Raw genomic sequence first — 72,089 nt, forward strand, 5'->3', positions numbered from 1 at the left:
AGGTAGTAAAGATAATGCTTTCGCATTCAACAAGATTTCCATAAAAGATTTCTTTCTGCCCCTTCCCGCCGTACGCATAAGAAGGCACTCTCGTTTGCATGCAAATCTAATATTCGGAGCTCTTATCAGCGCACCATCATAATCTGGAGCCGCCCGGCTCGGCTCCCGAGCACTGCGCCGAGACGCCGCGCTGTGTTCCGACTGCAGGTAAGGCGGGGGCAGCGTAGCAACGCCCGAGGCGGGCGGCGGGCAAGCGGGGGATGCCGAGACAGTCTGATTACACCGCCTCCCGACAGCTGATACTCCCCACGGTGCTCCCAGACCAGTAAATCACTTCCCTTCCACACTTAGTGATAACATCCGAACACTGCGGGAAGCAGTTCGCCCTGTGATCTAATTCCTGCGACAGGCGAGAACGGGGTGAGCGGTGGGAAGGCGGGCGAAATTGTGCAATAGTTTCCAGTTCCTCGTGGGATTCACAGCGTACACGATATGCTGCTGAAAAGTGTTGGTGCTTGATTAGTACTCTAACATGTTGTTTTGTAGGGCGGGCAACTACAGCCAAACTTCGACACTTTTCCAAAGAAAATTCCGCACTGGCTATTTCAATGATTTTTATTAAATCTGCGACCGGTTTCGACCACTTATCGGTGGTTCCTATAACGGTATAAGTGTATATTCTTTTGTTATAATTATATATTTTACGATTATTGTTGGGGTGGCTTTAAATATTGTGGGCTAGCATGAGACTTTTAATATATTGATACCGCGATAACACTGGTACGGACATCGGCTGCCCCGAAGTACGTACGATATAATATTTTTTTAACACAGCGCGCGACTCACCGCCTTCTAATAAACAGTTTGCGTGAGCGCTGCTATTTAGAAAAGAAAATATGCGTATTCTTACGCAAACTGTAATTATTAAAATGAGTCTCAGGAGCTACTGGTTATTTACGTACCAAATCACATAAAGATTAACTGAGATATTGCGTAATGTAATGATTTTCAATATTTCTTTTTCATTATTTGCAAATCAAAACTGGAGAGAATCTCGTCTGCCGTTGGGCGGCCAAAATGAAACATACGGAACTCACTCAGTATTCTAAATATTAATAAACGAAATCTATTTTGACTCTTTTTAACTTTGAAATTAATGAAAGATCAAAATTGAGAAGCCTCTCGCATTTACATTTAACATTATGAGATGATATTTTAATTAAATAATACAGTCAGCATAATGGCCGACTAAATCCTGCTATGGGAGATGAGCTCCCTGTACTGCGAAGTTCTGTAAAAACTTTGTTAATTATAATTGATGGTTGCGATCATGAGAAGTGACAACTAAGTCAATAACACACACTTTCTAATAACAATTTCTATCACATTTTTCAAAATACAGATAAAACTTACGTTAATTATCAGACAGCACTACAATGGCGGCCTACCGCTAGACGAAACAAAACAGCAGAGTTAGTTCAATCAAAGCATTGTCTCTGATCTTCATGGCCTATGTTACACAGAGATTATACCAAAAAAACTGTTTTGTTAATTACATCGATATTTGTGTTTTCATAATAATAACTTACGTTTTTTACTATTTGTTACACATCGCGTACACGTACATAGTCTTGAAATAATGTATAATTCACACGTCTCATAACAAAAACTTCATTTCCCCTTCTCCATCTCCAACTGTCCATTTATGTGACGTACCGTCACAATCCCCAGACAATCTGTACAAAAAGTAATATAATAAGAGCTCATATAAACTATTCGATCCCCCAGTTCTGAGGTATAAACTGAACTTTTAAACAACCAGTTTTTTTAATGAGATAAGAAAGTACTCACATACGCTATTTATAACATAGTAACGTTGAACATTGCCCTGTAGGCACTCCCCACCATTCTCGTCCAATATACCGTCATCTGATGAAAGCGGTAGTTAAAATTTAAAAATCTCTTCTAAAAAATGTTTTAAATGATGGGAGCGGCAATGACGTAAAAAATAAAAATAAAATACGATGCTGATAAAAGTCGCCTAAACAGGAACGACGAAGAGCACAAACATTAGCATGAACAAACAGCCGAATTAGGGCCATGTAAACATTTCAGAACTTACCGTGCAAGCTGAGAGGAGCCGCGCGGCAGCAGACACGGCCTGACCGACTGGCCGAAACCCGGAAAGCGCTCACACAGTGGCGCGAGAATCGCCAGGGGCCTGATGTGTACAAGGTGCGAAGAGTGGCGCGTGCTGAACATTTAGTAAACAATTCCTTATATATGTTTTTTTGAAAGTCTAATACATTACTAGGTGGCCAGTATAAAACATGGCAATTAGTTAAAACCATAAGAATAATAAATGTGCTGGTTCTGAATGCGTAAGGCCCGGAGTACGCATAAAAATATATAGGACAGAATCTACTAACAAGTAAGCTATAGGGATAAGGCTACCTGTTTAAGTAATCAAAATTTTCTAAAAGAAAATGCCGACCTACACAAAGGTAACAATTTGTTCTCCTGAGGGTTTCTGTTTAGTGATAGTCTGTCGTGAAATGATAGTAGTAAATAATGAACTTGCTTCGATTTCTGTGTCCTAATGATGAACACACACACCCATACCCGAGGGAGGACTCGAACCTCCGCCGGGACCAGCCGCACGGTCCATGACTGCACCCCCCTAGGCCGCTAGGCTAATCCCGCGTGGTTTCTGTGTCATAACAGCCGAAGTTTTTATCTTACAATGTAACCTTTGAATAAATATTCGAGTGGCTTCACAACGAACGTACAAAAATGTTATACCTGTGGTGTATAACTACTTCATGGCCCTTACAGAAACAGTTTTTCATTTGCTTCAGCTGAATTACGAATATGAAATCCCTTCCCTGCATTTATAAATCCCCATCAAATCACCGAAGTTAAGCACCGTGAAGTGTGGCCAACATTTGGATGGATGACAATCCGCATACGCTGCGTACCGCTGACAAGTTTAGTTTACCTTTTTGGCAGAGGGAAAAGGAGGAGTGGTGGCGTAAAGTCGCTGATCTCCATTTCTTGTGCCAATTTCTTGTATTCCAGATCTCTTCACAGTGGCTCATGAATGCGATACTGTTGATGGTGATCCGTTCCGCCCATAAGGACATTAAGCTCTGTGGGCATCTTGGTGCTCTTCGAGAGGAGTGTGGTATGCGCCGGCATCGGGTTTCACCCTTGCTTTCTCTCGTCATCTCTATTAAGACCACGGGACTCCATTCCACACACGCCATTACAGACACCTCTATTTAACAGGTACACCTCCGCACGCAGCTCTCATACTTCGTGAAGTAAAGGTGCCGGTGGGCGCGAATGATAGGAAAAACATTTTCAGTTAGGAGGCTTGGTCTGCCCTTCGCAGTCTCCCAGCCATTCCTGTACTCGAATATACTTTACTATATAAACTGTCATCAGTAGGATGTAAATAAAATAAAATCCAGTTCGTTATTTTCTTAAACCGATTGATTTTAAATAAGATCGTTTGAATCAGATTGTAAAGTGAATAATTTCTCTGGGCTTGTCACAGCATTGTGAATATATAAAACTGCCCATTTTTAGGTCAATGTTCAAAGTGACCTTCTTCATTGTGTTTCTCTTTACTGGTGAATGAGAAAACTTTTTTTTGTTATATACCTGCAGACGCGGCTGCTATCTAATTCTAACAGGATGTGAAGGCCGAATGGAAGGAATGTTGAAGTTCTTTATTGATATTTTTAGTATTGCTTTTCATTGGTGGAAACCCGACATTTTGATTGGTCCTTGCATTACTGCTTGTGACTGGTTGAAATCGGCAAATGGAATGACAGGTGGCAGTTGTGACATGACGTTATCCAACACAATGGTCGCATTTCCTTTATCTGCTCATGTTTACTAAATGAAAGCTGTTCTTCAGTTCCTCGATAGGTTGTAAAATAATTTGCGCTACATACTTTAATGGTTTTTCTTGAAGATTCAGTCACACTATTAAGGACATATATTTCAAACTTAACGTCACTAGCACCCAATGTTTTAGAAGAAATAACAACTTGGAGAATAAATTTTACGAATTTTAACTATCAATTACCAAATGCTAAAGTTCAAACAAAGTACATACAATGAATGATGTTAATATCACAAAACATAAAGAAATTTGGGAAAACAGGATAGATAAAACAGCACACACTGCCTGACGTAAAAAATTAAGCAACTAAAAAGTGAGGAGGAAAAGGAAAGAAATTTCATGTGTTAATATGTATTTCAGTGATTACCAAAACAAGCCGAATTTGCGAAAAACTTGACAATATGGCCCGCTTATCGGTATGACGCTGCTCGCCGTCTGGCCCGGATACGTGCGCTGGGAAGTGTGTCAGAAGGGATGTAAAAGCAGATGCTACTCTCTGCGGCATCTTGTCTTGCTGGCTGTTCTGAATGGTAACAAGTGTCGCTCGCTGAAGACAGAGGCTCGGTCTCCACTTTGTGGTTGGTAATCATTTACCATGAAGTGCGTGCTGATGTCATATGGAGAACCCCTGCTTCTCTCCACCCTCGCGGCCGGGTAGGGAGTGGAGGTTGCTTCTTCTGAGTTAGAGCAGTTCCCATTTCGGCCGCCTTGGTAGATGAATATTCTCTTGCCAGCGTTTCATATTTCTCTAATGTCTGGTGCAGAAACAAATCGTGAGAACGTTGTCTTGCATGTGAATAAATGTCGGACGTAATTGGTGAAAACCGAGCCCTTGTCATTGGCATCTGTTTTTGGGCTCTCGCGTATAGCTCTATGTCGTTTACGCTAGTGGCTGTTACGTTGGCTTTTGTTCTCTATGTGGATCAGCATCCCTAGTAATCGGAACATAAATGAGCTATTTTTAAGACAGTTGAAAAAAGGCGTATAAATTTGCCCAGTTCCAGTTCCATTATTACCTGACTATAGATTCTTGTAAACTGCATGACTGTTTTATTCTGAATGCTCAGCTTGAAGCTGTCCTAAACACATGTACCTCCTATTATCTGTTAATATTAAAACACTTGTATGTTCAACTGGCATAGTTTTACTTGCTTTATGTTCACTGTGCCTGGGACTAAGACTCTTGAGCAGTCTGTAATCTACGTTTATTACATGAGTTTATTTATGTGTCTTCTGCGTGTTGTAGAGTCTGAGCAGAATCGAGTAACTGTCTCATAAGTGGGCTGAGCATAAGCCATCATCTCATTCGGCCAACTAAGTCATTTTCAGCTTCCTTTGGTTCTGTTTTAAATTAGTAACTCAAAAGCATTTGTTTTTAGTTCTCTTTTGATTTATTGTATTAAAACTTGTCAACTAACATTCATTTCCTTACTGAACTCAAAATATGGTCTCAGTCAGATGTCTGATTTCAAACAGTACCCAACTCACACAATTATAGTAGGTGGTGGCTTCAATTTACCCTTAATATGTTGCCCGAGGTACGCATGAAACATCATCCGAAATTGTGCTGAACGCATTCTCTGAAAATCATTTCGAGCAGTTAGTTCATGAACTCACTCGAATAGTAAAGGCTGTGAAAACACATAATCCTTAGCTAATAACGAGTATTAAAATTATTACGGGGATTAGAGAACATAAAACTGTCATAGTGAGACTGAATACCAAACCCACCAAACGTAAACGAAAAATATACCTATTCAGAATAGCAGATAAAAATTCACTTAACGCCTTTCTGAGAGACAATCTGCACTTCCTCCAAATTGACAGTTTCGCTGTAGACCTGATATGCCTTGAATTTAAGGAAATAATATAGCAGTTAAGAGATCTACACCAAAGGATTAATAAACGGCGGAGGTGATACCCCTTGCTACACAAAGCAGGCCATAGCACTGTTGCAGAAACAACGAAAAAAGCATGCCAAAATTTAAAAGAATCCAAAATCCTCAAGATTGGCAATCATTTACACAAGCTTAAAATTTAGCACGGACTTCAGTGGGAAATGCTTGTAATAGCTTCCACAATGATACTTTGTTTCGAAACCTGGTAGAAAATCCTAAGAGGTCGTGGTCTTGTGTAAGGTATGCTAGCGGCAAGATGCAGTCAGTGCCTTCTCTTCACAGTAGCAATGGAAATACTATTGATGACAGTGCTGCTAAAGCAGGGTTACTGAACACTGCCTTCCGAAATTCCTTCACCAAACAAGACGAAGTAAACATTCCAGAATTCGAATTAAGAACAACTGCCAACATCAATAACGCCGAGGATATATAGCAGCAGATATCCTAGGAGCAGTGAAGCAACTTAAATCACTTAATAATAGCAAGTTTTCCAATCCACACTGTAAGTTAAATTCCTTTTAGAGCATGCAATAGCTCTATACTTAACGTATTTAACCGCTCGCCCGACGAATGATCCCTACCCAAAGACTGCGAAGTTGTACAGGTCACAGCAACACTTACGAAAAGAAATGTGAGTAATTCACTAAATTATAGGTCCATATCATTAATCTCGGTATGCAGCAGTGTTGTAGAAAATATATTGTGTTCGAACAGTATAAATTACCTCGAAGAGAACGGTCTATTGTCACATAGTCAACACGGAATTAGAAAACGTGGACCATGTGGAACACAACTAGCTCCTTACTCAGACGAAGTGTTGGGTGCTGTCTACAAAGGATTTGAAATTGATTCCGTATTTCTAGATTTCCAGAAAGCTTTTGACACCGTACTTCACAAGCGGCTTCTAATCAAATTAAGTCTCTCTTATGCTACCGGATTCGGGCTTCCTGTTAGAGAGGTCACAGTTCGTAGTAACTGACGGAAAGTCATCGAGTAAAACAGAAGTGATTTCTGGCTTTCCTCAAGGTAGCGGTATAGGACCTCTGCTATTCCCTAACTATATAAACGATTTAGGTGACAATCTGTGCAGGCTTCTTGGGTTGTTTGAAGATGATGCTGTCGTTTATCGTCTAGTGAAGTCGCCAGAAGATCAAAACCAAAAGCAAATGTATTTAGATATGATAATATGGTGCGAAAATTGGCAACTGACTGTAAATAATTATAAGTGTTACACAATAAATCAATCAAATCTAAAGATCATAAATTCAACTAAATACCTAGAATTTACAATTACGATCAACTTAAACGGGAAAGAACGCACAGAAATTACTGTGGGGAAAAAGGACCAAAAACTGCTCTTTATGGACAGAACACTTAGAAGATGCAACGGATCATCTAAAGACACAGCCTGCACTAAACTCGTCCGTCGTCTTTTTGGAGTACTGGTGCACAGTGTGGGGTCCTTAATAGCTAGAATTAACAGCACATCGAGAAAGTTCAAAGACGGGCAGCTCGTTTCGTATATCCGAGAAAAAAGGGAGAGGATGTGACGGACGTGATTCGGAATTTGGGGTAGACATCATGAAAAGAAAGCCGTTTCTTGATGTGGCGGGATCTTCTCATTAAATTTCAGTCAACAACATTCTCCTCGGAACGCCGACCTACATACGGGGAAACAACCATCATAAAAAAAAAAAAAATAAGGAAAATCAGAGCTCGCGCGGAGAGATACAGGTGCTTGTTCTTTCCACGTGCTGTTTGAGAGAGAAATAACAGTGAATTGTTGTGAAGGCGGTTCAATGACGCTGTGCCAGTTACTTAGGTGTGATACGCAGTGTAGCCATGTAGGTGTAGATACAGCTGACTGTGTTTGTTGTGTTGCTGCATCTTCTTCCAGAGTCCGTTTTCCCGGACTTTCTTGAAAATGAGCTTCCAATGTCATTAGAGGAGGTTTCTTTGGATGCAAAAATCCGTATGTTCTTCCAGCACGACAGAGCCCTTGCACTTCCTAATCATTAGGTGACCATCATCTAAACCTAATATTTCAGGCGAGCTGAATCAACAGGCATCGTCATGTTTGTTGGCTTCCAGGGTCCTGTGATGTGACCGTTTCGGATTTCTGCCTCTAAGGACTGTTGGAAGGTGAAGTTTAGAAAGAACCAGTAAACACAAAAAAATAAATCAATGTTTCTATTGTGAATAGTCCGACTCTCATAAAGACCGCTATTACGGTCTCAGAACAGATGCAGGCGGTGATGTGAAGGCGATTCGAAACTGCATTTGGATGTAATTTATTAAAGTGAACTGTGACATTCTAAAGCTGTATACAGGGTGTTACAAAAAGATACGGCCAAACTTTCAGGAAACATTCCTCACACACAGAGAAAGAAAATATGTTATGTGGACATGTGCCCGGAAACGCTTACTTTCCATGTTAGAGCTCATTTTATTACTTCTCTTCAAATCACATTATCATGGAATGGAAACACACATCAACAGAACGTACTAGCGTGACTTCAAACACTTTGTTACAGGAAATGTTCAAAATGTCCTCCGTTAGCGAGGATACATGCATCTACCCCCCGTCGCATGGAATCCCTGATGCGCTGATGCAGCCGTGGGGAATGGCGTATTGTATCACAACCGTCCACAATAAGAGCACGAAGAGTCTCTACATTTGGTACCGGGGTTGCGTAGACAAGAGCTTTCAAATGCCCCCATAAATGAAAGTCAAGAGGGTTGAGGTCAGGAGAGCGTGGAGGCCATGGAACTGGTCCGCCTCTACCAAGCCATCGGTCACCGAATCTGTTGTTGAGAAGCGTACGAACACTTCGACTGCTGAAATGTGCAGGAGCTCCATTGTCCACATAACATATTTTCTTTATTTGTCTGTGAAGAATATTTCCTGAAAGTTTCGCCGTACCTTTTTGTAACACCCTGTATAAAATTGCTTCTCAAACCGCGGTATATAGTCCCAAACCTAATGAGTTTAGAAGTTTACAATAAAGAGAAATTTCCACACACAAAAATACCAAGTTCAAATTTCTATCATCTACTCGTCTCCCAGACAGTTCCCTCCAATTACACGAAATTTACCCACGGTTAGCGTTTCTCAAAAGTCCGTTTTTGGTGTGGTGGACGAAGAATATTTCAGAAATTATTTCTCAGTTTATTTAATGGTGATATACAGACTGTGAAAAATCATCTTTTCCAACAATTTCACTAAACTGTCTAGCTCTCGCTGACCACAGGAAACATCAATTCTAAACTCCACGAACGCGTGAACAATATATCTCCTTGCGTACTCGTGACAAGTTCCTTTGACTCAAGTAGCGAACGATAATAATAGAAAAAGAATGATCTTTGATTCTACCTGAAAATTTTCCGTGTTGCCAACAGTAGGTGTTTCCCTTTCTTTGAAAAACGTAAATCGTATCTGATAATCTGGGAGAAAATACTGTATGTACAGAGTAAAATTACACGTAATTCATCGGGACCATCCAACCGCCGCGTCAACCTCATCTGATGATGCGAATAGGAGGGGCGTGTGGTCAGCACACCGCTCTCCCGGTCGTTATGATGGTTTACTGTGACCGGGGCCAATATTATTCAGTCGAGTAGCTCCTCAATTGGCATCGTGAGGCTGAATGCACCCCGGAAAATGGCAACAGCGCATGGCGGCCCGATGGTCACCCATCCAAGTGCTAGCTAGCCACGCCCAACAGTGCTTAACTTTGGTGATCTGAAGGGAACCGGTGTGTGCACTGCGGCAAGGCGCAGGTGATAGGTAGCTGCGAATAAATAATAATTACTCTTGTGGTTAAGTGGATTAATTCCATCTAATATTTATGAGCAATAGCGACTACAACAATTAAAAATAGATTCATCTGCTTATACACTTTATGAATACAAGACTATATATTCGAGATCAGTAAATCGGTCGTTGCAGTCGCCTCGAAGTTTACATGACCAATTGGCTAGTAAGTAAGATGAAACAGGGATTAGATTAAAGCTAATAAAGTAGGTAATAAGGGTATGTACCTATCTTTTGATTATAAAACAGTATAATTTAAAGAAACTTTGGAATTGTGATAATCAAAAATTACTATCGGATTAATCTTGGTTTCGACTTTAAACGTTTGGAAATCAGCAGAGAATGTAGGTGACGTCAGTACAAACGAGGAACGTATATTTTATTTGAAAGTTAATTATAAAGGAAAATTAACTGTTCTAATGCGGGTAACACATCAACAGAGCGGCCACCAATTCGTCATAATCCATTAAGTGAGGTAGGATACTAATTAATGCACAGGCGTAGCATTTGCGAGGAACCAAGTTCGCTACGAGACCGGCCATCCACTCTTACGTTTCATTCAATTTCCTTGAATCAATGAAAGCAAATTCCGAGGGGGTTCCACTGAAAATCGAAATTACTTCCCCCTCTTGCCCCTTACGACTTCCAGTTGTCTTTCTATCGACGTTTTCGTCAACGAGACGCAAACCTGTATTTTTCTTTGCTCTATTTCCAACGAACTGAGGTGTGCACAGGCTGTTTCAGTGTCGGAATGCTGATATAAACATAGTTACCGTAGTAAGGTTTCAAATATAGTTCTTCCATTCTTGGAGATGTTTAAGGAGATTGGATAAATGCTGGAAACATATTTCAGTTATTGTTGTAGATGAAGTTGCTCGGTGCAACACGACAGTTTATAATACTTATCTCTGTTAAAAGTGTTTAAGGTAGTTCGCGGTTGCAATGGGCGCTTTTTTCCAGCAAGAGAGGAAGGGGTCTCTCAGGTACCAGTGAGCAAGGTATACTCATGAGGTGTCACTAAGTCGGTGAGGAAACTTCGTCGTCCTGCATGAAAGGCAGCAACAAGGCCACAGGTGTTCGAAAAAATTTTAATTGATCCAGTGTGAGGTATTCTTTGCACTATTACAATCCAAACTCAGGATTTATTAGTGCGCAAGTTTTGAACGTTGCCGATGTTCCAATATCCAACTGATTACAGCAAATATCAGAATGAAGCAAACGTTGTTTATCGTATAGAAACGTGCTTTCGTCTGTAATTTGGTACCCTTGCCCGCCCGTAATTGTTTCGCCTTTGTTGTACCACAGACAGTGGGCTCTCGACGACAATGACGGACTATCAGCAGATGTCTGCTAACCCCTAGACGGCAAGATTTTGCCATCAAATGTAATAAGTGCTAGAATTTAGAAATGTTTGAGGAAGTTTTCAGTTATATTACTTTTTTCGGGCACATTTAACTTCCAGGTTTCATTCTTAGAAGACGCGGAAGGGCATTACAACGACTTAGAACCCTTAAATTTGATCTATACAAATCATTGAAAATGCTGGATGTTTGTAACTCGTTTTCAGTTACCGACTGCAGCGGAAATGTTTCCAACGAATATGTGGTCCCTGAAGGATTCGCATTTAATCAACGACGAGGCCACAGATCCAGCAGCATATCCGCAGAAATATTAAACAGACGACTTCTGGCTTTATAACGCCACACGTTTCTGCAAAGTTCGCCAATTTCATTTTCGCTGGTTCGTGCCACAGCGGATGGCGGCGGTGGTGGTGGCAGGGGGGAAGGAGGCCGAGGGATGAGGAAGGGGGAGAGCAAGGCGAGAAAACGTGCACAGCGCGAATGTGGGGGAGGAAGCGGCAGGGTGACAGCCGACAGGATGAGCACCTGCAGACGCGACAGTTACCAGGGCAACGCGACGCAACACGAGGCGACGGGCCCTGAGCGCCTAAATGGCGGCAAGGTGCCAGACAGGAGTGCGTGCTACGACGTCAGAGCAGGAGCCTAGGGGTTGGGTGGCGGTAAAAGCCCCTGTGGGGAACGGAGCAGGTTAAGTCGTGCGTCTGTCACCTCCGCTGAGCTGTGTAGAGAAAATATCACGTTCAGCAAGGTGGATCTTCTTTGGTCTTTTTTGCCAAAATAACGAGAGAGTTTCGTTGTGCTTCACTGTGCCTTCGAGACGAATCGCATTATGAAATTTCTCACGAATACCAACTGTAATATTTTGCATTTGCCTTTTCGTATTACGTAGTTTCGCCTGTACAGCGAATTTATTAACGCCTTATTCATACACGACGACTCTCGTTACGGCTGCCAGCTATTATCAGGTCATCCTGCAAGTATTGAGTTGGTGCATAAGCTTATAGCGTTTTTCCATAAATACAGCAGATGCACGTAACAGAGATTTTACGTATCAGTAACATATTCTCCCTTACTATTTCCAACTGTCTGTCAATGCTGCGATAACTTCTCGATTCCACGACTGAACAAATCACGTCCTTTTGAGGCGAAGAATTCGTCGAACCGTGTTCGAAGCACATTTTCGGCCACACAGGTAGTTCGGTAGTGGAAAAGCTGAAAATTCGAGGGCATGAATTCAGGTGAAAAAGGTGGGTGCAGAATGACTTCCTAACCCACTGCATGTACAGAGTTGTTTGTCGGACAAGCAGAATGAGGGCAGGCGTTATCGTGAACTAGCATCACTGTACACACTGCTCCTGGCCGTTATCCTTGGACTGCGTCTGCAAGATGTCTCAGTTATTGACAAAAAATGTCAACAGTGGTTGTTACACCTCAGAGAAGGTGTTCATAGTACACCACACCGTCGCTGTTACATCAGATGCATAACATTGTCTTTCGTGAATGTGCGTAGGTCTTTGTACGGTAAGTTGGAGCTTTGTTTGGGCTCAACCATCCCTTTCGTTTGCTTATGTTAGCAAAAGACGCAATTTCTCGTCACCAGTAATGATACAGTATACGAATGGTCGGTCATGCTCACGTGCCAGTTGATGACTAGGTAGCAGAGATGCACATATGGCCAACCACTGATTTTTGTGATTTTGATTCTGATAATGCGGTACACATACACCTGATTTTTGAGCCTTCCTCATTGCACGCAAATATCTCACGATGACGGAGTGATCAGATTTGTCAGTTCTTGAATACACTGACGTGGATAATTGTAGATTAATGCATTTAAACGACCTTTATCAAAACCCGAAGGTCTTTCTGAAGGTGGAGAGTCACTACTGTGAAAACGATCCTCCTTAGAACGAGAAATACGATATTTTTGCCGTGATTTGTCCTTCTCAAAATGAGAAAACTATACTCTTGCCGTGACCTGTACAACGGAGTTATCGCTACCCACGGCGTTTGTATTTGTAGTTGTCTCCGCTGCTGTTACGTCTTCACTGAACTCATATCTTGGAAATGTTCCGATTTTTCCAACTGGCTCTCCGCTTTCTAGCGTCCCCACCTCCACTCACTATCTCCGAATGACAAAATGACGATAACTAACCTCAGTGAACTACAAATAAAAATAGCAGATGATAAATAAACCAATAGAAAACAGAATACCAACATGCAAAACAAAAACGCTACGAACATCTGCACCAGCCAAATGGTCTTGTACAAAGTTATAGAAGTGTAGCGTCGTTGGGTCACATATGTTTTCGTATATCGTCCAATTACGTGAATACACGATTTCATTGCAGACACCATTGCTGAAATATTCATTAATGTATCAGAAATAAGATTTTCAGTTCGAACTGTCTCACTTTAAATGAAATTATCTACTAACACAGATAGGCAGACGACACATTACTACTTGTGAACGGGAATCAGAATGATACAGTCTACAAATGAGCCACTCAGTATTAAAAAACTTACACACTGAAACAAAATTACTGAAAGAAGTGGAGCAAATATTGGTGGTTAACTATATGGACCTGACAATAAGCCATATTAACAACAACCACAGAGTCGAAGTGTATAGGAAACTCACCATGACAGGTATTATCATTGACAATCTCTCGTGTCATCGAAAATCATACCAACATGTGTTCTCCATGTTAGTGATCAACCGAATCACGAACTTATCATTTCACAAGATAGAAAGAAATAGAGTTATTACAATACACTTCACAACACATTGCTTTCATCCCTGGAATAGGACTCAAACTATACTACTAATGCATAAAGCCGAAAAAGTAAAACTTAAGTAGAGGAATAGTACTGAAAAGAGAAGAAAAAAATCACACAACAAATAGAAACCTATTTACGACGCAACACCATACATTGACCAAACGTTAGGCAAACTCAAGAATTTGTTTAAGAAATGAAGATAGAAATGGAGTTCCGTACCAATAACAAAAACAGAGAAAAATTACATTTTCTTAGTTTGAAGCAGCAAAACAGTATATTTCTTAAAGGACATTTTGAAGTATTCCATCTCGGTACGACGCAACACCATACATTGACCAAACGTTAGGCAAACTCAAGAATTTGTTTAAGAAATGAAGATAGAAATGGAGTTCCGTACCAATAACAAAAACAGAGAAAAATTACATTTTCTTCGTTTGAAGCAGCAAAACAGTATATTTCTTAAAGGACATTTTGAAGTATTCCATCTCGGATCTTTTCTCACAAGTATTCAATTGCCAGTGGCGGACTTACAGCACGGTAGGTGTCGATATATTATACATTTATCCTGTTACTAAACAGCGTTTCTTAGCGTTTGAAAAACAATGCAAAACTGGCCAGTCGTGAAAGATATTATAATCTGAATACTTGTGAAAAACAGACCAGGTGAAATATTTCAAAAATGTCCTTTAAGCGAAGTAAAATCAGAACAACTAAAATCCCAGTTTTCTCGATGAACGTACCCAATTTTACATCGGACAAACGTATACGAACTTTGCAGTTAGGTTCAAAGAACGCACTCGACACTCTGAATGTGTCAATTAACCTTTTAGAAGCTCTTCACAGCGAAAAACACAAAGCACAAACAACAGAAAATGCAATGAAAATTCTGCATCGCCTACCTGAAGGGACTAGAACGAATAGTCTGGAAGAACTCTAAATCTATATCTACACAAAATCGTAACCAGATAAAATTCTTAATGCACAGACTGAACTAAATCGCAAACAATATTTGGAAAATGTTATTGACCTCCTAAAGGAAATGAGTAAATTTCAACGCTTCATGAAACAGGGATATTAATTAAAAAGGACAGAATTCTCAATATACAAACAGCATTGCGCGATATACGAAATCATATAGCAATAGAACATTTGCAAAGTAGTTATTACCGCTGATCTAACGCGAATGTGAACTCATATCAATCATAGATGAATCAGCGGATTTGGAAGGCGCTAATTGAGTCTAACGTGCCTTCTGCAAGCCACAAGGATCTGCATCGGTTGGACCTCCGCAGAAGGAGGTTGCTCCCCTCAAACTTAGAAGTGATAATGAGAACAGTCGTGCAGCGCAATGGAGTGCATCTAAGGGTGGTGGTTTTGGTTCTTTCAAAAAGCATTAATAACCTCAAAATAATGGAGTCTCATCTATCTTCGGAAATAAAATACTAGTCCAGGTTGAACCGGATTTATTACAAAATGAGAAAAAAATTATATCGAAAGGATGACATACATCATGTAACTTAGCAAGTTATTACGAGATGACATTGACTGCAGTAAAGCACACAGCCGAGAAGCACGGTGGCTTTAGGATGACCACATTATTTCTTCACTCTGACTCACAGCACAGCTGACGCTACCAGCCGTGAGAATGGTCTCAAGTAATATTCAGATGGTACGAAAATTCATACTCCCTAACAATCTAAAAAAAATCATTGTAATTATCATCGGATTTTGTTCAAACTTGGTACACAATCGTTTGTTATTAAGGAAGGGATACTGTTAAAATTTCATGTATTTATCTATTATAGTTACTGAGATTGATGAAATTACTTAAATGTCCTAAAATCGACACTTACGTTTCAAAACTCAGTTAGGAACAATAATCAAACGTCTTTTATTATCATCTGAAATCATAACAAAGCTCACAGTACATGAAATCACTTAATTCGAATTTTCTTTTCAAAACTTCAATTACTCTACGTTATGTAGTTTAAAAATGATTCAAAATTATTATTTGTTTATTATTTTGTTGTGTGAATACAAGTGAACGAATGAGAGAGTGTATGTGGGACACCTTATAAAATTGATCTGTGGGAAAATTGTGTTGCAAACACGATGCTGATGACGTATGTCGATGTGTGCTTGCTTTCGTAAGGGAGCAGCCAGAATAAAAGTCTGAAGCTGAAAAAGTTTCTGTATTAATTTAAAGAATATTATGCATTTGATGTATTTTATTAAACAATATATTAGAAATTCAAATTGTAATGACGCAAATAATTATCTGATTAGTGGTTGGCTAAGGCAAGTTTTTGCGCGAGAGTGATCTGGAAGGATCATTCTGATTTGTCATTCAGATCAATAGCTAATCAGAATTAAGCGGTACCTTCGCAAAGATAGATAGACAGAGAGGAGAGGAGCATCGGGAGAGTCGCTCGCTAACCTGCTTCCGAGTAACACTATGCTAGATGTCTCGGCGAAAATAATACGTAAAATGAAGAGCTAGTGAGATCATTTCAGACAGAACGTGTAGTAACTAAAACGGCTTAAATTACGAACATTTTGAAGAAAATATGAAGTTTCAGAACAAATTAGTTGAAGTGTTATAAGCGTGTGATCTTTTGGTCGTAGAGACAATCCCGCGTGGCATATTACGAGTTCTTGACGGAATACTTTGGCGAGCACTTCTGTCATAGAAGACCACCGAAACGATCGACTTTTCAACTATTCACTATTAGTAGTGGGTCAGTGACTGTTAGATCGCGAAATTAATCGCTGCGGACTTGCAGGAATTCTGGCGGCTTTTACGTGTGAAATAATGTTGCATAAACAGTGAATTTGGAATGATAAAGCATGTTCTTCTTTAAATACTGACTTGATAGCCATTTCATGTGCTTCCTTGTGAATAAAAATACGTTAATAGAATTTTCAAATGCTTACTGCAGTTAAACTGGATTCTCCTACCGCCCGCAATTTGTGAAAATGAACTTACAGGAACTGATTTGCAACTTGAGATACGCGGACGCTGTGTGGTACGTATTAGCTAGTGGTTTCATCAACGCTGCTTTACACTGCCTAGTGTGGATCTACTACTGCAGAGTGAAGGGACGTCAGAAGTAAGAAATATATAGATGTATGTCAAATGTTCAATGAAAATGACAGAGAGAGTAAGGAGATGAAAGAACGACAAACCGAACCCGCCACGCCGCAATAGCAAGTGAAGCAACTAATCTTTGTACGTAATAGGTAATATAAGTGAAAACGTCATTGACTCATTCGCCAAAGAAAGACCGCGAGGAATAAGGAAGGAAGAAATAAAGTTTTCTTACACATCACTGATAAAAGTAAAGACTGCGCCAGTGGTTCATCGACAGAAGCAACTGCGATATCTAAATGAGGCACTAATTAGCTGAGGAAGCCTAACGAAGACCGTTTTTATTCCGAAATCTTAGTCTAAATCACGGGCCTCGCGAAATATTGATAATTCTCATTCCGCTTCTACTGTGACGCAGATCTTTACCATGACACAAGCTGCAAGTTGGTGTGATGTGGGGCTTTGTCAACAGATTGAACACTGGCACCACATTTCTCCCAGAGCTGTCGAATCATAGTCCACAGGTGGAGCTGAGACTGGGCCCCTCCCAGGGCTCAATCCAAGAACTAAGTGTCTTCTCTGAATTCTAGAACCAAAGTGCCCGGTCAGCTCTCCCTAAGTTTCCCCTAAAACTCTCTTTTCCAGTCCAAAGAATCCTTCAAATTTTGACCCACCAAAATGTTCGTAACAAACCTGCCAACACACTCCTCCTTGAAAAACCTTTATCAGTCAGTGGATTGTGTCTCCATGGGCACAGTCCCGAGAAGTTAAGCACCAAATTTCTATTCTTCACACATGTAAAAATTTTAGTCGATCCAATAGTCTCCATTACTATAACCCTCAAGAGGCCTCCTGTGTTTCACTCACTGACACTTCTTTAGTTGCTGGTGAGTCTTCCGTGTTGTATGGCCATGGTCCAAAAGACTTTTCGCTACCGGACGTTTCGACCAGAGCTGTACTGGACATTTCACAGGTTCTCCTTATGTCGTAGAGTCATTATGCGCTGTGACTGTTCGTTTGCACATTTTGACATGGTTTTTGCATTTTCGGGAATACAGTTTTCGACTATGTTACGATGGTCTGAAAATCGGTCCTGGCTCGAGACTAGTGATCGAATGAATAAAAAAGTGAAATTTGTAACTTTTGCTGGCATTTCGTAGTGCTGATTAAGAGAAATTCTTGACTGATAGCTATTCCAGCATGCTGGAACATCGTAGACTCAAAATCAAGTAAGACAGCCGGCTGTGAAAGACTTCATTTTATAATTTTAATCCATATTCACCTACTACGTTTCCTTCTTTTCCTTTTCCTACTGTCGAATTCCAGTCACCCATGACTATTAAATTTTCGTCTCCCTTCACTACCTGAATAATTTCTTTTATCTCATCATACATTTCATCAATTTCTTAATCATCTGCAAAGCTAGTTGGCATTCCAGACTGTTGCCCCTGCAACTACTGAAAAGGTTGCTGCCCCTCTTCAGGAACCACACATTTGTGTGGCCTCTCACCAGATACCCCTCCGTTGTAGTTGCACCTACGGTACGGCTATCTGTATCGTTGAAGCACGCAAGCCTCCCCACCAACGGCAAGGTCCATGGTTCATGGGGGCGGGGGGATCATTATCATAAAAATTTAAAAAAATCTTATTGTTGCACACTAGTCGGCCTCTACGCGATAACACCTGTGTCATTATTTTATCAATTTTGACAGTGATAAACGCGTCAGTTTGTTCTGTATTGCCTTGTCTTACTTTTATATTTTTCTTTTATATTTCACTGACGGATACAAGACATTTGGATACCGATTAAATAGTTCCATGCAGATTACGTACTACCTCAGTGATTGCGAGCATTAATCCATCATTTCCCACTTCTATTTTTTATCCTTTATGGGTAGTTTTCATGTATGGAAAGTTTCGATCGCTGTGTGTGTCTGGGAGACGTAACGAGCTCAGGAAAGATCAGACAAAGGTCGGTGACTTAAAGGTAGTTCATCAGGGGCGTTCGTTCAGTTCCCAGAGGCTGGCCGTTCCACGTAATCGGGGCGCATGTGAGACGGATAGACTGGCAGCCGCTTTTGAGGCAACCGCCAGGGATCGCAGTAGCTTTCTCAGAATACGCTTGCCATCCCAGTAGGAGGGTATGACAGTACAATGACCTGTATTTTACATGGGAGAAGAAATAGTTTACTGCAATGTAGGTGTTGTAACCAGAGGCTGTTTTCTCGTGGGATGAATGTCCCTTCGAGTTGCAGAGAGCGTGGGATGAATTTATTAACACTAACCAAAACGGCCTTGCTGTTGTAGTACTGCGGACGGCTGAAAGCAAGGGGAAACTACAGCCGTAATTTTTCCCGAGGGCATGCAGCTTTACTGTATGATTAAATGATGATGGCGTCCTCTTGGGTAAAATATTCCGGAGGTAAAATAGTCCCCCTTTCGGATCTCCGGGCGGGGACTACTCAAGAGGACGTCGTTATCAAGAGAAAGAAAACTGGCGTGCTACGGATAGGAGCGTGGAATGTCAGATCCCTTAATCGGGCAGGTAGGTTAGAAAATTAAAAAAGGTAAATGGATAGGTTAAAAATAGATATAGTGGGAATTAGTGAAGTTCGGTGGCAGGAGGAACAAGACTTTTGGTCAGGTGAATGCAGGTTCATAAATACAAAATCAAATAGAGGTAGTGCGGGAGTAGGTTTAATAATGAATAAAAAAGTTGGAATGCGGGTAGGCTACTACAAACAGCAAAGTGAACGCATTATTGTGGCCAAGATAGACATGAAGCCCACGCCTACTACTGTAGTTCAAGTTTATATGCAAACTGGCTTTGCAGATGATTAAGAAATTGATGAAATGTATGATGAGATAAAAGAATTTATTCACGTAGCGAAGGGAGACGAAAATTTAATCGTCATGGGTGACTGGAATTCGACAGTAAGAAAAGGAAGAGAAGGAAACGTAGTAGGTGACTATGGGTTGGGGCTAAGAAATGAAAGAGGAAGCCGCTTGGTAGAATTTTGCACAGAGCAGAACTCGGTCATAGTTAACACTTGGTTCAAGAACCATGAAAGAAGGTTGTATACATGGAAGAACCCTGGAGATACTAAAAGATTTCAGACAGATTATATAATGGTAACACAGAGATTCAGGAACCAGGTTTTAAATTGTAAGATATTTCCAGGGGCAAATGTTAACTCTGACCACAATCTATTGGTTATGAACTGTAGGTTAAAACTGCAAAAACGTGGGAATTTAAGGAGATGGGAATTGGATAAACTGAAAGAACCAGAGGTCGTACAGAGTTTCAGGGAGAGCATACGGGAACAATTGACAGGAATGGGGGAAATAAATACAGTAGAAGAAGAATGGGTAGCTTTGAGGAATGAAATTGTGAAGGCAGCAGAGAATCAAGTAAGTAAAAAGACGAGGTCTAGTAGACATCCTTGGGTAACAGAAGAGATACTGAATTTAACTGATGAAAGGAGAAAATACAAAAATGCAGTAAGTGAAGCAGGCAAAAAGGAATACAAACGTCTCAAAAATGAGATCGACAGGAAGTCCTGAATGGCAAAGCAGGGATGGCTGGAGGACAAATGTAAGGATGTAGAGGCTTATCTCACAAGCTGTAAGATAGATACTGCCTAGAGGAAAATTAAAGAGACCTTTGGAGAAAAGAGAACCACTTGTATGAACATCAAGAGCTCAGGTGGAAACCCAGTTCTAAGCAAAGGAGGGAAAGCAGAAAGGTGGAAGTAGTATATAGAGGGTCTATACAGGGGCGATGTTCTTGAGGACAGTATTATGGAAATGGAACAGGAGGTAGATGAAAATGAAATAGGAGATATGATACTGCGTGAAGAGTTCAACAGAGCACTGAAAGACCTAAGTCGAAACAAAGCCGCAGGAGTAGACAACGTTCCATTAGAACTACTGACAGCCTTGGGAGAGCTAGGCCTAACAAAACTCTACCATCTGGTGAGCAGGATCTATGAGACAGGCGACATTCCCTCAGACTTTAAGAAGAATATAATAATTCCAATCCCAAAGAAAGCAGGTGTTCAGAGATGTGAAAATTACTGAACTATCAGTTTAATGAGTCACATCTGCAAAATACTAACACGAATTCTTTACAGACGAATGGAAAAAATGGTAGAAGCTGACCTCGGGGAAGATCAGTTTGGATTCCGTACAAATTTTGGAACACGTGAGGCAATACTGACCCTACGACTTATCTTAGAAGTAAGATTAAGGAAAGTCAAACCTATGTTTGTAACATTTGTAGACTTAGAGAAAGCTTTAGACAATGTTGATTGGTATACTCTCTTTCAAATTCTGAAGGTGGCAGGGGTAAAATACAGGGAGCAAAAGGCTATTTACAATTTGTACAGAAACCAGATGGCAGTTATAAGAGTCGAGGGACATGAATGGGAAGCAATGGTTGGGAAGGGACTGAGACAGGTTTGTAGCCTCTCCCCGATGTTATTCAATCTGTATATTGAGCAAGCAGTAAATGAAACAAAAGAAAAGTTCGGAGTAGGTATTAAATTCCATGGAGAAGAAATAAAAACTTTGAGGTTTGCCGATGACATTGTAATTATGTCAGAAGCAGCATAGGACTTGGAAGAGCAACTGAACGGAATGGACAGTATCTTGAAAGGAGGGTATAAGATGAACATCAACAAAAGCAAAACGACGATAATGGAATGTAGTCGAATTAAATCGGGTGATGCTGAGGGAATTAGATTAGGAAATGAGACACTTAAAGTAGTAAAGGGGTTTTGCTATTTGGGGAGCAAAATAACTGATGATGGTCGAAGTAGAGAGGATATAAAATGTCGACTGGCAATGGCAAGGAAACTGTTTCTGAAGAAGAGAAGTTTGTTAACGTCGAGTATTGATTTAAGTGTCAGGAATTCGTTTCTGAAAGTATTTGTATGGGGTGTAGCCATGTATGGAAGTGAAACATGGACGATAAATAGTTCGGACAAGAAGAGAATAGAAGCTTTCGAAATGTGGTGCTACAGAAGAATGCTGAAGATTAGATGGGTAGATCACATAACTAATGAGGAGGTATTGAATAGTATTTGGGAGAAGAGGAGTTTGTGGCACAACTTGACTAGAAGAAGGAATCGGTTGGTAGGACGTGTTCTGAGGCATCAGGGGATCACCAATTTGGTACTGGAGGGCAGCGTGGAGGGTAAAAATCGTAGAGGGAGACCAAGAGATGAATACACTTAGCAGATTCAGAAGGATGTAGGCTGCAGTAGGTACTGGGAGATGAAGAAACTTGCACAGGATAGAGTAGCATGGAGAGCTGCATCAAACCAGTCTCAGGACTGAAGACCACAACAACAACAACAAGAACATGATAATGATTTCCCAGTCTACCAAGGTGAAATTTTTGAGAAGGAATTAAAAGCATTTCAATTAAAATCAGCTTTTTTCTTTTATTTTTAATCAACACTTCAGTCATACTAACTCAGAGCTATTACACTCATTCACTCTAAATGGAAATTTGTGTTGAGGACTTCAGTTTCTTACAGACGAGTATATGCAGCCTTATTTGCTATCGCCCCTTCTAATCTGTGTAAGACACGAAATCTTCCGTTACTAAGTACAACAAACAGTGCTCCATCCGAGCTCCAAAAGACCTCAGACTCTTCCTCTGACTACCTTTCCAAATGCTCATCCAATGAGGACATTAAACGACAACTTGACTCCTTCCCTTGTACAATGACGACGTAATTCACCTCTCTGCTTGTCTTCTATGGGCGACATAAACCAAAGAATACCGGGCCGATGCTCTACTGCGAGGAGGAAAACGTCTTCTCACCTGCAACAATCTCACTCACATACACTCAAGCCAGCAGGCCATCTCGGAGTCACACTCCTGAGTTCGTCAACAAATAGCTACTCAGCTAGCACCAGTACTTCAAATAATGGTTCAAATGGCTCTGAGCAGTATGGGATTTAACATCTGCGGTCATCTGTCCTCTAGAACTTAGAACTACTTAAACCTAACTACCCTAAGGATATCACACACATCCGTGCCCAAGGCAGGATTCGAACCTGCGACCGTAGCAGTCGTGCAGTTCCAGGCTGAAGCGCCTAGAAACGCTCGTCCACCAGCGGCCGGCACCAGTACTTCCACACATCATCTCACCCTCCACTTATGCTCGATCTCTACACTACCCATCATCCACCATGAAGTTAAAAGGAGAAATAACTACTTTTCCAGGCATTAAAAACTTCCAAGTTATTGGACAGAATCTGCAAAACATTTTAATTAGACAGCTTCAACACAACAGTAGGACACGGAATACCACAAAACCCCAAAAATCAAGCTCACATCAATGTACTCTAGAGCAAAGCAGATTTAGGATTATCATACTATTAGTCACAAAGATAACTGTCAATACCTCTTACTCTCAGTCAACAAAACACATATTCAAATTACAAAAATTTGAATATATTTAGGCGAAAAAAGTTATTTTCCATTTCGCTGACGATCTCAGAGCCAGCTCCTCTGTATAAGGTTTGATGTTGCTTACATAATGTCATCAACACCATAAGTCGTTGTGCTCACTGCTGAGCGTCGTGTCCCCATGAACCTAGCGTCTCCATCCCGGACGTTTGCCAGCATCTCTTAGTGCCTGCTGATGAGGTAGACCGGAGATCTTCTTGATTTGATCTATCCTTCTGCTCGCTGCTCCTCCTCTTGGTCTCATGCCCTCATGTTTCCTTGCAAAGATTAGTTTCTCTAGATTTTCTCCATGTCTTCTCACAATATGGCCAAAGAACTGGAGAATTTTTTCGGTGACTCAAAAAGAAAGGCGTCTGGAGTTATCGAGTAATTTAATAATGGACACGTTTGTTGTTCTTTCGGTCCATTTTTTGCGTAGCATCCTACACCAGCACCAAAGCTCTAACGCCTGGCCTTGAGTGTCCGTATTTCGCAAACAAAAAAGAAGACAGGAACCACGAACGTTTCAACTTGCCGGATCTTCGTGCTCTTTGCTGTAGCCACTCACCCTACCGTATGTATGCCGCACAAATCCCCTAACCTTATCGTTGCTACTTGAACCGTATTTTCATTTTCAGTTCTCCAGATCCGCAGTGGTTTATTAAATAGAGAGAAAAATTTGTGACACTACGTCTGTTACTTGCTATGAAGCTTGGTGAGCTTTCACCAATACTTTCTACCCTACTCTGTATGGTGATCGTCCCACCAGTATATTCTTTTCTTTTCTTTACAGCGTGTTCCGTCTGGTGGATGCCATAGATATAATGTTCTTATGCCTTAGTAGATATCTCATCTGAAAATATATCAGCTCCCTGACCCTGTTGTTCAAGAATGTTATCAGAAGAGTCAGTTAGAAAGACATCGGGTGATGAATGCTACTTGACACGGTACCATATTCACAGGCGAACTTTTATATTCATAATTCTTTTTTTGTCTGATCTGGCAGTTCAGTATGCCAATGTCGAACCATTAACTGTGGTACTGATGTGTATTGGCTGTGCGCCACTGGTTGATCATCGATTATATGAGTATCATAGCTGTAATATGCGCTCTGTGAGCTGGCTATTTTTTGGTATCAAGTATTTTGCCATTTTCATGTAGGTAATAGTGAAATCTGGTTATGTAACTATACAGTATGGATAAGTAGTGAATGAAGTTATTAACGAGCGATCCAGAGTCTTTTGCTATGACATGTTAACTGAATGGATAAGAATTGTGAAGAGAAAGGAGTCAGCTATTAGATCGCAGGTGATGCTCATATCAAATTACTTATTATCTCTCGTCAAGGTTTCATTTACAATGATGTGGGCTTCATAGGAATGTTGGATACTGCAGCTTACTACGTGGTCAATATTATTTCACATCTCTGTTACGAGAGATTGTCCCCATGGCACTGCATCGGAGATACAGGTCGGAGGGAAGGTGGAGGTTATGAGGGTGAGACTGGCTGCTTCTTTGTGAGTCAGGTCTAATGTCTGATAGGTGGGGGGGGGGGGGTGCATGGTATGGCTTCTAAGCTTTCGCACTGCAAATTGAAAGCAACGACGAAGGGCCCTTGCACTTTGTCTAGGGTCAAGCGCATGATCGGTAGCTGCAACAAGTGCAAATTTCAGGTCCAGCGAAAAATTTACAAGATGTGAGTACTCACCGAAGTCATCACGCCACATGAACAGTCATCCCTGGATGTAGCCAGGACGATGGAGTGGCGATCCCAAAGAGGCAGACCCCAGTCGTTGTCAAATCTTAGGTGAAGTCCTGCTGTGTTCGTGCTACTACAATTTAAGAACATTCTTCCCGAAGGCCAGAACATTTATATACAAGGACTGGCCTATATGAAATGCAAAGTCTGACCACGGGTGCAGCACAGGCCTTACAGCTGGATACTCTTATTCGGTGACATACACAGAGAGAGATTTTACCTGTCTGCTCGCCAGTGTCATAATGACACAAAACCACAAAGTCTTCATGGGAGCAGATCGGGATCGCACTAAGGGGAACAGTGTGAAAGTAGCTACATGGCTACATTAACTGTGTGTTGCATAGATGCATTCGAAAAATGTTCACCCTCACCAAAGAGCTTTGTAAGTATGGAGATGCTTTGTCTCACTTATCTTGGCTGGAAAGGGCAAGACAGTGAACTGGTGTTACTGGGAAAATTTCGACAGGAGTTACTCTGCAACAGCAGAAGAAGAAATAAAGGATTTCATGGGTAACTTAGCAGTTGAGTAAGAATTAGACAGGGGCTGAAACAAAATAAATTAAGTAACAACCGATGGCGGCTGCCCATTGATCTTAATTCATGGCACAGAACGACCGACTGTGTTTGTGAATCTTTGATGGTGGGAAGAACTGAGATACTTCAAATGCCGGAACTAGACACTACCTGTCGTGACTGCGACACCATCTCTTTGACTGCCCATTCTGTAAACAAATAATGCAATAGCAGGAGCCTCAGATGGCAAGAAACTGTCACTGTAAACGGTCAAGTATGATTTGTAATATCCGGCTCGATGATGCGAAACTACCTATGCTTAGCGGGAGAAATGGGGTAGAATTAAGCATCACAAAAACATCAAAGTATTCAAGTATCAAAATATTAAATAAAACAAGTAAATATCATCACATTTACTCATAATCAATTACCGAGTAATGAGGTCATTTTTTATTATTTATCCATTACTACGTAAACCATGGAGGAAATTCAAGTAGAGGCCACTTATAACGCCGATGTTAAGTGGACAGAGCCAGGATATTTTTGAAAGAAATCTAAATAAATACGATAATGCTTGTTGCTCACATAAAGTAAGAGGAGGTACCTGCGCAGAACCTCCTCATTCCTTACCTTATCAGTCCAGCTAAGTCTTAGCATTTGCCTGTAGCACCACATCTCAAATGCTTAGATTCTCTTCTGTTCGGTTGCTATGTTGAAAACGTACATTCTTCGGAACTTCTTTCTCTAATTAAGTCCTACGTTTGATAACAGCAGACTTCTCTTGCCTACGAATGCCCTTTTTGTCAGTGCTAGACTGCTTTCGATATCTTCCTTGCTCCGTGCGTCAATGGTTATTTTGCTCCCTAGGCAGCAGAATTCCTTAACTTCATCTGCTTCGTGATCATCAATGCTGGTGTTAGGTTTCTCGCTGTTCTCATTTCTGATACTTCCAATTACTTTCACCCTTCTCGATTTACTCTTTATCTATATTCTGTAATGATTATAATGTTTATTCTATTCAGTATGTATTGCAATTCTTCTTCACTTTCACTCAGGACAGCTAGTCATCAGCAAATCGTATGACTGACATCCTTTCACTTTCAATTTTAATTCTACTCCTGAACCTTTCTTTTATTACCATCATAGCTTCTTCAATCTACAGTTTGAGCTGCAGGGCAGAAAGACTACATCTCTTTCTTACACCATTTCTAATCCGAACATTTCGTTCTTGGTCATCCACTCTTAGTATTCCCGTTGGTTCTTGTACATATTTTATATTGCCCGTCTCTCCTCATAGCTTACCCCTACTTTTCTCAGAATTTATAATATATTTTACTATTTTAAGTTGTCGAATGCTTTTTCCAGGACGATAAATCCTATGAACGTGTCTTGACTTTTCTTCAGTCTTGCTTTTAGTTTCAACCGCAACGTCAGAATTGCCTCTCTGGTGCCTTTACCTTTCCTAAAGTCAAACTGAAGGGCCGCGCGGGATTAGCCGAGCGTTCTAATGCGCTGCAGTCGTGGATTGTGCCGCTGGCCGCGGCGGAGGTTCGAGTCCTCACTCGGGCATGGGTGTTGGTATGTTTGTCCTTAGGATGTTTAGGTTAAGTAGTGTGTAAGCTTAGAGACTGATGATCTTAGCAGTTAAGCCATAAGACTGCACACACATTTTGAACAAACTGATCGGCATCTAATAATCTCCATTTTTAATTTTTATTCTTCTGTCTATTTTTTGACATAACTGGGATGCATGAGATGTTACGCTAATAGCGCGATAATTTTCGCGCTTGTCGGCACTTGGAGTCTCCGGAATTGTGTGGATGATATTTTTGGAAAGTGTTCTTTTATGTAAAAACAAGGCTCGAACCTTTTTATAATCTACAAATAGCACATATCAAAACAGAACTGTATCATTCCAGGTCTTACTGACGATACCTTAAATAGAAGAAAGGCGAAACACGTATAGGATTTTAAATGACAATGCTGGCAGAGACAGTGTTGTTAATTTACAAAACAAATACCTCAGTACACAGTTTAACTGACACTGCCTCCTGGCCAGAGGCGAGCATGTAACGCCTATGCTCTTCACAACAAAACTCCGTCTTCAGGTCACAAGTGGCCCATCGGGACCATACGACCGCCGTGTCATCCTCAGCTGAGGATGTGGGTAGGAGGGGCGCGTGGTCAGCACACTGGTCTCCCGATCGTTATGATGGTGTTCTGTGAATAGAGCGGGTACTATTCGGTCGAGTAGCTCCTCAATTGGCATCACGAGGCTGAGTGCATCCAGAAAAGTGGCAACAGCACATGGCGACTCGAATGGTCACCCATCCAAGTGCCGGCCACGCCTGAAAGTGCTTAACATCGGTGATTTGACGGGATCCCGTGTATCCACTGCGGCAAGGCCGTTGCCCTCTTTACAACAGTTTATCAGTAAATGCACAACTGCACACAAAAGCGCTCAATTTTTAGTGATGTAGTGGGGTCCTTGTAGAGTGCATATGTAAAATATAGTATGGGCACTGTCCGATATCAGTGAACATCATGCAAGACAAAAAAAAAATTCACCTTAAGACAAAATAAGACACACCATCAAGGAATTACCCAGATGGGAATGAAAGCGGTTGGTGTGACATACATACACAGAGATACAAATGACTACAATTACATAAAAATTGGATGAGTTATTCAAGACGAAGAACTTCATAAACAGAAGTGATGCTATGGGGTGTCATTTATTTACACTGCAGGCTCTCTTTGGTTGTCATCTATGGAACTCTTACACCACAGCGGTACTTCGACGATGTTCTACGCACCGTTTTGTTGCCCTTCCTGGATAACCATCCTGACCTTACATTTCAGTAAGATATTTCCCGCCCACACATGGCGAGAGGTTCTATTGCTTTCTTCGTGCTTGACAAACCATACCTTGGTCCTCCAGCCAGCTCGGGGTTTTGACGAGCCAACCTGCCAATTGGGTAGCATTTGGCACGATATCCTTCAGGCGGACATCCAACAACTCTCTTAATCAATGCTGAGCCGAATAACTGTTTGCATAAGGGCCAGAGATGGACCATTGCGTTAATTACTTCCTCAGTTCGTGAACCCCTTTCCCTTGAATAAATCATCCATTTTTTTCTGAAATTATAATTATTCTTTGTCTGTACATGCATATCACATCTACCGATTTCTGTCCCATTCGGATAATCCCCTCCTGGTGCATCATCTTTTTGTCTTAAAGTGTAAAATGTTTAAAATGGCATGCCACTGCTAAATTATGTAATCCCTGAGCAGGTATTTGACAAAGACTGCTGAACGGAAGGACCATGTGTATACTATTTCTGAGCCAGGGTTCTGCCAACTTTCACCTACTTTTACACACAGCCGTGAGCAATTGAGATCGTCTCAAGCAAATAGTACGCTTCACACGTGTTGCTTGTCAACACAGTGCTGATACGAACACATCTAGGTTGTCGTCCGAACCCATGTCTTGGGGTGGTATCATTGTTGGTTAAAAGCCTTCAGTTATCTGTTTGTTAGCTGTGGGTGTTTTGAACAGTGGAGTGTTACAAATGTGCAATGACGTACTAGAATTACTTAGTGACGGTACTGAAATGTGTCTTGTGGAGTTACAGACTTCATCAGCTACGTGGTAGGTTGAAATGATGAATAAACAAGTGTCATAATGTCTTGTGGAATTACAGAATTCATCAACTGTGTGGTAGGCTGACATGGTAAACAACCAGATACTACAACATGATGTGAAACCTATCTGCAAAGGAACATTTTTCAACTTCAATCTTAAATGAGCACTCTGTAACATTGCCAGTAGATGTATTAATCATTCGGAGTGTTCTCCAAGGATTCAAGAGGACGCTAAAATTTCATCTAAACAGACCAAACAGGCAGATTTTTGAAATCTATGGAACTCATTTCCTAAGCCGAAGGGCAGCCACAAAGGCTTGTACAAGTAAGGTACAGCAACAGGTGTTTTTGGCCAATCCTGAGGAGATGTCAGGATTAGATGATAGCCTGAGTGCATATCAAGAAGAATACAATCCGTTGATCAGTTCAACGTTTCGTTAATACATGGCTAGGCCTGTAACATTGTTTATTGCTCTCATGTGCACACACTGGCAGTAGGTGTCCGCTCTTTTAAGTGATTTCTTCAGTACATGAAATGAAATGATCGTATGGCATTATTGGCCGGGAGGCCCCATGTGGGAAGTTCGGCAGCCGTATTGCAAGTCCTCTTCAGTTGACACCACTTCGGCTACTTGCGAGGATGGCATGATGATGAAAGACACACAACACCCAGTCATCACGAGGCAGGAGAAAATCCATGACCCCGTCAGGAATCGAACCCGGGACCCCGTGCGTGGGAAGCGAGAACGCTATCGCAAGACCACAAGCTGCGGACTCCACAGACAGATTTGACCTAGAGCTGCCTGATGGTTGAACAATTACTGCATCTTGTTGCTGCTGGATTGTTTCTTCCACAACAGACTGTAACTGACATGGAATTTTGCATGTTTTGTGGCCTTATATTTCTAGCAGGAATTTCATGGTTTACAAAGATCAGTAGCCGGCAAGAACTGACTCTTTCAGAATAAGCATGAATACTCCTCTAAAGATCGCTGTAAAAAGCCTCGTTCAGTGTTGTCGAATGAGACAACTCGTGCTGGAGTTGCTGCTTAAGGAGTACATGATTGTGTAGACTTCTTAGATATGTAATAATTTCCCCCTATTCTCTTTCTCTGAAAGAGTTTTTCATACTTATTTATCTGGTGCGTACCAGACAGTATCATTCCTCTTGATGTTGCTACATCTCATACCCAAAAATTGCTTAGTTACATAGAAATTCTTACTTTTTCTCCCATAGTTTCTGCTCCCACATGCATCCATATTCTCCCGAGAACATCATTTTGGGTGAACAGATCAACCAGAAGAAATACTTTTCGGCTCTTTCATTTTGACTGATAACCAGAGAACTCTTCAAGAAGCTACTGTTTATTGCTAAATAGGTGGTTGCCTTTAACACAAGGTACGCAGAGAATTGGAATTTCGGTGAATTGGCCCCTCCGTGGATTTTCCCGTGTCTGTGCGGTACTCTTTCCATTAATGCGGTGAAAATGAATTTGACGGTGACACACCCGAAATGAATCATGCACTGATATTGATGCAGGAAAGTGTTTTCCAGGATGATATCAACATCAGGCCTTCTATGCCTTATAGCTTCCATTTTAAACTCGTCAATTTAATTGGACACAGTCCTGCACGATTTATTACTTTCCAACTAAAACCACGAATATGACAGCAGGCTTTTTAATGACTGCTTGTCGCTGGGAGAAGGAAACACTAAAATTATAGGGTGCCTGTATCCACTACAATTCAGGCCAATTTTCCTTGCGCTTAACTCTTCACAGTCATATTTGCCATCTTCTTCGAAGCTCGTTAATTTACGGAGTTGACTAACTTTATTGGGGGCTGGGTGGATCAATGCGTCTGGCTCCTTTCTCCTTTTCGGATTGAAACACATGTTTCCTGGTATGGAGAATATAGATAGTGTATTACTAGATGCCCAAAATTCCAACAATTAGGATAGTAAGGTGATAAACACTTGTCGGCAGTGAGACCGTCTCGCCTACTTCGTCCGCAAGCTGATTCATTGTGGTACAGTTAACTATTATGCACCGGGTTGCCAATAAAGTGTCCACATGGACTGACTCTTGGAGAGAGGTAAGAGAGGCTACTTTAACGCCCAGTCTGATTTTCCAACTGATCCCAAAAATTAAAGCATCTACTCCTCGTGCCGAAGCTTCTCCTTCAAGTACGTCGTTACGGGTAACATTTCGACAAAGCGTATAAGCTATACATGAGGTAGCCCTTATCCCGTCTGCAAATGGTTCAGAATCTTCCCGTGTTCTTTGCCTAAGGTTGCGAAGTTTGTCAAATAATGATAACGCATGTGGCTAGGCCAGGAGCTCTACCTACTGCGAGCCTAGCCGCCTGGTGCACGTCATTTTATTTGATGCCACTTCGGCGACTTTCCTATCAGTGGCTATAAACTGATGATCAAGGCAACAAGACACCTAGTCACCAAAAGGAGATAATCTCTTAACCATTAGGAAATCGAACTCGGGTCCAACACATTGCATTCTACAATACCGACCACTCAGTCGGACAGTTTGACAGGTGAATGGTTAACACACAGCTTGGGAATACTGCTCTACTAAACCTTTTGGCAGAAATTCAAATCATACGGCATTTTTCAAGGCGTGGACTTTCTCAACATAAGCGAGAACACCCATAATGAACGTGCGTTCTACATACATTAGGAAATTATCCGTTCATGAGCAGAACCGCCTAATTTCACAGTCATTTTATACACTGGAGAGTACATTTTCTGTGCGTTTTCCTGAAAATGAAGGAATATAATTAACTGTTGGAAAGCTGCTGAACATTTCAGAAGGCAATATTCCCTCTTAATCGAAGGGTAGTTCTTGTTGTAGTTTTGTACCTGAAAGCATTTTCTTCCAACGCCTCCAATAATCCCCTATTTTTCGTCGCCATAATTTAGATCTGCTCTAACAATACACTTTAGTGACCGCCAGTCTCACTGCACCGGTCGTGCGGTAGCGTTCTTGCTTCCCACGCCCGGGTTCACGGGTTCGATTCCCGGCGGGGTCAGGGATTTTCTCTGCCTCATGATGGCTGGGTGTTGTGTGCTGTCCTTAGGTTGGTTAGGTTTAAGTAGTTCTAAGTTCTAGGGAACTGATGACCATAGATGTTAAGTCCCATAGTGCTCAGAGCCATTTTTTTCTCACTGCACCTGGCCTCCTTTTTTTGGCACCTTCACATCCTCGTCAAGTGTTTCCACAGCTGTGATAACTTCAACTTTTCTAGGTTCATAGAGAGTTGTCTGAAAAGTTATGTTTACTCCCAGTGTGGCAACCTACTTTCCTAGCTTACTGTTCTAACTTAATTCTAGATTTGGTGCCAGCTTTGCAGTTTTTTAGGAGGAGATTTTCACTCTGCAGCGGAGTGTGTGCTGATATGAAACTTCCTGGCAGATTAAAACTGTGTGCCGGACCGAGACTCGAACTCGGGACCTGTGCCTTTCGCGGGCAAGTGCTCTACCAACTGAACTACCTAAGCACGACTCACGCCCCATCCTAACAGATTTACTTCAGCCAGTACCTCGCCTCCTACCTTCCAAACTTTACAGAAGCTCTCCTGCGAAACTTGCAGAACTAGCACTCCTGAAAGAAAGGATATTGCGGAGGCGGGCAAAGTAGGAGGCGAGGTAATGGCAGAAGTAAAGCTGTGAGGACGGGGCGTGAGCCGTGCTTGGGTAGCTCAGTTGGTAGAGCACTTGCCCGCGAAAGGCAAAGGTCCCGAGTTCGAGTCTCGGTCTGGCACACAGTTTTAATCTTCCAGGAAGTTTCATTGGAGTTTTTGTCCACAGTTTTTGCACCTGCTCCTGGTACGCCACAAACGAGTCCAAATTACCTCCCTCTGCGACAATTCTGGTTTGTGAGCGTGTCAGAGGCATTGTTACGACGAAGGCGGACCTAAAAGCTAACAATAATGAACGAGAGAAAAATAGGAAATGAAACAAACGCTAGAGGGCGAGGCTGGCCCTTCTCGCTGCTAGGCAAGCACTTATATTCACTAACAGTTCAGTGACAGAATGCAAAAGCAGGGGCTGCCGCTCACTCAACGTTAGCAGTGACGTGTAAGGACGGCGATGGTTCAGTGCGTCGAGATTGTGTGTGACACCTGTGACACTCTGTTAGACAGTGGTGGAGACTACAAAGGCGAAGTGATATCGACCCTGGCGTCGACAACTCAACACCTGCAGCAACAGCAGAGAAGGAGGGCGCGCCTATTCTGGACGCAACCCGTCATGCGACACCAGGAGGGCGGCAATGGGCGCCCAAGTAAAATGAAACTGTCATATGGCTGCGCAGCGGCTCATGGCTGACAGTAACTCATTATGCCCACAGGCAGTAGTAGATGCAGCAAATACCAGAGACAGACCGCATGTAGCAGGATGGCCCGTCCACGCACTCGTGTGTGCCCGAGCGTTCAACATTGTCCTTGTGTGCTGTGTAGCGAGGACAGAGTCTGTGCATTTCCCAGCGCTGGCTAACATGAGCCATAGACGGCTACAGGACGCCATCGTGGCACCTGCCCATGCAAACATCCGATAATGGCAGTACCCAGCTACCAGACACCAATATTCTGGATCGGATTGTGGGAATATGAAACCAGATTTGTACAAGATGGCAGGAGTTGGTATTGTGTGGGCACTCAAGTCTGAGTGGTGAAGTAAACGAGAAGTCGGCTAATTCAAAAAATAAGCCTCAGAGTGTTTATTCAAGAAAATGGGTGCAAATCTGAGGCACCTATGGAAGCAAGCAGTGCTTGAGTAGGTGGCCACTAAGACAAAAATGTGTAGAATGGTTTGAGAGAGAGGAAGATGTACGTGTTAGCTATTGCTGCCTTGTGAGCCAAGGATGGTGAAACAATCCCGCTCAAGGCATCCATCGCTCAGTTGTCCTTACTGTGAGAATGTTAACAGGTCAGCAGAAGACGCTGAAGGCATGTGTAGACTGTGTGTGGTCCGATCAACATCCAAGCTTGTAGCAGAAAATTAAGAAGTCACAATAAAAATTTTAAAAATCTACCGCATCTACGTGACCAAAGGAGGTGGTCCCTGCGCATATCATTTGTGGGTACAACTTCTGCGTGCTGGTACTCTTTCTTTCCTCATAATGACAGTTCCCTTACATAAACGTACTGATCATGCCTGTGACATTGTTTTAGAGGTCCAGCGCGGGTTCTTCTAATACTAAGCCCGTGTCAGCTACTCTTTCATTCAACTGACAAACGTTTTGCGTTGTTGTTTCCTCTTGTATAGGGAGACCGGATTTCAAATAATCTCAGCCTGAGCCCTTGGACTCTTTCACTCGTTCATTTCTGCCCTAAATCTGCAATGCACATTTAATGTTTTCCATCTTATAAATTATTAAAATGAGCATTCCTTTCATATCCCTGAACTTACGACCACCTACTTCATAGCACGAAAATTACTCCACAGCAGCGATTCTGTGTAAAATGGTTTCGACAAGCCCTTGGTAAGTTTCCAGAGGTAGATGGCACCAGATGCCTACATATAGGCAGGAAATTACTGGCTGGCGAATTGCGAACGTGGAGCTGGTAACGGATACATCTCAGATGTGCTCAGTCAAGTTCAGAGCAGGGGAATATGGTGTCCAACACATCAAAGTAAGTTCGCTATCGCACTCCTCAAACCACTGAAGCACTGGCGTTGTGACATGGGCACTTATAAAACCGGAAAATGCCATCGCTTCCGAGAATGGCATCAAACATGAAGGCAGGCACACGGTCAAAAATAATGTTTACATAGGCCACAACTGACCTTCTTCCCTCGATTATTATTGTAGGCACCTTGAAGGTCAAGGTCAGCGACTCCCAGGAGTCTACGTCCAAGGCACACAGTTGCATGGACGAGTTGTTTGCGCTGGACGACCGCTTATTTGGATACGGCTAATGAACACCTCTTCCCTTAGATCCATGGTCCGATCTAGATGATTTCGTGTTCACCACATACTTCTTGTGAAAATGGAGATATGTAAGGTTCATCCGATAAGGAGCCCCAAATTTAACAATGAACGTTGAACGCTGTGCTCCCGAACACTGGAGCCTGCATCAGCACTGCACTCTGTTGTCAGATCTATTGCCTACTCCGATTTACACAGAGGGCAAGACTCTGTCCTCCACTTTCTGTGATCAGCCGTTGATATCCAACACCTGGTCGCGTACTCCTGATTTCACCGTCTTTCACCGTCATATGTTCGGGACAGTAGCACGCGCACAGCTGTCCAGCTTCGCCGATTCGAGATTCTCGCTCCCAGACGCCGGCCCATGACAATTGCCCCGTGTTAAAGTCATTAAAATCACCCGATTTACCCATTTACGGCCCATATTGTCGCTAGAATGATTCTACATTAGTCTCTGAAATTATGGGTGTACCCACTTGTCGCCAAGTTTGTTCCAGGTACGCAGCAGAAGTTTCGCTGGAAAGCTCTGACGTATCCTCCATACAGTCCCAATCTCTCCCTATGCAAATTACATAATATTAGTGCCCTGAAGAAAGGCATTCATGGTCGTCGATTTGATTCGGACGAAGAGGTTCCCCACTGGGTATAATCATGGTTCATTAGGCAGCCGCAAACATTTTCCATGAAGTCATTTAGCGCCTTGCTCTTAGTGGGATAAATGTATAAACAGTTATGGCTATTACTTTTATAATAATAAAACATTTACTTAATTTTTCCGTCTGTGTCTTTTTCATTGGACTGCCCATTATACTACTGCACCGAATCGAATACATCTCAGCTGAAGATTTCTTTGGCGATTTCGTTCACTTCGAGCATCCGATGAAAGTCTGTTCCAAACAGAATCCCACTCGATATTCGGATATTTTGTTTCTGTTCTGTTTCTTCCTTCAGGTTTGTTTCTGTGAAATATTATGCCTCTTGCCATCATCTGTCGCCAAGTAGTGATAGCGTTATTGTGGGAACTTATTTCTACGAAATATATCCTCATACGCTGCTGCGGGAGATTTATTTTTTGCACACCTACGCGTGCTTGGAAACTTCCAGACCACAGAATTGCATATATTTTAGACATATTTCTTCGTGCATTTTCTTTCAGAATAGCAATGATCCTCTTTATAGAAAGTGTAGAGACCTCATTATTTACTCCTAGAAATCCTAAACCTCCATTTTTGAGATCCCGAGTGATTGTTATTGTGTGCACTCTGAAATTTAATTCTTTCCGAAATTAGTTGATGATGGTTGAAATAATCTTTCTGGCCGTCATTTTTGGAAATGAAAGTAGTTGAAAGTAGCCAGCTTTTGATGGAATGTAAATGTTAATAAATTTTACTCTCTGAAGTTGCTTTACACTACGGCGCAGATAATCTCTTTGACTTTTTGAATTTGTCGTGACTTATTTCTCCATTTAACTGCTTTCGTATTCATAGAAGGACAAGTCTTATTTCTTCCAAGTGCTTTGTATTTGCTAAATAACTTTGGAAACACGATGTTAATCCGTTGGAAGCCATGTGGATTTAGATATTTCATTTTCTTTCCATGGTTGTTTTTTGTTGCGGACACTTTTCAATAATTATTTCTGATTCGGAAATAACTTCGTAATTCCCGGTGTACGTCAACTACATCATCGTCGTACGCTCTTATGACTTTGTGGGCTCTGATAATGTTATTCTTGTTCTTCTTCTTCATGTGCCGTCTCCTCTAAGAAGGTTGGCTGTCATCATGGCAATTTCTGATCTTGATTTGGCTGATCTAAGGAGTTCTGACGTTGAGCAGTTGTACCAATTTTTTAAATTGTCAATCCAGGATGTCCGTCTTCTACCCCTCGTTCTCTTCCCACAAATTTTCCCTTCTAGTATTATTTGCAATATTTTGTAATTTACTCCCCTAATAACATGGCCTAAATATTGTAGCTTCCTTACTTTAATAGTTTTAATTAATTCTTTTTCCTTTCCCATTCTTCTTAAGACATCTTGATTAGTAATCCTCGACACCCAACTAATTCTAAGTATTCTTCTATATGCCCACATTTCAAAAGCTTCTAAACTGTTCATGTCCTTCTTTTTCAATGTCCACGCTTCCATTCCGTATAGTAATTTTGAGAATACATAGCATCTTAGTAACCTCATTTTTGTGTTTAAACAAATGTCTCTCGAACAGAATGCATTTTTCATCTTATTAAAGATACTTCTGGCCTGTCCTATTCTCGATTTAATTTCTTCTGAGCTTTCAATCTCCTCATTTACAATTGTTCCGAGATATTTAAATTTACATACTTGATCGACTCTTTCCCTATTGATTGTAAGATTTTCTTGTTGGTGTGTTTTAGATATCACCATGAACTTAGTCTTGCTTACGTTAAGAGTCAAGCCAAATTCTTCACTTTTTTCTGCGACTTTGTCAAGAAGTAATTGTAGGTCTTTGAGGTTTCCAGCTAGTAGTGCAGTGTCATCAGCAAACCTAACATTGTTAATGTTTAGCCCATTCACTTTAATGCCAGCTATTTCATCTGATAGAGCTGCCTGGAATATGTCTTCTGAATACATATTAAACAATAAGGGTGAGAGAACGCAACCTTGTCTCACACCCCTCTTTATTTCTATATCATTCGATAACTCATTTTCTACCTTCACGGTTGCGGTTTGATTGTAGTAGAGGTTATATATAATGCGGATGTCTTTCTTATCAAGTGTTTTCTTTTCTAACAATTCTATGAGATGATCATGACGAACTTTGTCAAATGCTTTATTATAATCCAGGAAGCACACATATAGTGACTGATTAACCTCCATACATCGTTGCGCTAATATGTTAAGAGCAAACAATGCTTCTCTTGTACCGAGGGAACTTCTAAAACCGAATTGTGTTTCACTTATACCTTCTTCTACTTTTTTGTATATTCGTTGGTGTATAACTTTTAGAAATATCTTTAAGGTGTGACTCATTAAGCTTATTGTACGGTGATCATTACAAGTTTTGGCATTAGCCTTTTTGGGTAATGTAACAAAGGTAGATGTCAACCAATCCCTAGGAATAATTCCCGAATTATAAATATCATTAAACAATTGTACAAATATATCTATATGGTCTATTCCTATGAGTTTCAGGATGTCATTTGGTATCTTATCCGGTCCAGGGGCTTTTCCTGTCTTTGATTTGTTGATAACATGTAATATTTCTTCTTTCGATATGCTTGGTCCTCGTTTTCCGATCGTGTTATCATAAAATTTTTGATCTTTTCTTGTATCTTCAAATAGTTCTTTGACATATTCTGTCCACCTGTCCAGTTTACCTTTAACATCAGGAATTATTTTGTCATTTTTATCTAACAATAAACTTGTACTTTTCTTTTTATTAAGTCCAGCTAAATCTTTAACTTTTTTGTGTAAGTTGAAACTATCATGTCTTGTTTCATAACTCTCAATTTCAGAGCATTGTTCCTTGTACCATTCTTCTTTTGCTCGCCGTGTTTCTTTTCGTATTTCTGCATGTAATCTTTTATACTCACTTTCATCTCTATTTTTAAGTATTCTTCTTTGTTCCATCAATTGTAATATCTTCTCTGTCATCCACTTCTTTTTCATGTTGTCGTGTTTGGTCGGCATTGTGTTTTTACATGCATTATTTAATGTGTCTTTTAGAAGTTCCCATTTGCCATCAATGTCTTCTGTTTGATTATTCTTTATCCTAACTAATTCCTTATTAATCTCTTCAGAAGTCTTTTGTTTAGTCAAGGGGTCTCTTAGAATAGTTGTATTTATATAGTCCTTCTTTTGTTTCTTTTGTATGGCTTTCAGTTTCAAATGGAACTTTGCTACTAAAGGGTTATGATCAGAAAATATATCAGCTCCTGGATATGTTTTCACACCATGAATATAATTTTTGTACCTCTTGTTTATAAGTATGAAATCGATTTGATTTCTGCAAACTTCTTCATTACAGTCTCTTGGTGATTTCCAAGTATAAAGTCTTCGTTTAGGGAGTTTAAAAATGTGTTTGTAATAGACAGATTGTTTTCCTGGCAAAATTGTGACAGCAAATCTCCTCTTTCATTTCTTGTTCCTAAACCAAAAGGTCCAATAAGATCACCTTCACTTCCTTCACCTATTTTGGCATTAAAATCTCCCATGATAATAATGTCTCTGCTTCTTGAGGTTCCTATTGCTTGTGTTAATTCTACATAAAATTTTCCTATTTCTTCTTGGTCTTTGTCGGCTGTTGGAGCATAGATTTGGATTAAATTAATATTTGTTTGTTTCGTTTGTAAATGTAGACTGATTACTCTATCTGAGATTGGTAAAATGCTTTTGACAGATTTACTAGCATACTCATCTAAAATTATTCCTACCCCATTCCTGTGCTGGCTATCAGAATTTCCCGAGTAATATACTTTCATGTTGTCAATGGTCATTTCTGCTGAGTCAGGCCATCTTGTTTCACTTACACCCAAAATGTTAATTTTTAGGTGTTTCATTTCTTGTATAACATTATTTACTTTGCCTGGTTGGTATAATGATCTTACATTCCAAGTTGCTATTGTTGCATTATTTTTGTATTTACTTGTGGCATTGTTCAAGGCTCTCCCCCCCGGAGATCCGAGTGGGGGAGTTGAAACTCCGGATAATTTGACATTGAACCCTGCCATGATGAGTTTTCCTGGGGATATCCATTGGATCTTTAATGCTGTGGTTTCCCGTTGCCTTCAGCATCCTATGCCGTTGACCACCCTTGGTGATTCTTCCGTCTTTAGGAGTGATTTCTCACTCCAAGGACAAGAGGGTGCCCTTGCTCTACCAGCTCATCCGCCCTTCTAGAAGGTCGTTGACTTAGTAGAGGGTTCTCCTTATCCCGGGAGAAACTCGGTCGCCAGAGCTTCGCTAGCGTAGCAGGGGATACCACGTGCCGGAGAGGTTGACATTTGTGTGGGAGAGGCTATTGGTGACGCATCCCACACCTTACCCCCACACCTTATTCTTGTTAGTCTGGCATAAAGTAAGATGACGAATGTTTGTACGTGAAGAACCAGTAAGAGGACAGAGATAGGACTCTGCTGAGAAACATCACGTGTTAACCGTATCTGTCTTGTTTCCTGACAGTTTATTAATGTAATAGCTCTCATTCCTGTCTCAATGTTCTTAACCACATTTAGAGCCCAATTTCTTCATACATTCAGTAGGTAGCATACGATCCACCTGGTCGAAGTTGTTATGAAAATAAATAAACAGTATTGAACATATTATGTTAGCCGCGAAGATTAAAATAATCACATCGCTGTATTCTTCACACATGACAAATATATGAAGTACTAGCTTTGTCTCTATTAACCGAAAGAGGTTTCTCATTACTCGGCAAAACATTAATGAGTACCAGGTCTTGATGTTGGGTTAAATTATTTCTCAATTCAAAAACCCGGTTTTAGGAGTCTTGTGGAAAGTGGCCTGGCTAATTACAAATGTGATCCGTCAGGACCGGCCAATAATGTACAATGTGTGCTTTATGAGCTTTATGACCATCCACAGAAATATGAGACCCAACAGTTGCCTTTATTTCCATATCCCGTGACTGGAAACTACTGAAATTTTAGAGGTTATTCAGTCTTCACTATTTTTCATTAATTAATCCCTCCGTATTTGGAAAGAGCGGCCGGCCGGTGTGGCTGAGCGGTTCTAGCAGCTTCAGTCTGGAACCGCGCGACTGCTACGGTCGCAGTTTCGAATCCGGCCTCGAGCATGGATGTGTGTGATGTCCTTAGCTTAGTTAGGTTTAAGTAGTTCTAAGTTCTAGGGGACTGATGACCTCAGATGTTAAGTCCCATAGTGCTCAGAGCCATCTGAACCATTTTTTGGAATGAGCGCCTTCTATTAACCGGTCATCAACTTCTATATGGATATTCAACACATCCACAGTTGCTTATCATAAACGACATAGGCTTTTCTTGTGGAAGCATTACTGTTCGAATTATCTCGGTGCACAAATTAAACTACAGTATTCACTTCCCCAGTAGCTTGTCTACCAACAACAGACTAAAAAAATTTAACAAAGACACAGTCATTCTCAGAATCTACTTGAGTGGTGCTACTGTACAGAACAAAAATTTATTCCAGTTACCTTCGTAAGCCATTCGTGGATTTCCGGAGCAGTACGTTGAACCGGGCAAGTTTCCATTTCGAACAAGAAGATCAGAATAGTTTTTCTTACGGTATCAGTCGTATTTTCCAGAAGCGAAGGAATTCCTGTCACAGCCAAAATTCCGCGAAATACGAAGCGTGGGTCGGACGAACAAATTTGAAAAACTATTTACTCCGCTGACAGCTACAACAGAACTGTTCAATAGGCCTGCAGAAAGCAAAACGAAATGTATGTGCCAGCTGCTTGTCTAGATACTTTCAATGTCAGTTTACACATTTTAAGGGAAATTGGCGTATAATCGGGTAGCAGATGGGGAGACGAGATAACGACACTTTTCATTGTTATGATTTCAAATTTAATTCAACGAAAGATAAATAAGATACGAACATATACTCTTCTGGCCATTAAAACTGCTACACCAAGAAGAATTGCAGATAATAAACGGGTATTCATTGGACAAATAATTATACTAGAACTGACATGTGATTGCATTTTCACGCAATTTGGGTGCATAGATCCTGAGAAATCAGTACCCAGAGCAACCACCTCTGGCCATAAGAGCTGCCATGATACGCCTGTTCATTGAGTCAAACAGAGCTTGGATGGCGTGTACAGGTACAGCTGCCCATGCAGCTTCAGCACTATACCACAGTTCATCAAGAGTAGTGACTGGCGTATTGTGACGAGCCAGTTGTTCAGCCACCATTGACCAGACGTTTTCAATTGGTGAGAGAGCTGGAGAATGTGCTGGGCAGGGCAGCAGTCGAACGTTTTCTGTATCCAGAAAGGCCCTACAGGACCTGCAACATGCGGTCGTGCATTATCCTGCTGAAATGTAGGGTTTGGCAGGGATCGAATGAAGGGTAGAACCACGGGTCGTAACACATCTGAACTATAACGTCCACTGTTCAAATTGCCGTCAATGCGAAAAGAGGTGACCGAGACGTGTAACCAATGGCATCCTCTTCCATCACGCTGGGTGATACGCGAGTAAGGCGATGACGAATACACGCTTCCAATGTGCGTTCACCGCGATGTCGCCAAACACTGATGCGACCATCATGATGCTGTAAACAGAACCTGGATTCATCCGAAAAAATGACATTTTGCCATTCGTGAACCCAGGTTCGTCGTTAAGTACACAATCGCAGGCACTCCTGTCTGTGATGCAGCGTCAAGGGTAACCGCAGCCATTGTCTCCAAGTTGATAGTCCATGCTGGTGCAAACGTCGTCGGACTGTTCGTGCAGATGGTTGTTGTCTTGCAAACGTCCCCATCTGTTGACTCAGGGATCGAGATGCGGCTGCACGATTCGTTACAGCCGTGCGGATAAGATGCCTGTCATCTCGACTGCTAGTGACACGAGGCCGTTGGGATCCAGCACGGCGTTCCATATTACCCTCCCGAATCCACCGATTCCATATTCTGCTAACAGTCATTCGATCTCGACCAACGCGAGCAGCAATGTCGCGATACGATAAACCGCGATCGCGATAGGCTACAATCCGACCTTTATCAAAGTCGGAAACTTGATGGTACGCATTTCTCCTCCTTACACGAGCATCACAGCAACGTTCCACCAGGCAACGCCGGTCAAGTGCTGTTTGTGTATGACAAATCGGTTGGAAACTTTCTTCATGTCAGCACGTTGTAGGTGTCGCCACAGGCGCCAACCTTGTGTGAACGCTCTGAAAAGCTAGTCATTTGCATATCACAGCATCTTCTTCCTCTCTGTTAGATTTCGTGTCTTTAGTACGTCATATTCATGGTGTATCAATTTTAATGGCCAGTAGTGTATGATTTCTAAAATTTACTTGTATTGGTTAAAATTATGTTTAATATAACTTAGCACTGGTCAGTAAACGGCCATGCTTCATACCTTGTGGTAAAAGCGGGTTTTCTATGATCCGCAACCGGACAATGTCACATTTTTCGCTAGAGCCATGGAACACACCAATACCTACGCACGTCATCTTTATTCCATTCTGTGCAACCCTCATGTAACCACTATTTACGCTTAATACGCTTTTCCCAGTCATTAGGTTGTCTTGTTGACCGGTAGGTCTCCTTGAAGAGAAGACAAGGCGTTTCATTCTAATCTTCAGAAGAGGTGTTCGCTTGAAACTCCTTCTGACTCTTCTTTGATCTAGAGTCCTTCAAGAATTTTCTTTTACCCTCTAGGGGTGCTGCTGCTCTTGCACTGAATACCTGTATTAAGATTCTGTGATCACAGAGCACTTCCCTCTTCGCCTGACTGATAACAGCCGTTCCATTGTAAAGATGACCCGGCTTCACACTCTGCGGTAGCACAATGTATGAAACCCTTGTTTGCACAGCAGTCGGCATACCAGATTGTGGAGAAGAAGCAGTAACGTACTGTGGTCTTCAAGGAATATATCGTTTTTCTTTCTGTCGTACCTGGTGGCACAAATTCGTCCTCACAAAATACATCTGTATTAAGCAGAAAAATACCCGTCTTTGCAAAATCAGATGTGACATTTTGCATTGTTGATTCTCTACCATATACAAGTGAGAGCAACTGGGTTATCTGGCACTGGGTTGCCACTCTTTCCACATGTCTGACGATCCATGTCCGAATGCCCTGACCGTAGAAAGTGCTTAACCATCACACGATGGGTCGGTAACCTCTACGTTTTACACGTGCGTTGCATGGCCGTCAAGCAACAGAAGAAGTGGTTCGCTCCCTGAAGGTTTGGTGTGAGGAAGTAACGCAAGTATTGGACGAAGGTTTCAGCTTACATGCATCCACTTGGACGACACACAGCTACTGTTTCTGGCGTTTCTTCATACAGCCTCTCAGAAATACTAGAAGTGGAACAATGTAATGGCCTGCTACACTGTACCAAATTTCCGCTGTTACCAGCTGCCTTCGCTCAGCTAATTTTAATGTGCTATTCCTTATTATCTTAATTTAATCTTGTAATGTTGACTGCGGTACACCAGAATTAGTTGTTGCTTCTATGTATCCTATGCTTTTTGTGGAAATCTTTTCCAGTTGCTGTTGCGTTATCTTACCAAATATAGCGATTGCTTTTATATTTTGTAAGTTCAGACTGTTAATTCTGAAATGTTGACGATAGTGATAATAATAATATATATCTCAAATCAAGAAATATACATTCCTTAAAGGACAGTTAATCAAATTATTAATGAGAAAAATTACATAAAATTAGCAACAAAACAATTTTAAATTCTGCATGCAATTATTAAATTTTAGTTATTACAGTGTGTACACACACTCAGAATACCGTTGAAACTTCTTACCTCATACATACTAGCTATGAGTGAAGACGTCATGGGTTAATATCTAGTAGCTCCGGTTTTACCTCATTGCTTCTACTCGGTTTGACCCCAACTACATTTTTTCTGCAAAATTCCTTCTGCATACCAAATTAGGTTAACGATCTTTTAATATACAGTTTGAAAATGAGCTGACGATATTAGTTCGTTACTGAACACAAAAAAATCTGAGAATAAGAAACTGAACCACAAAAATCTATCAAACCGTTTTGCTCAACAACACTGCGTCAGACACAACGGAGCTTCGTGGCGGTACTGGAGCTACTGGCTGCTTTTGAGATCCAACGGCAAAGAAACAACGTTACCGTCTCGTAGAGAGAAACATGAGCGTCCCCGGCTTCATCCACTTACCCTATTTTACCCCAATTTACCCACGATCATATTGTAGCTATCTCTTTCTGGAGCTAGGCATTTTAACAATTACTTCACAATATTTAATCCTTCACAAATTTTAGCTTAATAATTCACTTCATTTATGAAGAAAGAATTATGTAATTAATTACAATACCAGAAGAAAACATGACTTTCTTTATACCACATTAAGTTTGTCGTAAGTATAAAATCGGTATCACAATGCCACCACAACATTTTTTGATGACGTATCCACTGATACCTGACAGAAAGCAAAGTTAAATCTGAAAACAAACTGAAAACGTTTCTCCCTGTCCACTCCTTATACCTGAAGAAGATACCATAATGACGTCACAGACCTTCAGGGGTGATGGAGAAGAATAAATGTGTCAATTTTAAGTAAGAGTTCCTGGACCGTGTCGAATGTTGCAATCGTAAATCATTCTGATACCTCTGAGAACGGACGTCTGCTTCTGCAAGCACGTCGGAAAGACACAAATGTCACACTGATCCCTTCCCACACGTCGGTGCTTATTTACCCGAATCGAAATCGTACTGCGTTGTATATGCGCTGCAGCAGTGCCTACAAACGGAAAGTTTTTGATTGCTCCATATACCAGTTTCTGGTAAGGGATGCTGGTCCGAAAACGACACAAGAAGAAGTCATAAGAGAAAATAATTCTGATACCTGAAACAATTATGGACCTCTTTGCTGCAAGCTCTTTGCATTACATGTCTTGGAAGCAGGTAGTAGCGATCAAAACAAGAAAAAAATGTCTAGTTAACTTGGGCTCTATGGTACATATCTTAAGAGCTATCAGCACTTCATCTTTCCTACCGCGAAACACGTCTCATCTACTGAACAAGTGCTCTTATCATCTAAGGTATGCATTTCAGAGCCCACGCCCACTAGATAATTTTTTTCTAGTTTCGGTCCCTACTACCTCCTCCCAAGACGCCCAATACAAAGGGCTTGCAGTAAATGGTTCCACTGTTAGAGATATTAGAATGATTTTTGCTTATGACTTCCGACTCGGTCGTTTCCGGTCCAGCATCCCTTACTTCAGACTGATATATGGGGCGTCAAAAGGCTTACGGATCAGGGCATTGTTGCAGCGTACATACAATGTAGCACGATTTCGATTCGGATGAATACTATGTGATCAGAAGACTCTGGAAATCCCAAACAACATACGTTTTTCATTATAGATGCCATGTGCTGCCACCTACTGCCAGGTACTCCATATCAGCGACCTCAGTAATTATTAGACATCCTGAGAGAGCAGAACGGGGCTCTCCGCGGAATTCATGGACTTCTATTGTGGTCAGGTAATTGGCTGTCCCTACTGTCATATGTGTACGCGAGATTTCCACACTCCTAGACATCCCTAGGTCAATTGTTTCCGATGTGATAGTGAAGTGGAAACGTGAAGGGACACGTACAGCACAAAGCGTACAGGCCGACCTCGTCTGTTAACTGACAGATACCACCGACAGTTGAAGAGGGTCGTAATGTGTAATAGGCCGACATCTATCCAGACCATCAAATAGTAGTTCCAGACTGCATCAGGATCCACTGTAATTACTATGACTTAGGCGGAAGGTGAGAAAACTTGGATTTCATGTTCGAGCAGCTGCTCATAAGCCACACATCAAACCGGTAAATGCCCAACAACGCCTCGCTTGGTGTAAGGAGAGTAAACATTGAACGATTCAACAGTGGAAAAACGTTGTGTGGAGTGACAAATCACGGTACACAATATGGCGATCCGATGGCAGGGTGTAGGTATGGCGAATGCCCGGTGAACGTTATCTGCCAGCTCGTGTAGTGCCAACAGTAAAATTCGGAGGAGGTGGTGTTGTGGTGTGCTCGTGTTTTTCATGGATGGGCCTTGCACCCCTTGTTGTTTTGCGTGGCACTATCACAGAACAGGCCTACATTGAAGTTTTAAGCACCTTGCTGCTTCCCACTGTTGAAGAGCTACACAAGGGTGGCGATTGTGTCTTTCAGCACGATCCGGTACCTGTCTATAATGCACGGCCTGTGGCAGAGTGGTTACACGACAATAACATCCCTTTAATGGACTGGCCTGGACAGATTCCTGACCTGAATCCTGTAGAGCACCTTTGGGATGTTTTGTAACTCCGACTCCGTGGCAGGCCTCACCGACCACATCGATATCTCTCTTGAGTACAGCTCTCCGTGAAGAATGGGCTGCCATTCCCCAAGAAACTTTCCAGCACCTGACTGAACTTAAGCCAGCGAGAGAGGAAGCTGTCATCAGTGCTAAGGGTCGGCCAACATCATACTGAATTTCAGCATTACCGATGGAGGGCGCCACGAACTTGTAAGTGATTTTCAGCCTGGTGTTCGGATTATTTTGATAACAATGTAAGACGAAATGGCAGCACTAGAAATGTGATGAAGTCGAAAAAGAAGTGATTGGTGAAAGGACTGACTCAGCATATAGAAAAGTCAAACTATTGTCTGTGAAATTCAAAGCTCAGAAGGACATTGAGAGTGGAATGAGAGTATCACTGTTTAATGCAGAAGAGAGCTGGTAGGTCGAACGAGTACATTGGAGAGTCTCTATGAGTGGGAAGATTTGTCAGGTATGACAGAAAAAGAAACTGGTGTGGATATAGAAGTGATAGAATTTAAGAGAGCTTTGAAAGACTTACGATGAAACAAGACAGATTGATATATAGATACCATTCTTTCAGAATTTCTAAAATCATTGGAAGAAGTGGCAACAAAACGACAATTCACGTTGGTTAGGTAGAACGTGTGAAGCTGTCATATACCATCTGGCATTCGGAAAAATATTATCGACACAATTCCGAAGAGTGCAACAGCCCCATTCTACTCTCTTACGATGTCTAATGACTGCTGAGGTCGATGATATGGAGTACCTGGCAGAAGGATGCAGCACAATGCACCCAGTATTAAAAGCTTATGTTTTTGTGTGTGTCCATATACTTTTCATCAGTGACGCAGCTACATTCTTTATACCAATGTTTTTTCTTCCTACTTCCGTGATAGCCCATCTTAGAGATGTCCATTCCTCTTCAATCGAAGTGAACACAGCTATTCTTTATCGCTTTGTCTATAACCTAAGAGAACTACAAACGTGTCTCTTCTTTCCTTAGTACTTCCATATTCCATTTCTTTGCGTACTGATTCTTTCTGACTGGTCTCTTAATTTTCATCCTAATCGTCATCACTATTAAATTATGATCTGAGTTTATATCTGCTCCTGTGTACGCCGTGCACTCCAGTACATGATTTCGGAATCCCTGGCTGAGGGTTATGTAATGTAGCTGGAGTCTTCCTGTATTTTCCGGTATTTACCAAGTATATCCCCTTCTCTTGTGACTATTCGCTATTACTACCTGAAATTTATTGCAGAACTTAATTAGTCTTTCTTCTCTCTCTCTTTTCTAGTACCAAACCCATATTCTTCCCTTTCTTCTGTTCCTTCTTCTACAACTGCATTGGAGTGCCCCGTGACTATTAGATTTTTATCTCCCTTTATGTCCTGAATTAAGACTACGTGTTCAATATCGTCAAATACTTTATCTCCTCATCTTTAGATGTCGTTATGTATACCTGAACTATCGTTGTCGGTGTGGGTTTGTTGTCGATTCTGACGTGAGCAACACTATCACTGAACTCTATGCCCTCCCTTCGTTTTCATAACGAGTCCTACTCCCGTTATACGATTTTCTGCTGCTGTTAATACTACCTTATACTCGTCTGACCAGAATTCTTTGTCTTCTCTTCACTCCACTTTACTGACCCTCACTATGTGTAGACCGTCCCTTCTGAAATATTTTGGCTTCCCTACCATGTTCAAACTTCTGACATTCCACGCCCCGACTCGTAGAACGTTATCCTTTCGTTGGTTATTCAATCTTTTTTCACATGGGTCTGTATAAAGAAAAACGACTACAAGACTATGTAAAGAAAAAAGAATAGAGACGATAAGTAGAATAGCAGATAAAAACAAAACATTCGAAGAGAAGTTAACATGTCAGAAGGAGCTACCAGAATTAGTCCGGTTTGCGATCTGCAGGTCAGAAATTGAGATACAGAATTTACTGTGTTAGTGCTTCTGGTAGTGGAAAGTTTTAAAACGTGAAGAATGTGGATAATACGGAGAGAGCTGAAAGTTTCAGATCGGTGAAGAGGGCGACCAATAACAAAAAGGGACATTATTACTAGCGGAATTTTTTTATCTTGTTACAACATATTCCTTTGACAACTTAGGAATCTGTACATGTCTTCGTTTTTTGCGCAGTGGGCGACGGTGAATTTACTACCGTCAGCGTACTCGCAATCCAGAGATAGGATTCACGCACGAGAGATCAAAGATCCCTCCAAATGCCGTCCCCTTCTGCGCGTGATTTGAGCAGATGCAGTTACATTCAGAGCACGCACGAGAATTATGTCACCATTTATGGTGATTGGACAATTATGAAGGCCCTCGGCGCGAGGCGAAATAGACAGATGGAGCGCCATAAAGCCGTAATCACGCAAACTGATGGCTGCACTGGGGCGGCGCGGCGCACACCGCCTCCCTGAACCGCGAGTAGTGAAGGCCTGCAGCGGCCGGTCTCGTCAAACGAATGAGAAGCACAGCTGGCTTTTGTACCTGGTCGTGTGAGTCAGGAATGTGTTAATTATTGGAACGACGTTTCATTTCCTTCCATTAGAACAAAAACGCAGGCTCAGAGTTCAACGGAAAATAAGCAATTTCTAACTGCTGTTACGCAAAGAACGGCCACTGTGATATATTACTCATCTGTGAATAAGTGCGTCGCACCAGTATGAGGAATCGAGCACCGATTCAGATACCGAACGCAGACCGGGATCTCAGTGTTACGTCGTCGACAAAGAGCAATCCGTGTGTACTTTGTAAGCAAGGAAACTTAATACTACTGCGACTTATTAGGACGACGACGTGACTTCTCGACACCTACTTTCCCCACCTCCTACATTTGAGTTATCTTCCGTAGTTTCTCCTCGCTCAGAGCTTCTTATAACACTCGGCATGTCTAACACAGACATGAAGTACCTTGTTACAGTGCTTTTGCGACTGTGTAACGGTTTCTAGACTGTTTACTGTCAACTGTCATCATTTCAAATGTAGATACTGTGAAGATAATTACTTTTAGAAATGAAAACAACATTTCAGGTTGTACTAAATTTACGAGGACTAGGTGATAAGATCTAGGCCATCCACTGATAGATATTTGCCCTGCATCAAATTCTATAAAAATTCATTGCACTTTGCTTATTTCTTTCCAGTAGATTCCGTATCAAAAGTTACTATTCATTCATGACTGAAGTATCTTGAGGACGCTCTTTGAACTTCATTCATGAATTTAACCCAGTACAGGTACGTAGAGCCTACTCCGCCATGAACTAAGCTTTATATAATTACAGTGAACTTACTGCTTGAAAAATTCTCTTAATTTTAACATTACCCTAATGTCCCGAAAACTGAGACTACTTGCGCGTTAGTCCTATGATTCGCACAACGGTCCACCTCTGTGTACTTGTTTCACATCTCGTTGACTTGTTCTGGGATGAAATTCCCGGCGGGGTCAGGGATTTTCTCTGCCTTGTGATGACTGGGTGTTGTGTGATGTCCTTATGTTAGTTAGGTTTAAGTAGTTCTAAGTTCTAGAGGACTGATGACCATAGACGTTAAGTCCCATAGTGCTCAGAGCCAGTTGATGAAATTCCTTCATACACTGAAAGAACGATCATATACCAGTTATTGCAAACGTCTGGGCATTAACATGTTACGAAAGACGAGAGGGTGGACGATGCTACGAGAATTGGAGGTTTCCAAAAACATTTTCAACCTCTTTGATTGCTTGGCACACACTAAGGTGAAAAAGTAGTGCAGAACATGTGGTTCCAACTACAGACGTTAATCTAAGAATATTTGGCTGACTGCTGAAGGCACATACAGTGCGCAAGCACCTGTTACTGTGATGCAAACTACATGAAGTTGTACATTAATCGCGATTACAAAAGCACGCAGTGAAGGGCTATAAAACGTTCTGGACAAACATAACCAGAAACAACGACCTCCAGACGGCCATGAACGTGTGTTGAATTATCAGCCGGTGGTTAAGCAAGTTATGGAAAAAGTGCAGGATCTGCGATTGCCGATTAACTACTAAACTGCATCTTGGGGTTGAACCTCTTTTTTTCCGTGTTTGCTTTAACAAGTAGTATGTTTTTGCATAGGGTCCGCCTTTAGCAAAACAGTTTTGTTTTTTAACCCAAATATGTTTCACTGCAGTTGCTGCATCAGCAGTGGTCTTTTATTTTTCATCTTTTTACCACATGGTGTGGTTTCTCTGATGTGTTGTGACTCTACATTGACTGTTTTGTTCCGCAGTTGGTCATCTGCAACCACTTACACGTTTTTATCTTCATCATCTTCATCAATGTCAAACGTTATATATTGAGTTCCCACTGTCACTGTCACTGAAGATGCTGCTATTGCAGTGAAACATGTTTAGGTTAAACAACAAAACTGTTTTGCTAAAGGCAGACCCTATCCAAAAACAGCCGTATTACTAAACTGCAACCATAATTCCCGCAAACAACTGGTTTACTTTCACTCAGTGATTAGCATTATTTCAGACTTGTCTACTATATATGCTGTGCTACAGATGCCCTTTTTCAGGAGTTTTTATTGTAACATCGGTTACTATATGACCCCTTATTTTCTTCTTCTTCCATTTTTATGACCTTCTCACCATTTACACAAAGGCTCAATTTACAGCCGTCACTCTTAAAGGTCTTTCTACGCCTACATTCCACCAACTGGCCGTCTTTACAACGGACTGCCGCTTGGCCTAGGTGAAATGTTTGGCGAACAGCTGCCCTCCAGGCCCACCCTAATCAGAAGGAGGGGAGTGCTATGGTCAGAAGTCCCTTTGTAGGTATTATCCGTCGAGAGCTGCCTCCCAGAATCACTCACACAGAATGGTCGCTGCACTCAGAATTTATGGCCCAAAATCCATGCCTCTCTCTTCCTGTTCTCCGTGCCTCCACTGCGGCCCCTCTGGTACAGGTTATCTACAGGTTACACATGCAGTTATAAGCACATTTTGCCCACAATTTCCTCATGTAAAAAGTCATAAACCATACATACCAAATGTAGTACTAGGCAGCACGAAGATCATGACCAAAAATATGAATATTAATCTGAAGTTGTAATGTAATAAAATAAAATATCAGCCGTGACTTATATGAAAAAGAAACACACATTACTGCAATGGTTCAGCATAAAAGAGAAATAACTAATGTAGGAATGTTATTAACAATGTTATATGTTTAATTTAGCCCAACGTGTATAATCACTCAGTAAACTAGCTCAGTTCTCAGGGTAGTTACGTAATCGTGGATAATTAATTGTCCTTATCTCATTCATCCAAAACTAGGCTCGTGAGAAGTCGTGTGCTTATTGCACCAGAGAATATTTGCCAAGTCTGTTCGGTGTACACTACGGTAGTACGTAAGTTAATATCGTGGTGCCGTCTCGATTCCCCAATGTAAGATAACAAGAGTAGCATCTACAAATGAAATCCTATACTGGAACTGGAATCTTGTGACCAGACCTTTGCTGCCTGGGATGTTATCTCGTGATGTAAAAAAAATCTGTAAGTAAAATTGCTAAATTATTAGTAGCTGCCTCCGGTCTCGTGGGATCTGAAATAAAGTTAATTGTCTCATAGATGAGCTAAAAGAAAAATGTTAAAGATTTTTCTAAGATGGCGCCTAAGAATGAAAATTCTTTGTTAAGGCCCATATCTACTTAAGACAATAAATGTATCAGATTTACGATAGATTGAACACACAAACAAATTTTTTGGACAAAATAGCCATTATATTTTTCGGGTTTTAAGTACAACTTACATTATCAGCTGGTACAGCAAGATAAGCTTAACACAAGAACGTCCTAGCAGATAAGCGAATAACAAAGGAAAGATAGCTCATGCACAGACGTGCAAGAGTCCATGGAATAACATGTCCATTGTAGTTCTATCCTTTCTTCTTTGGCATACTTGTCGATTATTTATAAAATCTAACGTAATATTTAGTTTACATTAAAAAAAGAAAACCAAGTCCACCCAGGAGAAACAGTACAAAGTGGGAGACTGGCATGCCACGTCAAACTTCTAGTGCTCTATCTACATACATCGTATAAAGTATTGCGGATAGACTGCACCCTTGGAATGGTAATGTCTTATGAGACTAAACTGATGAGGTCATCGGACCCTAATTCTGCACATTATTTAATCTAACTTAAACTAACTTACGCTAAGGACGACACACAAACCCATGCCCGAGGGAGGACTCAAACCTCCGACCGGGGGAGCCCCGCGGACGGTGACAAGGCACCCAAGACAGCGCGGCTACACCGCACGGCACTGCACCCTTGCTTGGAAGCTCTTTTACTGAACAAAACTTTCTTACACTACGCCATTACACTTGTTATATCTTCCTATGTAATATGTCTTTCTAAATAGAGGAAGTATTTCTCTTCCTCCACTATTGTGTGGCTCGCAATTCTGGATTTAATAAAGTGATTACTTTCCTCTCTGCTTCTCTTAGTCGCCTTCATCTTTGATTTGTTTATTCTTAAGCTGTACAGTGCGTTAAGCGTGCTTGACAAGGTGCTATGGCTATCAACAACCTCATTATTGGATTAAAAATACTTTTCCAGTCATGGTATCTGCACTCTGGGCCAGCTAAACCTGATGAATTCGTACTTCAAATTCCGCAGTTTTCCCGTAGGTAAAGCACTTTCATGGACTTATATTTTTAACAGACGACTTGACAGGGACCTGATGTATCTCTTTATACATTTGAGCCAGGAGAATTTAGTAGTACTCACTTAGGTCTTGTTTTATTTTGGCAACGTAACCAGTAAGAAATATCCGTTTTATCTTCTCGACAGCTGAAATGGTTCTCACGTTTCTATAACTGGGCCACTGACTCCAGCACACGGCTTTCGTTGCTGTTTCATTTCTATAATCGCCACATACGTCACTCATAGTAATCCAATATGTCAAATAAGTCATTTTATTATGTCCCCAAATATAATTAATCACGTTTGACTGTGGTCAGTATTGTAGAGGGACGAATCATGCAAAACGTTTTATGATATGTAATAATGTACAAAAAAGTAGCTTTCCCTGTCGTTTACGGAAATTTCTATGGAAGTACGTATAGTATACACCTTACATCATAGATCACCATATTCACTAACTTCAGTTACGTTATAGTCATGGACTTGTCTAAGCACAGTAGTTCCTTTCTGCTATTCTGTGACCTGTCTTGCTGCGCCGATACAGGCGACTGTCACTTACGTACCCCTTCACTGCCACGATACATCAAGGATCCTCTATCTGCTAACTACTAATTCCGTACCGTATGCAGAGCTCGAAAGCGACCATTGTGGATTTTTGAGGGGTTAAGTAATACTTTTCTTGGGTGAGATTAGATGCAATGTGCCGGTGTGTATGCTATCTGCTGTCGTAAGTACCGGGAGATGTAGGACGATATACACTGTCCCCATAAATAATGAGTTGGACTTCAGAATTAACGGCAATTTTAGCACTGCAAGGTGGACACGGAACGCTTTTGATTAGAATTATGCAGAGTGGCCCTGTTAATCTGACATAATTAATTATGAAAATATGGCATTTCAATCTTTGATCGCTTTAGTTATGACAGCGAACCAATAGTTCTGTACTGACAGGTTACTCTGTGACTGCAATATATGGTATGTTGGCATTTAATACATTCCAAAATTACTTTTTGTAAACTAAGTTCTATCAGTAATTATATCTCTCTTGTTAATTATATTTTTAACTTTATCTAACAGATCTGAGGATGGGCAGCTAGCCTGAAACCGGTCATTGAAAATAAAAAATAGCGACCAAAGACTGAAGTGCCATATTTTCATTCAAAGAACGATCGCGGCAATCCCAACAAGACAATCATGCCTAGTTTTGATTTAATTAATTATTTCCCTCCAAATGAATGAAAAATGTAGTCGTTAGCTACGAAATTAAACAAGAATCACAATTAATTCAGTTTTTTTCCTTGAAAGTGACAAACACCGACAAATCAAAATTAATACCTTCACGAGGCTGGTTAAATGATCTGGGGTTTGATTCGAATAAACGGGTATCAGTACACAAGAATATTCTAACCGTGAAGCCGTATCGTGATTACAGAAATGTTAGCATGAAGAGGCAGATAGCTGCAGAGAAAGGTACAGGTTTGCACCTGTGGCCTGAATTGAAAGTATATTGATCGCTGACTCTGGAAGGAAATTTTCGAAATGAAGCTTGAGGTTGATGGAACTGAGTCTCTACATCTCGCCTCGCTGTCGTGACTGGAACTCACCTTGTTAATCTACAGGTGGGGGCTCAAGTGGATGAGAAATCACTTACTTGCATCTACGGATAAGTTAAGCTCATCTCACGTGCTTGGAGATTCCTGGCTACTAGGCTGATGAGGTGCGGAGAAGTTTTCTGTCGGTGCACAGCCCCAGATGAAGTGATTTTGTACCGACTGCATCCTAAAAGCAAGATTCGTATTTTCGCGTTTTCATTGGTCGCGTCATTTCTATAGGATAAACTATGGATATTAGGAGTATAGAGATGCCTTAAGAAGAAAGTTGTCTACTTCCCTGACAGTTGTTTCAAGCAGCTGGCCAGTAGAATACTTCCTAACTCTTGGTGCTGAAATAGTGTTTCGTGCTCTCTGTCTGTCTCTTTCTGTGTCCAGTGACGTGTTGACAGCACAGTCGAGTATGTCTCTATAACTGATTTGTACATAAGTACAACATAACTTCTGCACAATTTCAGTGCAGTAATGTGTTCACTGAAAATTTGTGTGTGTGTGTGTGTGTGTGTGTAAGAATAATCTAACTTCTGCACAATTTCAGTGCAGTAATGTGTTCATTGTAAATAAGTATTACAGTAGTTGTATTACATGTTTATTACCTTATAAATAAATAAAAAACTTTTTTATTTTAAATTCAGTGCATTAGTATTTGTAAAATGACTCTTAGTGTTGATTAAAAAGTGACGATCATTCCACTTGGGACCTGTGGAATGGTACATTAGCTTATTTGTTTCAATTGTAAATATTTGTCATGTATTGTTGTTTTTCTGACATGTTCCACATCCTGGAGGACCTCCTCACTACGGATCAATTGGAATGAAAATAAATCTAATCTAATCTAAAATCTAATCTAAAACCTCTAAATTATTTATGTTAGCCGGTCCTGTCAGTTCTAGCGCTGTGTTATTTAGGTTTTGTAGTGTCTGAGTTTAGCGGCATCCCACGTCATCAAAGATGCCCTAGCTCTCAGGTTCTCCTTCCAATAGCTAATGTTTTCTGTTGGGGGCATCGTATTTCGAAGAAGCTCTATTTTCTATAACCTTTTCATAACAGCGATCTTCAGGGCGTAACCAGAAACACCATTTCTCCTCTTTCCACATTCAGATTGTCAAAAACAGACTGTTCGAGGTCTTTTACTGCGGGAGATCGTATCTGTTTGACTTCTAGCGAACGGCACCCAGGGGTGATTCCTCAAAGCAAGGCCTGCTGACCAAATGGCATTGACCTTCGCCGCTACCAACGAGTGCCTTTTGAGAACACTCCCTAGCGGCGGCCTCCCCTGTCAGACTAAGTGACCTGATGTGCCGATGTGCTTGCAGGTCACTCAGTGTGAAGCATGTAATTCAGCATGAACACGTTAACTATGTTATTTGGGCATGGGCTACAACTGGTAATAGTGCACATCTCATTTATTAATAGGGATTATTTATTCCGATGTGGTTAGTTTCTTTAGCGCTGGTTTGTATCAGACATGGGATAGTTAAAAAGATGGTCGTGTAACAGCACCATTAAACTATGCTTACCAAACAGTTAATCTTATGACTGTTACATGCCTAACCCCCCGCCCCTCAAGTAGCAGTGGTACTGGCGAAATATCACTGCAGACTACGTTTTAGTAAGCATCTAGCGTAGAAGATACTCCTTCATGTGGAGGGACCTAACTACAACAGAGCATTAAAGAAGCTATTCCTGAGTAGTTACAACTTCATTGCGATCTTCACAGTATGAAGTGGCTGTCATGTTACTCATAGAGGCAATTACCATGAAGTTGAAGGAGAATGATAAAATCTTATACTCAGATGTACTTATGAAATACAAGAAAGCATTAAAAACCGAATAGAACATCAAGGAGTTATCATATAACGGAGTCACAATTAAGATTCAACAAGGAACGTTTTGTTGTGTGCCAGCTACGGAAACTAGTAACGGACGGCATACTACATTAAATGCTGAACTTTGGACAAAAGGGAAATCAGAGCTTCTATCTTCCGCAGACGTAACGGCACTCAAATTGCTATGGAACTACGATATATATTTCTAGAATTTCTTGCTATATCAAATTTGTTGGTAAACTCAAGCTTTCAACGGCTCCTTCCTTCATCGTCTTCAGGAGTTATCTCTCGTACTAATAGCTCGTGTGGTACTTTTGTATTTACTCTCACATGACTTATCAATACAAAGATAACATGACGATGACAACAGAGTTGGTCATCGGAATTTGAAGCATACGAATAAATCTAACGGAGCCACAAATTCGGGAAAAATTTATCCAACTTTGCTGCCATGAAAAACAACGTGCTCATACTCACGAACTTCTTTACTGTAAAGGGCGCCGAAATTAGAAAATGAGTGGCTGAACCAAAATGTTGCAACTTTAAGAACGATGATGTTATTGTGTGAGTGTGTGTGTGTGTGTGTGTGTGTGTGTGTGTGTGTGTGTGTTCGTGTGTGTGTGTGTGTGTGTGTGTGTGTGTGTGTGTGTGCGCTTGTGACAGTATGTGTACGCATTTCTCGGGGGGAGAGTACCTATGTAGGAAGGACTGTAGTTGCGGGATGAAAATTTAATGTATCTACGCTATAATGAATAGTGGTAACTTTATAATGTGTAATAGCTGTATACTTGCCAAACAAATTTTATCCGAGAACGTAACTGTCACTCCTTGTTGAAAGGCATGGTATTATGAAAACTGACGTTTCAAATTGAATAATACTTTCGTAAGTCTGTAATTGCTTCCAGTGTGGCAGAAGACCTACATGCTAAGTAAATTAAAGAAAACATCAACATAGCAGAGATCGTCAGTAGCTTATTGATAAGAACTAGATCAAAATATCTTTCTCAGTTCTGCAAATCAAACAATTTTATAAAATAGGGAAAGCCTTGCTGGATGTTAAAGTTAAAAGTTTACGCATTTGTAAGGCGTGACGGGCGCGATACGAACTGTGAAATCAGTGGAGAGTTTGATGTATGTATTACAAACGTAAACAATCATGAAAGATTTTTTATATGTGGTTAAAGGTTTTAAGAATTGGATAATATAATGCCACCAGAATTGCGTAGTAGCTTATTTTCAGTCGTTGACATGCTGGCAACAAGATTAAAAGTGATACCACATCAATAATTGCAGTTGAATCTTTATGATCTTTTATGTCTGAAGACTACATTACTGAAGGGGGCAAATCACAAAACAACATAAGACCGTAATACTTAATTATTAGTCCTATACGTGGATCTTACAGTTCCAAATCGAACACTGTTATTTGTAGTTACCTGTTTCAACCGACAGAAGAAATATCACTGCAATAGCCAAAACGTGATTAGTGCACAGACATGAACTGTACCTATACACAACGAAATCTACGTAATAATATAGTTTCTTATGGAACTATTGCGTAGCTAAGACCTATTACAAAGTGGATCATCATATTACTAGCTTTGCAGACTTGACATAATGAATTAATTGACGATTCCTGCGCTTGTGTTTAATCCTATTAACCTTAATGTTTTGTGTTCCAGAATAGTTTATTAGCAATAGTCTTTAATGTTAGTGTCATTCGTAAAGGAATTAAACGTGGCTCCTCAGTACAGATGATGAATGAGAAGTACTAGGAAAGATAATTCGTTGAGGTGAATATAATTTAGTTGCTGTAAGGATCATGCTAATTGTTACGAGAAAAATACAGACAATGCTTCTTGAATTTTTCGCCGTCGGATAGAATATTCTATCGCTTAGAAAATTTCCATTTGTTTGAACTACTCGTGATTTATACACCACTAGGAAAGATATATGTGCTGAAGCGAACATAAGGCTGCGTGTGTAACAATGGTCAAGACATGAAATTATCAAACTGTAGATGATCTCTCTCGCTTAGAACTCAATACGGCTGGCTAATGCTATGCGTGCTTCTGAACTCGGCTGCGTGGAAACTAAGGGCGTCAGCATATAATCCTAGGGAATCCCCCTCTACGCGATTTCTGTGCGAGTAAAGCACGTCGTCAGTCGCAGTTGGTGGGGTGTGAAGATCGTATCTCAGACTAATCAGGTATGTCAGGTAGCCGCGCAGTGTAGAATTTCATTGGTAGTCATCGTCCTACGAAGGTACGTAGCACATTCCTCGCCGGTATCGTCTTGCAATAATGTTTCCTGAGTTACCTAAAAGAATGACGGTTCACTGGGCGCAGCGACCTCCTTGGTACAACAGCTGCTGTTCATATTGCGTATTAGTCAAGATTGAACATAATATCCCGTGGTGCCCTTAAGTGAAAAACTAAATGTTTCTTCGCTAGATGTGCTCGTATACCAACTGGGTAGCGTATTTTGCTACTCAGGGTATCTGGGACAGCAATCCTGTGGATATTTTAGCGTAAGACTGGTTGGAGAATGAAGTTAGACGACACAGCCTATAGCATCAGCGTTCAGAGATCAATGCAGACAGGTTGCCGGGACGTACTCAGCTCATGGATGGAGACAACACCTGCAGTAGTCAAAGCCGTTACCCTCTTTCTTGGCAAGAGGACACTGTGCTATTCTTCTAAAGCTGTGCTCATATTCCTTACCCAGTTACTCCTCCTCGATGTCTAGGCCACTTTTCTATCACTGATTCCACAAACAAATAACCGTATTATTAGAAAGCCCAATATGAAGTGAAGAGTCAGGATTTAGCGATCCCATTTCCCCAGGCCGATCATTATTCACCGTTCGTGCCAATTCACTTGACGTCGACCTTTCCATTTCGCTTTTCGGCTTTTTTTTTATGTGGGAGTTGTATGACACCATACAGAGCCATACAAAACGAACTTAGCAGTATGGCTACACCTGTATTCTTCTTTGTCTCCACGCATCATAAGATGGGGTTCGTCCGACCCTGTGGTTTAATTTCAACTGCAGGGATTCTGCAGCTGCGAATTCAGTAACATTGGCAACTTGAGCTAATCAGCACACAGCTCTTCAATCACGCCTCAACCACCCTTTCGCCAACACCCTATAAGACATACCGCCATTATGAGATTCAGTGAAGACTAATATTCGCTTAAGCTGTACACATTTTCTAGCTGAATATACAGTTTTACAATGGTCTGAATTCATCTTGGGCTTGCCTTATTGAATATTACATCTGCCGCTGTTGACATGTATTACCCACTTAGACCACTACGGTCCATTGTGTTGACTGTGATTTAATGTATTGTTGGAATTGTGTTGGACCTACTAGACGGTCTTTGTCTTTTGCGCAGCCTACATTCAATATGTGGTTACTTTCCCTTTATCCTATGCGTTACTGCTTCTTTTAATGGGCGAAAATTTTTTCTGTTTCAATATAAACTACTTCTTTTACCAAAGAAATCCAGATAATCCACATTCCATGGGGAGCTAGGATTTTGTATACCAGATCTGGTCTTAGAACAAGAGACCTTGGTCTAATAACGACTCAAAGGGTTACCGACATTGAAAATTGCATTGATACATTTATCTATACGTTAAATACTGAAAGGAAATTTCTCGAATATAAAAATACGTAAAATTTCACGAACAAAGCGACATGTTCCGTCATTCACAGCTTTTCCATATTAGTTAATTATTTGAAATTGTAGAACTTGCTATACGAGGGTTGTCCAGAAAGTAAGTTCCGATCGGTCGCGAAATAGAAACCACTGGAAAAATCCGGTAAAGCTTTGCACAGATGTGTTGGGCAGCGTCTCTAGTATGCCCGTCGATTGTGTCGCGTGGCTCTTTTCAGTTTTGAGTAAACAGTGACCACGTAAAGATGTGTAGGGAATAGTGTCGCCCGCCACGTATGAGGGCCTGGTCAGAGATTTCGCCTGTTTCATGCAGCCCACATAACACAATTGTCAAGCAGTTCCTTCTTCATACCAATTCTCTGCCGCACACCGCAGGGGCAATGAAGACATTCCTGCAGCGTCTCCGATGAGAAGTGTTTGATCACCCACAATACACCCTGCTTACAAGAACCGCTGGCTATGAAGAAAACTTTTTCCACAGACAACGAGATGCAGACTAGTGCGGATAACTGGTCGAAAGCAGAGGCGGCTGCTTTCTATGACGAGGATATTCGAAAGTTGATGCAACACTACGACAAAACTCGAAGTTGGAGCGGCGACTATGTAGAGAAGTATGTGGAAGGTGTATCTGACTGTTGCAAATAAAATGTTTCTTGTTTTCACTGTAGTTTCCATTTTGCACAACCCTTGTATATTTACTATCTCCAACTAATGAAAAAATTAACTGTAATTTTTACCACTTCAAGATACATACACTGATGAGCCAAAACATTATGACCACCTGTTTAAGAGCTTGTTAGTCCTCCTTGGAACGAAATGTATCTATGATTCTGCGTATCATGGATCAGACAATTTGCTAGTAGGTTTGTGGAGGTATGTAGCATTAGATATCTACGCATGGGTCACGTAATTCGCGTGAATAACGGGCCGCTGACTTGTGTACGCGGTGATGGCACTCGATAGCTACCCAGATGGGAAACTTCCTGGCAGATTAAAACTGTGTGCCGGACCGAGACTCGAACTCGGGACTTTGCCTTTCGCGGGCAAGTGCTCTACCAAGTGAGCTACCCAAGTACGACTCACGCCCCGTCCTCACAGCTTTACTTCTGCCAGTACCTCGTCTCCTACCTTCCAAATTTTACAGAAGCTCTCCTGCGAACCTTGCAGAACTAGCACTCCTGAAAGAAAGGATATTGCGGAGACATGACTTAGCCACAGCCTGGGGGATGTTTCCAGAATGAGATTTTCACTCTGCAGCGGAGTGTGCGCTTATATGAATCTTCCTGGCAGATTAAAACTGTGTGCCGGACGGAGACCCGAGTTCGAGTCTCGGTCCGGCACACAGTTTTAATCTGCCAGGAAGTTTCATATCAGCGCACACTCCGCTGCAGAGTGAAAATCTCATTCTGGTACCCAGATGGGTTCCATAGGATTTACATCAGGTGAATTTGGTCGCCGAGAACTAAGCATGAGTTCACTATAATGCCCATCAAACAACTGTATTACGGTTCTTGCTCCGGGACACCGACAGTTATACTACTGCTGAAAGATGACACCGTCTGAGAAGACGTCAAGCTTAAAGAGGTGCAGATGGTTCAAAGCTGTCATCCTGCCTTCATTTACTACACAGATCCCATGTAAGCGCAGGAGAACGTCTCTCATATCATAATACCGCTCCCACCAACCTGCTTCCTTGGCGCGCTGCTCGTTTCGGGCCGCCGTTCACCTCGATGGCGGCGTTTGTGGAGACGACCATCGTCCTAGTGTACCAAAAATGTGATTACGTAAAGAGCAGACACGTTTCCATTGATGGAGGGTCGAATCCTGATGGTCCTGTGCCCACAGAAACCGTAGTTGTCAAAGTCGTTGGGTCAACATGTGAACACATAGGAGTGGTCTGCTCCGGATCTGTATGTTCAACAATGAACGCCGAACGGAGGACTCCGAAACACTTGTGCGTGAACCAGCATTGTGCTCTGTCGGTAGATATTCCAGGAATCACTTATCTGGTCAGACAAGCCTCAAAACCCCACGTTCTGTCAAGAGTCGTGAACGTCCTACCGCTATCGGTAGATGTGCACTGCAGCATCACGTAAACATTCGATCAGCTTCGCCGTTTCCGAGATACTTTTCACATGCTGTGCTTAACAATAATCTGCCCTTTGTCTAAGTCACTTATATCGTTTGATTTCCCTATTTGCAGCCCATATCTTCGCTAGGGTGATCCTCCGTTCCGTGTCTGCTCCGCTAACATACTTCAGTTGCAGCGTCAGGTCCCCGCAACGCCACCAGAAGGCATCCAACTTCGCGGTAGGCAGTGATTATAATGTGTTTACTTACCAGTGTAGTGGATATGCATACAAATACAGTAAGAGATAAGAATTACGTGTAAAGTGTAATGATGCTGTGATTACTCAAATACATGAAAAATGTAATGCATTTGTGACTGATGCAGAATATTGTTGTGCTCGCTTTCTATTACATCAGTATTAGTCCGCACACAGCCCTTTATAATGAACGACGGAACTGTTTCAGCCCCCCAGTTATCACACATGAGGAGTAGTACGCTCGTGGGATCCAATCTCAATGTTGTCGTATGTCTGATGACGAGTTGTAGTAATTAAGGATTATGTTGGTGGAATTAGATCAAGCAAAATCGTAAGATGATTCAGCTGTAAGGCATAAGACGACATACCTCATGCGAAGGAGCATCTGGCTGATGCCCAAAGTATTATTGTATTAGTGCAATATGAAATGAGTAATTTGAACTTCATCACAATGCGCGTGTCGTTCTAAGTTCACCGAAAGTAAAATGAAACCTACAGTGAATGCACGCACTAGGCTCAGAAAGCACACTTCGGAAATCAGAGTCACGTGGTCGTGGGAAGCAACTAATTACAACTACGAACAGTGGAAGCATAGTGGGATCTGACGCTCATTAGTTTACAGCGGAGAGGTTCATTAATGCGATGACCTAAATCGATGTTTTCTTTGTGTGCGTTAATTATTCCGTGGTCGCTAATCTTCAAGAATAACACAGTAAAATAAAAACTTGTTTATTCATTCGTCTCTGTCTATTTCATGTGAAATGTACTCGAAGTTTGTCAAAACATCGGAATAATAATGTCTACAGCCTCGCTTCCAGATAAAAACTTGCATCAGTTATTCTTCGTTAAGAATAACGAGAATTAGGCTGCGCCAATAATTTTAGCCCTTCCGGGTGACATATAAAAACATTCCGTAATTGTTCCCTTCCGTGGCTCTGCCTCCTCTTAAGTAGTCGAATTCTCATTTCTCTACCGGCCGAGGTGGCCGAGCGGTTCCAGGCGCTACAGTCTGGAACCGCGTGATCACTACGGTCGCGGGTTCGAATCCTGCCTCGGGCATGGATGTGTGTGATGTCCTTAGGTTAGTTAGGTTTAAGTAGTTCTAAGTTCTAGGGGACTGTTGACCTCAGAAGTTAAGTCCCATTGTGCTCAGAGCCATTTGAACTTCATTTCTCTTATAGCATACAAAAGAAATAGTTGTTCGTAATTCGTACAATCCTTCACCATCAGTCATTAAGCAACAAGTAACCATTTAACAAAGTAACTACATAAATAATGTTGTTGTTGTGGTCTTCAGTCCTGTGACTGGTTTAATGCAGCTCTCCACGCTACTCTATGCTGTGCAAGCTTCTTCATCTCCCAGTACCTACTGCAGCCTACATCCTTCTTAATCCGCTTAGTGTATTCATCTCTTGGTCTCCCTCTACGATTATTACCCTCCACGCTGGCCTCCAGTACTAAATTGGTGATCCCTTGATGCCTCAGAACATTTCCTACCAACCGATCCATTCTTCTAGTCAAGTTGTGCCACAAACTCCGCTTCTCCCCAATTCTATTCAATACCTCCTCATTAGTTAAGTGATCTACCCATCTAACCAACAGCATTCTTCTGTAGCACCACATTTCGAAAGCTTCTATTCTCTTGTAGTCTAAACTATTTATCGTCCATGTTTCACTTCCATACATGGCTATAGCCCATACAAATACTTTCAGAAATGACTTCCTGACACTTCAATCAATACTCGATGTTAACAAATTTCTCTTCTTCAGAAACGCTTTCCTTGCCATTGCCAGTCTACATTTTATATCCTCTCTACTTCGACCATCATCAGTTATTTTGCTCCCCAAATAGCAAAACTCCTTTACTGCTTTAAGTGTCTCATTTCCTAGTCTAATTCCCTCAGCATCACCTGATTTAATTCGACTACAGTCCATTATCCTCGTTTTGCTTTTGTTGATGTTCATCTTATCTCCTCCTTTCAAGACACTTTCCATTCCGTTCAACTGCTCTTCCAAGTCCTTTGCTGTCTCTGACAGAATTACAAAGTCATCTGCGAACCTCAACGTTTTTATTTCTTCTCCATGGACTTTAATACCTACTCCGAATTGTTCTTTTGTTTCCTTTACTGCATGCTCAATATACAGATTGAATAACATCGGGGACAGGCTACAACACTGTCTCACTCCCTTCCCAACCGCTGTTTCCCTTTCATGCCCCTCGACTCTTATAACTGCCATCTGGTTCCTGTACAAACTGTAAATAGCCTTTCGCTCCCTGTATTTTACCCCTGCCACCTTTAGAATTTGAAAGAGAGTATTCCAGTCAACATTGTCAAAAGCTTTCTCTAAGGCTGCAAATGCTAGAAATGTAGGTTTGACTTTCCTTAATCTATTTTCTAAGATAAGTTATAGGGTCAGTATTGCCACACGTGTTCCAACATTTCTGCGGAATCCAAACTGATCTTCCCCGAGGTCGGCTTCTACCATAAATAAATAATAAATAATAAATAATATGAAGACTAATTGGTCCCGTATATAGCGTTCTGCGGTCCAGAAAACTTATTTAAAAAGGAATAATTTCAATTTAGTCAGTGGTTTTGTCCTCATTTTCAGGAGGAGGGACGCGATAATCAAACGGCCATAAGACCTCAGTCCATTGCTACGACCTATGACCTTTGCCTTTTGCGTATACTTTTCTGGGAGCTCTCTGACGTGGCTGACGAAGCCATTTAAGAAAACACAATCTCTCTCTCTCTCTCACACACACACACACACACACACACACACACACACACACACGCACAAACACACATACAGACGCGCGCGAGGGAGCAAACACGCACACACGTTTCCACGAGTGGTACGGCATAAATCGCAGTCGCTACTGCTCTTAAGCGTGCTCGCCCGGAGCAATTTAAGGACCGGGCCAACAAAGTGCTCGCGCTTCTTCACGCAGATAAAGTGCGTTCCTAACGAAACGGCTCCCAAGCAGCTGTTCTGCTTTCCAGTGAGCTATTACTGCGCTTGCCACTGCCCGTTTCATCGAATTATCAGTCTTTCACTAAGTGTCAAAGTGAACTAACAACGCTCACTCCAAATAGTCAGAAGTTTCGTGTAAATATACTCACTTAAGAAAACACAGCAGATATCTACTTAAATCCAAATCATAATATAGTTATATATATATATATATATATACTGACCTGTCACTTATATCTGTGTATAGTAATCACCGTAAAAATTAAAGCAATTTGATCTGTAACAGAGATACAACGTCAGCGACAGTATTTAAACGTTGACCACTTGCTCCTACCTGCTTAGGTGGATAAGAGTACGCATAGAGTTGGGCAAGAGATAATTTACACATGAAATTCCTCAGGAGTGATCCTTCACTTCCATTATCCGTCATTCTTCACATTTATTACACCGTTTCAACGTCAAAAACACATCCGCATACTGGTTAAGTTAATTTGTTTTTTTTCGGAAACCACTTTCCGAGGAGCTGTGAGAAATTCTTTTTTGCAGAACGAGATCTGCTCCCTGCTGGAAGGTGCTATTTACTTTTCCTCCCTTCTTTTCGCTTTTCCTTCCCTTCCTAATCCTTCCTGATTCTTCTGTTCTACACTGGTGATCTGAAGAGGATTTTTGATTTTTGCTCTCCGTTCTGTCAAATGAAAAAAAAATTGGCGGTAGCCGTGTTAGCCTGCACGTTTGCGGCTCTGAATTACAGAATACCCGACCAAATTCCTGGTTGTGGTTCCTTCGATGGACCAGCGTCTCCAGTGGTGTTAATGTACTTCAGGATGTTAACCGTAATTTCGTCTGTTGCCATTGCGCGAGAAGGAGCCAAATCCTCTCCGATAGATTTTAGCGTATTATTGGAACATTCTCGGCAGTTCTTAATGTTTTTTCTGCCTGCTCTACTGTTTCAGTACACACTTCCGAATAAATCGCTGCAGTGGCGATCAGTCTTGGGTAAATTTCACTAAGCCCGCCCAGTTAGCCGAGCGATCTGACGCCCTGCTTTCCAGGCGGGAAGGCGTGCCGGTCCCCGGCACGAATCCGCGGGTTAGTGTCGAGATCCGGTGTGTCGGCCAGCTTGTGGATGGTTTTTAAGGCGGTTTTCCATCTGCCTCGGCGAATGTGCGCTGGTTCCCCTTATTCCGCCTCAGTTACACTATCTCGGCGGTTGCTGTGAAACCACTGTCTCCACGAACACTGTAAGTAGGCTGTTTATATTTTCTTATTGGCAAAGTTACGTAGCGCTCTATATGAAAATCACTGGCTGTGCTGTGTGCAGTCTGTGGCTAGTTTGCATTGTTGTCTGCCATTGTAGAGGGGCAGCTGGATGTTAACAGCGCGTAGCGTTGCGCAGTTGGAGGTGAGCCGCCAGCAGTGGTGGATGTGGGGAGAGAGATGGCGGAGTTTTGAAAAATGTCATGAAATGCTGTATATATTATGAATATTGAGGTAAATACATTGTTTGTTCTCTATTAGAATCTTTCATTTGCTAAGACTATCAGTATTTAGTGTCTTCCGTAGTTTGAATATTTTATTTAGCTGGCAGTAGTGGTGCTCGCTGTATTGTAGTAGTTCGAGTAATGAAGATTTTTGTGAGGTAAGTGATTTTTGAAAGGTATAGTTTAATGTTACTCACGGCCATTCCTTTGTAGGGATTTTTGATAGTCAGATTGCGTTGCGCTAAAATAATATTGTGTGTCAGGTTAAGCACAGTCTTGTATAAATTGTTCTAAGGGGACGTTTCATATGTCGACCCTTAGCCTAGGATACCTCACTGAAATCTTCTGATTTTTTTTTTTTTTGTAGTTTGTGTATTTAGTGTAGCTTTTGTTTATTGCTAGCGCGTAATTATAGAGAGAATTTCCTTGGTAGTTGTGGTTTTTCATTGTTGCACAGTAAAACAGTTGTGGCATGCATGTAGATTTGCACCAAGTATTTCGCAGCTGCAATTAACTAGATATTATTTTCAGTGCTATGTTAATGTGTTCTCTTATTTTTACTCTTCAAATTGTGCTTTTCTGTGTTATCGTGTGAAATATTGTGACAATAATGGCGTGTGAAAAACGTAACAGTAGGCTCCAAAGTAAACTGAGAAATAATAGTGACGACGAGCGTAGCTTATCAGCGCCGCCGAGTAATGAATTTACTAATGTTGAAAGTAGTAATTTGGTAACTGTGCATAGGGAAATGGAGCGGGCGTCAAATAATGGTGTAGATAGTGAAACAGGTAGTGAACAGGGAAGCATTATCGATCAATCGGTCGGCAACAGCTCGCCTCAGGAATCCGAAATGATAGGACACAATTTTGCAAATACTGTAGATTCAGGTTTTGCGTCCTCACCGTTTTCTCAAATGAGTCAAGACACATTTTCTGCTTGTCAAAATGTGAATGTTGCCGGTGAAAATGCACTGCCAAAAAGCATAGAGAAACAGATTCCAGACACTAATACATTATTATTGCAATTAATGCAACAAATGGAACAAAATCAGAGACAAATGGGACAAAATCTTCAAAAGTTAGACACCATGGAACAGAATCTTCTAAAGTTAGACACAATGGAACAAAATCTTCAAAAGTTAGACACAATGGAACAACACCAGAGACAAACACAGCAACAGTTACACATAATGGAACAAAATCAGAGACAAACACAGCAAAAGCTTCAAAAGTTAGACTCATTGGAACAAACTCTCGAACAAACACGTGAAGATTTAACTGCTGAGTTACATAACATTGAATCGAAATGTCAGAAAGTGTGTAATGACGTAAAAACACAAATTTGTGAGCATTTCCAACCTATTTTTTCACGTCATGAAAATGCATTACAGAATCACGAAGCAGCCATAAAAGAACTGCAAACTATTGTTCATGAAAATCATGAGACCTTGCAAGCTAAAATGGACTCAGTTGCATCTACCGATTCGGTTACGCAACTTGCAGAAACTCAGGAAAACTTAAAGGACACAGTAGATACTCTGAAAATTGGTTCAGAAAGACACATGGAGGAAATTAGTTCATTATCAGAGAAAGTAGCCGAACTTTCGGATCAGGTCACTAACTTATCTACGAAGGTAGATGATAATCTGAATGACACAAAACCGGTAGTCTTTAATGACACAGAAGAGTGCGAACAAATTAGGAAACTGAAACAAAATCTGAATCAAATTAATACGCAACACCAAAGAGAAATCCGGGAAGTACAAGAACAGCTGACACAGGTAATACAAGAATTACGTATTTCAGAGGACACTCGCGCCCCAGTACTGGAAGAGGGACATAGAAATACGGAAAAGGCACAATATAATAACACAGGGCATTTCGGTAATTAAGAAAGGAATTGGCAAGGTGCACCGAATTTTGAGATGGAACCGCCGACACGACGTAACAATGACCGATATGTGACTCGCCGACATGATGAATTTGACTATAAGCTGTTCATTACTACACGTAAATTCAAAACATTTAAGAATTCTGTCAACGATATTCATCCACAAGCATGGCTCCATCAATTCTCTCATTATTTTCCTCCCAACTGGTTATTGGAGCACAGGATAGAATTTATGTGTGGCTACTTGGAGAATGAACCAGCTGTAAGAATGCGATCGGTCATTCACGATTGTCACAGTGAAGGAGAATTTTACCATGCGTTCCTCTCAGCATATTGGTCTCAAGCCACACAAGACCGGGTAAAACATAGCATCATGATGATGAAACACTTTGAACAATCTGAATTTTCCAGTCTTGTCAAATATTTTGAAGATATGTTGCACAAGAATCAGTACCTGTCAAACCCATACAGCCCCTCAGAACTCATTCGCATTTGCTTAATCAAATTACCTGAACATTTACGGCATATTATTTTGGCAGGACGTTGCAAAGACGACATTGAAGCTTTTCAGGGACTGTTACAGGAATTAGAAATTGACACAGATAGTCGCGGGATGCGAAAACAGGGAAACAATCACTACAGGTCACATCCGTCACAATTCCGTGACGACTGGACGCGACAAGGCTATTCTCACCACACAAATCGTGACCAAAATAGACACCACCCGTATGACAACCGTTGGCAGAGTAGTAATAATTACAGGGAAAGATCACCTCTCCGCAGTAATGACTATCACAGAGACAATCAGAGAAACAGACAATATGGGAACCAATATAACTATTATCAAGGGAGACAGAATAACTTTAGACGCAACCGTCCAGCACGCAGTTACGACTCAGGGAGAAATTCTCCACCACGTGACAGACAAGAAAGAAACTATGTAAACTACCGACAAAACGACAGACGTGAATTTCATCAGAACTGGCGGGTTTCTAACAGAGCTGGGACCTCTGGGCAACGTGAATTTGTAGAAGTTAGGTCTCCAAATCCCAATAACGACGCGCGCCAACAAAGAGACAATAGGCAATGACTCACACCGCTGGCAGCCACAATACGTACTTATGAAACTGACGACGGAGCTGCCGTAGCTAGTAATTATGTAAAAATGGAAGACATTAGGGACATCTTACTCCAGGAACACGACGTAAAACATAACAACATTGCATATCCTGTGATTCACATTACTGTAAATGACGTAAAATTTACGGCAGTACTTGACTCTGGCAGTCCCATTTCAGTACTATAAGCTGTTCATTACTACACGTAAATTCAAAACGTTTAAGAATTCTGCCAACGACATTCATCCACAAGCGTGGCTCCATCAATTCTCTCATTGTTTCCCTCCCAACTGGTCATTGGAGCACAGGTTAGAATTTATGTGTGGCTACTTAGAGAATGAACCAGGTGTAAGAATGCGATCGGTCATTCACGATTGTCACAGTGAAGGAGATTTTTATCATGCCTTCCTCTCAGCGTATTGGTCTCAAGCTACACAAGACCGTGTAAAACATAACATCATAATGATGAAACACTTCGAACAATCTGAATTTTCCAGTCTTGTGAAATATTTTGAAGACATGTTGCACAAGAATCAATACCTGTCAAACCCATACAGCCCCTCAGAACTCATCCGCATTTGCTTAATCAAACTGCCTGAACATTTACGACATATTATTTTAGCAGGACGTTGCAAAGACGACATTGAAGCTTTTCAGGGACTGTTACAAGAATTAGAAATTGACACAGACAGTCGCGGGATGCGAAAACAGGAAAACAATCACTATGGGTCACATCCGTCACAATTCCGTGACGACAGAAACGATAACTGGACGCGACAAGGCTATTCTCACCACACAAATCGTGACCAAAATAGACACCACCCGTATGACAACCGTTGGCAGAGTAGTAATAATTACAGGGAAAGATCACCTCTCCGCAGTAATGACTATCACAGAGACAATCAGAGAAACAGACAATATGGGAACCAAAATAATTATTATCAAGGGAGACAGAATAACTTCAGACGCAACGGTCCAGCGCGCAGTTACGATTCAGGGAGAATTCTCCACCACGTGACCGACAAGAAAGATACTATCGAATCTACCGACAAGATGACAGACGATGTGATCGTAACGACAGACGTGAATTTCATCAGAACTGGCGGGATTTAAACAGGGCAGGGCCCAAGTCTCCAAACCCCAATAACGGCGCGCGCCAACAAAGAGGTAGCAGACAATGACTCGCAATGCAGGCACCCGCGTGCGCCGGCTGGCTCAGAGAAAAATAACATTGACGCTAACCTTGAGCAAAATTCCAGTATTCTTTACGGACGAATACCGCATGATAATT

Source organism: Schistocerca cancellata, chromosome 5 (assembly GCF_023864275.1).
Source record: "Schistocerca cancellata isolate TAMUIC-IGC-003103 chromosome 5, iqSchCanc2.1, whole genome shotgun sequence".
In the NCBI taxonomy this organism is placed as follows: Eukaryota; Metazoa; Arthropoda; class Insecta; order Orthoptera; family Acrididae; genus Schistocerca; species Schistocerca cancellata.